General features: G+C 48.9%; 4 protein-coding genes, 1 long non-coding RNA gene and 3 other non-coding genes across 10 annotated transcripts; 1 reads left to right on the forward strand and 7 right to left on the reverse strand.

Annotated features, from left to right (window-relative positions):
- Positions 1 to 1,095: 1,095 nt before the first annotated feature.
- Positions 1,096 to 15,416, reverse strand: LOC122375549 (Bardet-Biedl syndrome 1 protein homolog). Of its 3 annotated transcripts, none has more exons than XM_043355018.1 (13): positions 15,353 to 15,416; positions 13,497 to 13,565; positions 12,940 to 13,099; positions 12,529 to 12,744; positions 11,714 to 11,887; positions 7,008 to 7,139; positions 6,425 to 6,509; positions 5,932 to 6,074; positions 5,059 to 5,287; positions 4,561 to 4,719; positions 4,160 to 4,290; positions 3,521 to 3,655; positions 1,096 to 2,160 (listed from the first exon to the last, which is right to left on the reverse strand). In XM_043355018.1, the coding sequence occupies exons 2-13, from the start codon at positions 13,544 to 13,546 to the stop codon at positions 1,987 to 1,989; spliced, it is 1,788 nt and encodes a 595-aa protein (XP_043210953.1). In that variant the 5' UTR covers positions 13,547 to 13,565; positions 15,353 to 15,416; the 3' UTR covers positions 1,096 to 1,986. The 3 variants fall into 3 exon arrangements, with proteins under 3 accessions (XP_043210953.1, XP_043210952.1, XP_043210954.1); XM_043355017.1 differs by having other exon boundaries at positions 15,228 to 15,358; XM_043355019.1 differs by lacking the exons at positions 13,497 to 13,565; positions 15,353 to 15,416 and adding an exon at positions 15,228 to 15,306.
- Trnal-cag lies at positions 3,854 to 3,937 on the forward strand. The gene has a single exon. It is a non-coding gene; the product is annotated as a tRNA-Leu (tRNA).
- Positions 6,854 to 6,937, reverse strand: Trnal-cag. The gene has a single exon. It is a non-coding gene; the product is annotated as a tRNA-Leu (tRNA).
- Trnal-cag lies at positions 11,519 to 11,602 on the reverse strand. Its single transcript has one exon. It is a non-coding gene; the product is annotated as a tRNA-Leu (tRNA).
- A 4,421-nt stretch (positions 15,417 to 19,837) lies between the features above and the next one.
- On the reverse strand, positions 19,838 to 22,407 carry LOC122375550. Its single transcript, XR_006255420.1, has 4 exons — positions 22,043 to 22,407; positions 21,558 to 21,695; positions 21,081 to 21,200; positions 19,838 to 20,028 (listed from the first exon to the last, which is right to left on the reverse strand). It is a non-coding gene; the product is annotated as an uncharacterized LOC122375550 (long non-coding RNA).
- Positions 22,408 to 30,847: 8,440 nt separating this feature from the next.
- Positions 30,848 to 33,589, reverse strand: LOC122375548. The gene is made up of 2 exons (XM_043355015.1): positions 31,165 to 33,589; positions 30,848 to 30,963 (listed from the first exon to the last, which is right to left on the reverse strand). Exon 1 carries the CDS (start codon positions 33,587 to 33,589, stop codon positions 32,150 to 32,152), a length of 1,440 nt encoding a protein of 479 aa, XP_043210950.1. The 3' UTR covers positions 30,848 to 30,963; positions 31,165 to 32,149.
- Positions 33,590 to 35,137: 1,548 nt separating this feature from the next.
- On the reverse strand, positions 35,138 to 38,332 carry LOC122375551. The gene is made up of 2 exons (XM_043355020.1): positions 38,133 to 38,332; positions 35,138 to 37,931 (listed from the first exon to the last, which is right to left on the reverse strand). Exon 2 carries the CDS (start codon positions 37,754 to 37,756, stop codon positions 35,138 to 35,140), a length of 2,619 nt encoding a protein of 872 aa, XP_043210955.1. The 5' UTR covers positions 37,757 to 37,931; positions 38,133 to 38,332.
- A 1,682-nt stretch (positions 38,333 to 40,014) lies between these two features.
- LOC122375547 lies at positions 40,015 to 42,979 on the reverse strand. The gene is made up of 3 exons (XM_043355014.1): positions 42,453 to 42,979; positions 40,655 to 40,848; positions 40,015 to 40,272 (listed from the first exon to the last, which is right to left on the reverse strand). The coding sequence occupies exons 1-3, from the start codon at positions 42,642 to 42,644 to the stop codon at positions 40,116 to 40,118; spliced, it is 543 nt and encodes a 180-aa protein (XP_043210949.1). The 5' UTR covers positions 42,645 to 42,979; the 3' UTR covers positions 40,015 to 40,115.
- Between the last annotated feature and the right edge of the window lie 24,892 nt (positions 42,980 to 67,871).

Consider the following 67,871-nt stretch of genomic DNA (forward strand, 5'->3'; position numbering starts at 1 on the left):
CACTACAGGCCTAGCAAGGGCACCACTGGTCTATCAGGGGCACCACGAGCCTGTCATAGCCAGGCATCTCAGGCTTGTCAAGGCCCAGGGGCACCACAGGTCTGTGAGGGGCACCAGCGACCTAGCACCAGTCAACACAGGTCTGCCAGGGGCGCCACAGACCTGCCAGGGGCACCACAGACCTGCCAGGGGCACCACAGACCTGCCAGGGGCACCAGAGGTCTGCCAGGGGCACCACCGGCCTCGCAGGGGCACCTTGGGCCTGTCAGGGGCACCACGGGCCTGCCGAGGGGCACTTCAGACTTTTCAGGGGCACCAGTCCTTTCCGGGCGCAGGGGTACCAGCGGCCTAGCAAGGGCACCAGAGGCCTGCCAGGGGCACCAGCGGCCTAGCAAGGGCACCAGAGGCCTGCCAGGGGCACCACAGGCCTAACAAGGGCACCACGGGCCTGTCAGGGGTACCTCAGGCTTGTCAGGGCCCAGGGACACCACAGTCCTTCCAAGGGCACCGCAAGCCTGTCAGGGGCACCAGAGGCCTGCCAGGGGCACCACAGGCCTAGCAAGGGCACCACTGGCCTGTCAGGGGCACCTCAGGCTTGTCAGGGCCCAGGGGCACCACAGTCCTTCCAGGGGCATTACAAGCCTGTCAGGGGCACCAGAGGCCTAGCAAGGGCACCACAGGCCTGTCATGGACACCACAGGCCTGCCAGGGGCACCAGAGGCCTAGCAAGGGCACCACAGGCCTGTCAGGGGCACCACAGGCCTGTCAGGGGCACCACGTGCCTGCCGGGGACACTTCAGGCTTGTCAGGGGCGTTACAGTCCTGTCAGGGCCCAGGGGCACCAGGCCCGTGGTGTCCCTGCTAGGCCTGTGGTGCCCCTGGCGGTCCTGTGGTGCCCCTGTCAGGACTGTGATACCCTTGATAGGCCGGTGGTGCCCCTGGCAGGTCTTTGGGCCCCCGGGCCTCAAGGGGGGGGCCATGACCCATGTGACCCCCCCCCCTTGGATCCGCCCCTGCGATCCACACACACAGTTTACTGAGAGTCTGATGCCAGATACCACTTACTAGGGAATCAGTCAGGTTGCAGAAGAGGGACAGGTGACACCAATATATTTCACAGATAAACATAGGACATACAGGCATCATGAAATGAAGAAACGTGAGCAATCAAAACTGGTCGACAAAGCTCATCAAACATTGTCGAAGTGACTGAAAGTTGAAACAACGATTAGATGTGACTAGAACACGTTGCAAGACCCAAAATCAAAACACATTTTCACAACTGTGTTGGAAACAGGGCAAAATAGCCATTAGCACCACATCAATTTGAGACTGAATGTAGTTGGCATTTACCCTATACTAACAACGAAAACACATATTTGAAGTTTGATATATGTTCGAAGCTCAACTGAATATAAAAGCAAAGTCCATAGTTCTCCTGTGCTCTGTTGCCACATGATGTTACACTAAATAAACAAAGCCTAAATGGCTCAAACAAAATAGCAGGACATCAAGTGATCATTGGTGCACCGTTTCAAACATGAATCATCCATCACTAACGGCGAATTCTGCGCAAAATACCGACACGTCAAAGTGGACGGACTGCTGGACGGATACGTTGACCGATAAACTCTGTCTTCAGGGCATGGTGACACTACAGGAACTTGCGAAGATGTGCACAGAAACTTAAATCCAAACACATTTGACCTTTGTCGATGTCGACAGCTAGTAAAATACAGCATGAACAAATGCAATGAAATTAATTCATTCACATTATCACAACGAAGGCAAACATAATAAGAGTATTACAATGAAAAATAAATATGACTTTCTGGTGAGATCTGATCATCTGAGACAAAACAACATAGATATCAATATCACGCATTCTTCCATCGTCCCTCACGACCGGACTCCACCCTAGTACCAGACTCCTTCAATAGATGTCGTCTCGATCGCTACCGCCGAACCTCTCCGCCAGGTGGCAGTCTAGGCGGAGACGGCCACTTCGGCTACGGGCATGTTGATGACTGCCGAGAGGATGGGTCGCGACTGAGTGCCGCGCGTGATGAAGACGCGCACCTGGTCGGAGATGCCCAGGTCGGAGACGAACTCCACCAGCGTGTCGTACACGTACGTCACGCCCGGGATCAGAATCGGTGCCTGCGGGTAGACGGCAGAGTACGACACGGCGATCAGCATTTTATTTATTTTGGGGGATATATCATTTCAGTCTGCTTGCCTTAGAGCATTTCAGCTCCGTTCCATCGTTTCTATCCTCAGGATGCTGAAATCCTTCTCCTCCACGCCACAACCCCCTCCGGGCTGGACAGGCATCTTTATTCCATGCGGGCTGCTCCCTTGGAGCGGCACCGCTGCTCCCGAGGGAGCGCACCCCGTAGCCGGGTGCAGGTAGTGCTTGGGGGGCTGGTCAGCCTGTCCAATCGGACGGTCTCAGCCCCGGTGACTCTCTAGGGTGTCTGCCCAGACCAATGTCTCCCCCTAAGTCCTATCATCCTTCCGGCTCTGCAATGGTCTTGTCAGACCGAAAGGGCCTAACCGAACAACAACAAAAGAGCATTTCAAAAATACATGACATGTGGGAAGAAAAATAAAGAGAAAGACGTTAAGCTACATAGTTCGACCATCTGCTGGTACGTTCCAGTAACTGAACTTGTCCGGTGGAAAATGGGACATAGTAATACGGACAGGATAACAATGACCGGCACCCAGCTTCGCAAACGGTCGACATTGGTCATTGCGTGGCTGTGTTGTGCTCTTTAGGAGGTGCCGTCATCACCGGTTGTCTGGTTGGGTGACTGTCAGCCTGGACAAGGAAGCGTGATCGAAGATGTGAGAAGCTTGGTCTTGAGGATCGAACCAGCTCGCCTAACACACGGACACGGTAAGGTAGGGTTCAGGGCACTTAAAGGGACTATCCCACCTTTAACATGGGATTTGAGTTGAGATAGCCAAGTTTGCGGCGAGGTTCAGAAACCACTATCTATCTAGGTTGCAACCCCCGCGGCCTCTTGGTGTTGAAGAAATTCGTTCCCTTCATTTGAAAATGGGCCTTGTACAAGGCCCTATCTTCAACATGGAGCGACCGTTAGTGTGACGTCACCTCGTTTAGTCATTCTGATTTAAATGGGTTTGTTCGTTGAAAAATCGCTTAAAACTTGGTCTGAACTTCGTTGTGGTGCCATCAGAGTAAAAAGAATCAGTTTTATGACAGTAATGTGGCCTGGGGAAGGAGGTAATTTTGGGCTGTGACGTCACATATTTGAAAGTTTGTGTTTGGAATATGGGAAGCCTAAGATGTTTAATGAAAAATAAATGCCAGAACCGTGTTCCTGGTCATCCAATCTATAAAGTCGGGCACAATTTAACTGGTTTTAACAACATTTTAGAAGGTGGGATAGTCCCTTTAAGGTAGGGTTTAGACTTCCGCCGATTCCCACTGATTTACAGACAAATCCAGACAGGTCTCTGTGACCCGCAAACCACCTACACTCAAACTCACGTGCATGAATCGCCGCTGCACCTGGTAGAGCTTTTCGTCGGCGTGCACGCGGATGCCCAGGTCCTGGACAATCTTCAGAGCAGAGGTGTTCTGCAGCTCCACGCGGATCTTGAACATCGGGCCCAGCCCCAGCACCTGCAGACAGACGAAAAGGCCTCAGATTATTGACCGACTGCATTCATCGCCTACCTTTATTAGAACTTTGGGAGAAGCTTCAAGTGGATAGATGACACATGGAAAGCCCCTCCCCCCCCACCCCCACAAACACACACACACAGATGACTGAAGGCTCATGCATTGAATTTTTATTTCTGCTCTCGCACCTACTTTCGTGTCAGGATGGCCGAGCGGTCTAAGGCGCTGCGTTCAGGTCGCAGTCTGGTTCTCCAGGCGTGGGTTCGAATCCCACTTCTGACAAACTGTTTGCCAGGCGATCCTTCGCACATCTCGCAAGCCCATCCACAACTAGAGGGTTTTGCTGCCAGACACCTGCACTCCGCAGCCATGATCACACAAATAAATCCCTACGCCTTCCTCAAACGTCAGACCAAGGCGGCCCTGGACAGGCGACACCATCCCGTACCCAACCCGCAACCAATAACATGACCAGCCAGCTGACTCCCCCGTTCGCAGACGAACCTGTGCAGCCAATCGGACGGGCTGCTCCTCAGTGGTGACGGGCGTCAGGCTCATCTGCAGCGACTTGACGTACTGGCGAGCGGCCTCCAATCGCAACAGGTACAGGTTGTACTGAAAGATGCGGTGCATCGCTGCCGGGACGGAGACACAGGCGTGGGCGGTGAGAGGGAGGCGGTATTTTGTATCACAGAGGAGATTTTGGAATTATTCAGACACGTCAGCTGGTAACACTACCCATGGAGTTTATCGATCCTGTTTTGAGTTAGAATAGTGTCATGCGGCATCAAAAGGAAGAACACGTTCGAGACGCACTTAAACAATCTGAAACAAATCCAGCTTTACATGAATACTTTCTGTGATTCACGACGGAGGTACCGCCCAGGCTGGTCGCCGCTACTCACATTGCGAATTCTCCCGCTCTCTCATTGTTTGGTCGACAAACAGTTTTGTCTTTTTGGGAATGTTGAGTTTGAGTTCCTTGCCAGCTGTCAGGGCACTGGCCGTCTCCATGGGCTCAAACTTGGCCCGGCGTCGGAGTATTTTCACCTGTAGGCCACCGGCTGAGCGAGAACAGAGAACCAGGGTTAAGTTACGGCCTGTGGCCCGTGAGTGAGTGAGTGAGACCGGAACAGCTGAGTATATTTAATTTTAAATATTATCCTTGCCGAGAACCATTTATGAATGAGCATAACACCAGTCAGCCGAAATGAATGAATGAATGAAAAATCACCACACCTGCCAATCGTTCTACGAGTTGCCATCGTGCTGCCCATTGACCATAATTGACAAGTTAATGTAACATAGCACTTCAAGTACCACCTCTCACCCTCATGACACTCTCTCCCCTTACCCATCTGCCATTTTGTCCTTTCACTCCCATCACCCTCTCCGTCACCTACCTTGATCCACGATGAGTAGTACATTCTCCTCGCGGCCGAACCGTCCAAATCTCAGCGCGTTGGCGGCGTGTTCCAGCTGAAACGAGTCCACCATCTGACGGTCCTGGTAGGTTCGTACCTCGCCATTTGACAGCGAGACGAGGAGCAGCTTCTGCGCGTGGCTGGCCAGCTCCATGGTGGTCATACAGAGCAGACTGGCGCCCAGACGCAGGCGCCACAGCAGCTTGCCCTGTGGAAAGTAGACGGTGGCAACAAGGTCAGGTCAAATCTCCGGGAGCTCTCGATATACATATTATTCCAAGCAAATGTTGACGGCATATAACCGACGAAGACATAGGGAGATAATATTCAGAAGGCAAAGCTATCGAGACTATTGTCGATCCCAAGGGCAAACATTGAATGATTTGGCAACTGGTCATAAGTTTATCTGCTTTGGTTGAAAGGGCACATACATAACTTTCTGGTAATCCACCTCTTCTCTTAAAAAAAAAAACTACTGATATTGAATAGGTGGATAAATGAACAAAGGAATCAATGACTGAGCAGAAGCAATCAATAAAAGGTTTGAATGAATGAATAAATGAATGAATGCTCGAATGAATGAATGAATGAATGAATGAATGAATGAATGAATGAATGAATGAATGAATGAATGAATGAATGGTGAATGAATGAATGAATGAATGAATGAATGAATGACTGCCCGATTGAATGAATGAATGAATCAGGCAATGAATGAATTATCATGGGAGAATTCATAATTCACAATTCACATCTCCAATACGACCAATGCCATTAACACAGCCACTCCCGACACATCTCCTCTTCCCTTTCCTCCCCCACACTGTCCCCGCCTTCCGAGTCCCGACTGACGTGGTTGGAGAAGCAGTAGACGTTGTCGTCCATACAGCCGACCAGGAAGGACTTTTCGCGCCGCTCCAGACCCACCGGCTGAGAGGAGAGCTCAGCAGTCAGTCGGCCCTCCTCCATGCCGCGCTTGGCAGTGTAGATCTTCCCTGGGTACACACAGAGCAGGGGAGTGGGTGGCGAGAAGTTCTAGAAACAGGGAATCAATACGAGGACATCTCAGGAAGTTCCTTTCGTCAAAACTGAAAAGCGCCTAGCTAAACTAAGCCATTACTTTCAAAATGTAAAACAGCATCGTTACTACAAAATCGGAACGTTCATGGTCGGGAAATGATGGATTGGGTTTTGGGCACCCAAAAGCGACTGTGGAAGTAGCCGGCGTCCGAGCTCGTCTTATAAAACACACATCAGTCGATGAAAGTCGATGAAAATGTAACCGGCACTTGTACAGCTTGGCTATGTAGTCGCCTTATGAAAAGCGCCGCAGACCAGTGCTTACCGTTTCTACAGGCGATCAGCATGCGGTACTCCACGTCAAACATGCCCGTCACCGTCAGGATACTGGGCACGCTGGGCAGGTGCAGCTGAAATAGGGGCATACATCCATTAGTCAAGATCGCAAAAATAATAGGCAGCTGTCACTGTCAGGATATTGGGCACGGGTGGCTCGGCGGGTGCAGCTGAAACAGTTGACAGTGATCATCCACCCTTTGTTCAGTCAACTGATAAAGGGAAAAGAACAGACTATGTAGAAAGGGAACTCATCCAGGAAAAGCACTTTCCCAAGATTATTATTTTCCCAAAATCAGATGAATACAAAATGTGGCATAACTTATAAATAAGACTAAGTGTGTTATGGTAGAAATAAGATCCACCTTAGTACACAACGCACGATCCACGTGTATGAGATCTGAAGAGCAAGACAATTTGTCAGAAGTGGGATTCGAACCCACGCCTGGAGAACCAGACTGCGACCTGAACGCAGCGCCTTAGACCGCTCGGCCATCCTGACTACATTCATGGTCCCGTCCCCGATTTTTCGGGGCGGGCGGTCCTCAGTAGCACGACTGCCGTCGACTCACGTTCATCAGCAGGGTGAAGGCTTCCGGGTCGAGGACGTACACCTGGCAGCTCTCCGTGCCCAGCACCAGACAGCTGACGGCATCCTCTTCCGCCATGTTCTTCTTCATGGTCGTGATGCAGGTGATCACCGTCTGCAGCAAAAACAGGAGGCGATTGTGACGACAACAACGACAATAAAGTCGCCGGTGTTCAGCTAAAGGGTAGTGTCTACTTTATGTTACTGTTGAGCATTTATGTAAAATGTTGCCTTTATTTCGATTGCATATCCCGTCCGTCGTTTTCATCCTCAGGATGCTCAAATCATTCTTCTCCACGCCGCAACCCTCGCTCCGGGCTGGACAGTGGACAGGCAACTTTATCTCATGCGGGCTGCTCCCTTGGAGAGGCTCCGCTGCTCACAAGAAAGCACACCCGTAGCCGGGTGCAGTGAGTACTTGGGGAGGCTGGTCGGCCTGTCCTAACGGATGGGCTCAGCCCCGTGACTCACTAGTCACTAGGGTGCCTGTCCAAACCAATGTCTCCCCCTAATTCCTATCATCCTTCCGGCTCTGAAATAGTCTTGTCAGACTGACAGGGCCTAACCTAACAAAACAAAACCAAAACATTTATTTCGATTGGGGCACAAACGCAATGGGAGAAACGACAGTAGTTGACGTTCATTATGGAGCGAGCGGAGCGAGTGAAGTCTGAAATTTCTGAGTATGAGCGGCCGGCCGTGGTCACGCTTTTGCGAAGCTTATATCTCAGCAACCACTTGACCGATTTACTTGCGGTAATTTTTGTAGGGTAGCTTCATTCCTCCTACCAAGTATTGGGCTACAGGGTGTTTAAAAAACTGTCACGGTTTTGAACATTTCCAATCTCCTTACTCTACGACCCACATCATTCAAATTTTCCAGATTCAGTGGCAATATTATCACATTTTATGTGGCAGAATTACAAGTTCCTAGACAAAATGCTTTTACACCAGAACAAAAAATAAACCTCAATTTTGGTGCTTTTGCTTGTTGCAACCATCAACGTGCTCGTCAATAGTTTTCTGCGGCTATTTCTCCCTGTCGAAGGCGCTCAGGGTGCTGTCTGGCCTCTGGGACGCCGAGGGATTTCGCCGAGTTTCCAGTTCCAAGACAGTGAGACGCAGACCACCAGACAAGGAGTGCTCAGAAAAACTGCGGTCATCTTCGACCCCGTGAGGATCTCAGCACTGGTCGTGCCCCGTGAGCCTGGACCAGCTCTTGTGATAGTTTCTCGTCTCATGTTTTAACTACCTACAATTTGTCACTCGCGCTATCGCTTCACGCTTGACGGCCGTGCGTGCTCGCCGCGCACCGCATCATATTACCAAACGTGCTGCGTGAGCCTTTTCTGACTCTGCTCACAAGTTTCTCGTTTCATATTCTAATTGCTTTTTGACGTACGACCTGATTGTTCTCTTTGTCCGCGGCGGCTTCTCGAGTCGCTGCGGGCAGTCTCCACTTGAACGTCACCGAGTGCAGTGCTCGGTGGCGGCGCGTGACTCCGCCGGCGCCCCGATGTGCGCCGGTGTAAGTGAAGTGACGGAATCAAGCACCGCGCACGATTCCGACGGCACCCCCAGCGGGTTGCTAAAGTGAACGGGCACCCCAGCGGGCTGCCAAAGTGAACGCCACTGAGCGCAGAGCTCAGTGGCAGTGCGCGGTTTCGCCGGCGCCCCGACGAGCGCCGGCGTATTGCAGCGCGGTGAACGAATCTGACGGCGCCCCGTCCGCAGCGGCGTTGATGTGCCCGCTCCGGCGGACTCTGAACTCTGAGCTCTGAACAGTGAACTTCATCGACAATACTCATTGTGCTTTCTGCTCTACGTGTCTACTCTGCGTTCTTCATTTCGTCCTTGTCTGTCGTTTCTGTCGTCATCTATCGTCTGGATTTCTTCAGTACACTCTTCAAAATTCATAAAGTTTTCCCCCGCTACAAGAAATGTCCCGGCCTCTACCAGAGGCTCGAAAGGGTCGGCGACCCGCTGGGCCGGGCAAGGCGTCGAGCGGGGCAGATCAGTCCGTGCGCACAGCGCGACGGTCGATGGGAGACTCTCCCAAAGCGAGTGCGAGCTTGCACGGCAACGAAGAGGTGGCAGAAGGCGCCAGCTAGGCGGCCTACGTGCCTTAAAACGTCATGTATGGTTCTGGCACTGTGCCGCTGTCCCCCGTGACCTCGTGGCGGCGGCGACCCGGCTCGCACCGCTGGTGAGGCGTCAGGCTGCTCTTGAGGCGGAGCTCTTTGCAGCTGACGCTCTGCTGGCTGAAGAGCGTGCTAAAACAGCAGCAGTGTCAGGGCAGCTCCGGGCCTCAACCGCCGAGGCCCACTGGCTGAGGGACCGACAAAGAGAGATGGAGGAGAGGGCCGTTCACGAAGCGGTCCGGCGGGCGGGCGCGGCGGAGGCCGAACTCGAGGCCCTCCGCGCCGAGCGGGACAGCGTGCGGCGAGCCCTACCTGCTGAGCAGCGGGCTCACGAGCTCTGCACGGCCGAGTACAGCCGGCTCCGGGCTGCCACCAACGAGCCGGAGCTACAGGCTATGGTCCGTGAAGCTCACGCGCCGCCGGCCGCAGCGTCCCAGCAGCCGCTAGTGCCCAGGTTGGAGCCGCACCGATTGTCTCCACTCGCCGATCTTTTCGGAGTCTTGGAGGACGACGATTTTTATTTAGAGCCGGCGGCACGCCTACTGTCGGTGCATCCTCTTCCCAGCGGCACGCGCGAGCTCCCATTCTTCCGGTGTGCGGCGCGCTCTCCAGGCCGCGGCCGGGCCGGCGCGCCGTTCGTGACGTTATGGAACGTGCTGTATGGCTGACACGTGTAGTGGAGCGTAAGCAGGGGAGGAGAGGAGGTCGCATGGTGGTACTGAGAATATTATTTTGCTGTGTGTATTGTCAAATAAAGATGGACCGTTTGTTTCTATGACTCTGGGCACTGGGACTTGGGAATCTGGGAATTCGCTCATGGCCAGAGCCGGGGTTGGCTAATGAGATGACTGCGGAGGTGACGGGGCGAGTTCCAGAAGCGCCACCTTTGTGGCGGGCCGGGTATACGTGCCACCCGCTGCCGTCTTGAGCTGTACGGCGCGGACTCGGCCGTCAGGCCCCGGGAACACTTGCAGCACGCGCGCCAGCGGCCAGTGACCTCGGGGCGTGTCAGATTCTGCTAGTAGCACCACGTCGCCGACTGCTAGGTTCCGTCGATCGGCATGCCATTTTCTCCTGTGGGTATGTAGGTACTCTCTTTTCCATCTTCGCCAGAGATGGTCTGTCGGTGCTTGAACGCATGTACCACCATCTTTTTGGAAGTGCAGATCCTGGGCGCTGAATACTCCAGAGGGAAGATAGCGGCTTCCCCTTCCCAGGAGATACAGTAGAATCCGCTTAATAAATGCACGTTGGTAATACTACGTTTTGGATTAATTAAGAGGTGGTTTTATTTACCGGAGTCAGTTATGTTTCTATGGAGAAATCGGTGAACAGCTCATGTGGCCACAATGCGGCTGGATTTATTAGCTGAGGTTATTAAAGGGACCCTCCCACCTTAAAAAAGTTAATGAATTGGCATAAAAGTGGTGTACCGTGAATCAGAAAGGGCGAAAATGAACATCTACCAAATTTCACCGAAAAATATTCACCCGTTTTTGAAATGTAAGACTTTTATTTTATAACGCGCGGTCAATGGGCTTGATGACGTCATCAGAGTCCGTAAGTGTTAAGAGATAGGGACTACGCTGGTCCCACCCTGCAAGTAAAGGGAAGAAATTTCTTGAACACTATAAAGCTGCGGGGGGTGCGACCAGGATAAATGGTGGTTTCTGAGCCTGGCCGCAAACTTGGCTATCTCAACTCAAATCTAATGTTAAGGTGGGAGGGTCCCTTTAAGCAAATTCTACTGTATAAGGGAAAAATATCAATATGAGCAGCCCGGCCCGGCCTGTAAGCCATTTGAGAGGCTTATAACTCAGTAAGTCAGCAACCGCTGGGCCGATTGACCTGCGGTCTCCTTAGTAGGGTATCCCCATCCCTTCTACCCCGTAACCGACTAGTGTTGAAGCAAAGGTGACCGCCGTGGCTCGTGCCACGTGAAAAGCCAAGAGTGTTCTAGTTGTTCTGCTGTAGTGAGAATTTTGATAGGCCTATATCCCGGCAACCGCTGGGGCGACTGACTGGTGGTTATTTCCGTAGAGTAGTTGCATCCATTCTTCCAAGCATCGGATACCCTCGATACATGTCGATCACCTCTAATGCAGGTGCAAAATGCAAAAAGAAGGGGTTAATTATTTAGGTATGCTTACTAAGTTAGTAGCTTTTTGCCCAGCTCACCGCTTTTTAAAAGCAAATAGAATTGTTCGACTGCCAAATGGTTTGTTTTATCTCCAGAACAGGAGAACGACAGAAGAAGCATTTTAGCGCGTAGATGAACTATTCGGATCATGGCTTGGGTTTTCCTGACGAGAGGAGAGCCAGATAACGGGCTAAAAAGAAGAGCAAGACAGTTTGTCAGAAGTGGGATTCGAACCCACGCCTGGAGAACCAGACTGCGACCTGAACGCAGCGCCTTAGACCGCTCGGCCATCCTGACATTGATAACTCCGAATGATCTCGCTAAAGAGGAGAAAAACTATAATTCATGCGTCGCTTGACCCCTTCTCCCCCCCCCCCCCCCCTACACACATATCCGACGAGCACCTACCCGCTTCTTGACGATGAAGTACTTGTGCGCGTCGATGAATGTCTGTCGCTCCTCAGGTGTGCGGCACATGAGCAGGTGCTGGGTGCGCGTGGTCAGACAGTGGGCGCCCACGTCCTTCCGAAGCAGGTCCAGGGTGTCGTACAGGGTCGCATGGTCGATCAGGTCGTCACGAGCCTGGGGCAGAGGAGAGCCAGCAGATGTCATCAGATAGGGACAGTGGCAAACAGTAAAGGGAGCACAGCGGCCATGAGGTGGCTGGGAAGGACTTATAGTCACCGTGGGAGGGACTTGGGAGGGACATGATCACCAGGCGTCTGACGGAAAACATGGCAATCACCGGATACTTACCAGGGTCACGCTTATAACGTACATACATCTGAGCAAATAATAGAGGAGTTCAGCGATGTCTCGATGGAGTACTTCTAGAATGAGGCAATGATACACAACATTTGGGCCTGAAACAAATACATTAGCGGCACCCAGATATCGATGTGGAATTTACTTGTTTTATATACATACTAGTATTTAGCTGTACCTACATACTTTGTTGACCAGACGTCGAACTGTCGAACTGTGCATCACTCTGCTGATACCTTGGTCCAAACGTCGAAATATACAACCTCCCAGGGTTTAAAGATCGAACTAAGCGCCCTATGGCTGCCTCTTGGAGTCCAGAGATCGAACTACGAGTCAAACCAATGTTTGGGAGTCGAACTGAACACCCCTAAGCCGACGCCTGTGTCCAAAGGTCGAACATTCGCCCTCTGCAATCCCCCGGCCCCAAAAAGTCGAACAATTCGCCACTCTGCGCGTACCTGGGTCCAGAGGTCGAACTCCGACGGGTTGACCTCGAGCGTGGGCAGGGTGAATTTGAAGTAGGGCCGCAGGTTCTTGTAGATGTAGATGTAGGCGCCCGAGGCGACGGCGATGGCCGGTACGCGCGGCTCCGTGGTGTCCATGTGGAAGGTGACGACGCCGGTCGGCAGGTCCAGCAGCGTGTTCTCCGACATCAGCGAAGTGCCGCGAAACACCTGGCAGGTGAGCAGTCACATAGTTAGTTATCAGTCACAGTCAGTGCTGTGATACACGAGTATATGAAGTCCAGTGATGCGGAGCTATAACAAAAACCAGCAATGCTAATTTGAATTGCAACACGCTGTGTTTGAATTGAATTCGGCTACTCAACACTGCTACGTGATCTTTCAACGTCTTTACTGGTCACCTGCCTTCAGTTTCATCTGGTAGGTGCCAGTGCCCAGGTCTGCCACAATCAGCTTGGAGTCTCCGTCCCCATTTAGGTCGGACAGTGCTATCGATGAGTTGAATGTGTACAGAGACGTCAGCGGATCACTGAGAGCGTCCAGCCACTTTTCAGACTTGTCTACTCTGTGAAAATAAAAGATTACAATATGTCATGTAACTATCATAATAAAAATGTAATATATAAATAAAACGTGACTGTATTATGCATACACAAACTTTGTTTATGCAGATAACCTATATCATTAGTATCCAATCTGGCTCCATCCAATCTGGCTTCAGTATTCCAAAACACAAGAAAGCCCTTGAACACTTCTATGGAGCTTTATAAAAGTAGCTGTGGCAATTAGAATTGAATAGGTAGGTATCATATACAAAATCATACACTCAGATTGCATGGCCTATATTTGGCATTGAACCCATAATTATGTGTAAATGACAGCATATTGTGATAGAATAGAAAGCAGAAAAACGAAAAAGTGGCTAGCTACTAAAATGACATAACAGTTGCATTAAAACTTACTGTTTCAAAGATGTTGTGCTTCCCATATATGCATTGCTTTTGGCTGCCATTGTTTTTCCTTACTTTGTCCTGTAAAGAAAAGATAAGTATTATGCCCCTCCTCCACCCCTCACTGCAAGCTGCAAAGTATGGCTATCTCCATCAGACCTGGTCATTGTGGAGGGGAGGTGCTCTCCATGTGCAATGTCATGGTGCATATTGACTATAATGTGGTACTTTGCTTGGAGCAGTATACACCCTCAGTGGTACTAGAACTGTGCTGAATCACTGTACCACTGCACATTGTCTGAAAGAAGTGTAAGCATGGGGGACAGCAGGTGGAAGGCTAGGGATTTAGGGAAGAAAAGACCTTTTATTCAAGTTTTGTCTCAACACAAAGTCAGCATTCAATGCCCACAACAGGCCCCAAAGGCCTCTTCCAGTTATACCTTCAATGCCCTGTTTGCTGCAGCCTAGTGTGGATTTCCAGCCTGGCTGATGCACATAGCACACAGTTGGTCACTGGTGTGGCATTGTCATCCCAAGTGGTGTGGTACCTCATGGTCCTCATTGACCCTGTTCTTGTGCTTTGCAATTTGCCCGCCCCATACCCACCTTGGAATCATCCAACACTAAATAGACCCATTATCAAATTCACCATTGGCAGATATACATGAGCACCATCACTTCTTATTCAATAATAAGTCAATAATAAGTCAATTTGTATTGTCCTAAACTAAATTTTAAATTATTTTATCTGAAGGCTGCAGAGATTCGAAATCAATTGCAAATAAAACTGCTCATTTCAATTCAAACTGAGCCTAAGACTGTACAGTACAGCAATATCGATCAGACCTCTTCTGTGTGGGGGCACCAAGGCTATATAAACTGATAGCTCAGCTAACAACTTGGGCGCGATCTGGTCCGTGGTGCTGCGCGGATTATGAAGAACTTTGAACTAATTATCATCATTCAGTACCTTTACGTCTGCCAGTCTGATACCCAATCTTCGGCATTAGTAGAGCTGACATCACACGAAAGTTTTCCATCCGAGGATGAGGAGAGGCGCTGTAGGTTTGTAGGCTGTAGGCCTGTAGGCCGGTACTGGTAGGTTTGTAGGTTTGTAGGTTTGGGATTGTGAATACGGCCAATAGTGAATATGGCCGAAGAGACTGGAACTGTTGTTCATGTCGTGTTGCACCGAAACCTGGGCCCAATCTTACGAATGCCGTAAATAGGATTTGGCAGCACTGGCCGGAGTTAACGGCTCTCATATCAAAGATATCCCTTTTATTTACATGCAGCTAATTTTGTCCAATGATTTTGATAGCACGAATGATTATGAATGTTGCCTGAACGAATGAATAAGTGAATGTGGAATAGGTAGTTCTGAAAGTTACCAAATGCCGTGAATGGGACGCCGGTGAAAACAGGGCGCCGGAGGGCATACTTGTCACGTGACATTTGGAACTTCTCCCCTCCGTGGGCCTTCTGCATGCCAAACGTCACGTGTAAATTTCAGGAACCTTGATCAAATCGCCCCAGGCACCCTGCCTGTTTTCACCGTCATCCCGTGAATGCGCATTCACGGCATTTGGTAACATTCAGAACTATTCCACATTCACTTATGCATTCGTTCACGCAACATTCATAATCAATCACACTATCAAAATCATTTGACAAGATTAATTCAAAATCAAATTGGAATGCAAAATAAGCGTGCATACCAACACCTTGGTCATTGATACTAACCGATGTCCAATACCACCAAGGCCACCAAGGCCCTAAAACATACATACAACAGTGTATATAAATAAATATATAAATATAGTAAATATAGTAAATATAGTAAATATATAAATATAGTATAAACATACAAGTACCACATGTGCTATGTGTAAATAACAACAGCGCGCCTGTGTGTAAACAATTTTGCGCAGTAGTTTGCCCTAAGGCGTTGTATTTGTAGTAGTGCCATATGAAGTGATTCCTTTATCATCAGGTAAAGGTGGTAGGGCAATCTTGATATAATTTCAATGACGCGTTTACACGCGTTTTAGTAAAGGAATCTTGCGTTTACATAGCGTTTGTTGCAACTAAGCTTATATCTCCGACTCCGTCCGGCGTCTACGATGTTGCAAAAGATGCCAATGGTGCTTAACCCGCGCCGGGCCGGGGGGGGGGGGGGGGGGGGGGGTTGGGGGTTTGAACGCCCCCCCCCCCTGCGGTTTTTCGCAGATATCTCAAAAACGGCGGCACGGAGCGCCGCCGTTTTTAGCACACCTGTTTGTGCATCTTTTCCGCACATGTTGTGAAAATTTGAGACCCAGGTCGCCTTAGGTCAGGTCACCAGGTCACGCCAAGTGACTTCACCTCAGAAAAAAAATAAGAATACTCGTCATTAGCTACACCGACTGATCGATTACCTTGAAACTTTTAGCGATTGATTAGAGCAACATTATCTATAAAATGTATATCTCGGAATTTTGATATCGGTGACTTAACCCGCGCCCCACTGGGGTCTGCCGAGCAACGCGCCCTACTGGGGGGGGCAATTTGCCCCCCCCCCCCTAAGATCTCGAGAACCACGCAAGATAGCAACAAGCGGTGAACGGTGTTGGATAGCCCTACCAGGGAACTACCTTGTGACCCAATTTGATCAAACCGATGATGTCACAGGTCAGGTCAAATGTCGAATTTTCACCGTTTACAGGCATTTCAAGAAATGCGTTGTAAAATCGAGTAAAATGCATTTCATTGAGAATCATCGGTGGGCAAATGTTCGTCAAACACATATTCTGCTATTTGAGGTCACTGGTACCAGGGCCCAATCTTACCAAATGCCGTGAATGCGCATTCACGGCATTTGGTAACATTCATAACTATTCAACATTCATGTATTCATTCGTTCGGGCAACATTCATAACCATTCACGCTATCAAAATCATTGGACAAGGTCACAACACAGTGCCATTAGCTCCGGCCAGTGCTGCCAAATCCTATTTACGGCATTGGTAAGATTGGGCCCAGGTCAGGTCATAGAGGTCAGGTCACTGAGGGTCAAAATATGAATATATCATGTGATGCATATATGATCCATTTTATATGCCAAACACGATTATATGGATCAGGCAGCCTTTTGGGTCAGGTTAGATTATGTTCTGGTGAAGGTCAGCTCAAGGTCAGGTCAAGGTCAGGTCAAATTAGGTCAAATTTCAAGGTTGATATTTTTGCATAAAATGGGTATCGATTCGATGCAGCTCGTCACGGGGAGTTCAATGGTGGTCTTTGTTTGGCGCTACGTGATCCAGAATTGCCAAAAATTGAGTTCAAAAAGTTGACGTCATCAATTTTGAACAGTTTTTTTTTGCTATAAATTGGCCAAAAAAGGAGGTATCGAACTAAAATTTGGTATGTAGATAGAAGAGGGTAGGGACTATCACGTATATTCCGTTTTTTCGATATTTGGAAATTTTTTGGTTTTTTGTTGCGTTTAAAAAAAAAATCAGTTTTTTGAATTTTTGGGGTCAAAATCCAATTTTTTTTGAAAATCCGAGATAAGAGTTTTGTAGCGCCGCCTTTTGTCTACATGACCATATAAAGAACTTTGAAATTGCTTGATAACTGTAGCTTTTGTGAGCGTTTCAAGATTTCATGTTTTTCTTTTTTTGCTCATTTTTGCTCGAACATGACCTCAGTTTGACCTCAATAACTCCTGACCTAAGGTGACCTAGGACTTGAAATTTTGTGTGAGGGTGTCAAATTGATGCCCGGGAAGGTACTAAAAATTTGGCTGCGCTGCGCTCCGCCGTTTTCTTGCTATTCAGGAAAAACCACAGGGGGCCAAATTGGCCCCCCAGCGGGGCGAGAGTTAACCCGCGCCCCGCTGGGCTATTCAGTCATACGCGCCCTGCTGGGGGGGGGGGGCAGATTCCGAACCGCTGGTCGTAGAAAGACGGGGAAAACGGCAATCGAAAGCTCTCAACAAGGCGGATTTTAAGAGCCCAATTTTTTTGCTCAAGTAGGTCAGAGGTCAGTTCAAGGTCGGGTCAAGGGTACAAAATGCAAGTTTCTACAGTATCGGCCTTGCACCGTAGTCGCCGAAGAATGGACTGAGACTGATTGCCCAAAATGTGTTATTTGGACTTTGGCTACCAAGACAATATTCTCCGGGATTTTGACACCACCGTGGTCATCATTTTGTAAGGCGCTGTGAATGGATTTGTAGTTCTAGTGAGGTCATGACTAAAGGGTCACCTCTGTTCTAGGTCACCAACTCTGAGGTTGTTATGCCTGTGTTCCTCGTTTTTTATTCTACTCTACTCAATCGATCTAACTTCGATCTGAACAATCCTTGAATAAACAATCCCATGTGAAAATGTACATTTGATAAATCCTTTCAATCAATCATATCCTAATTCGTTCCCTTACTCTGCTGACTCAGCAGGGAGCAACATTTTACCATATAGGTACTTAAGTAAAATGTCTTCCAGACACAAGTGGATAATTTGTGCGAATAAATCGGCTCGTTTTCACCACGCATTACGGCTGTCATGCTGGTGCTAAGTGTTGCTTTCTGTAGCCTCAGGCGTGTGGTCGACTTTTTATCTGAATAATTTTGCAAGGGACGTAAGGTGTTTAGGTATAACGGGTGTGCACTTAGTTTCTGGAAAAAGTTTGTGCTGCCATAACTTAAGTGTTTGAACTTAGACTAAGATGATATTTGGCACATATATAAATTGCAACAATAGTTAAAAGCTGTCAAAAGAATTAGGCGCTCTCTCCTCCCAGGCGGTCTAGAGCCCACGTGCTATACAGACGCCTCCTGTTGAAATTGCGTGGCACCTCCATGTCCAGGTGTGGCGATGGATAGCGCGTTATGGACTTCAAATAGACGCTGATATGCACTTAACATCTTCCTTAGTACTATTTTGTCTTCAAAAGTCCACATTCGGTCGCCGTTGAGATATGCCAAGAAGATTCTCTTCGCGACTCACAAACGGTACATGTGCGGCGACCCGTAGATCCAGCGCTCCGCGCGCACAGTGACTGCATTGTGGTGTGATCATGACACCTATACTTTCCTGGGGTAGTGATGTTCCCAATGTGACAAAATTTCTTTATTTAAGCACTGCTGTCAAAAGATATCGATGTCGGCACTGGCTACATAGGGCTAACATAAGATTGGATACCGCACGTGGGGATTTGGCGGTCCACTGACCAGGAGATTGCGTCAAAAGTGGTCAACAGGCTGAGGTTCCACATTTTGTGAGCGCCTGCCTCTCGAAGTGGTGTTTTACCCCATCTTCATTACATAAAATTTCCCTTTTAGGCGATCTAATTCCAGCATCCACAGGTGATTGCTTGATTCGTCTGTGCACTGAGCATTTATCATGATGGCTTACAGATCCATGTCTCATTGCTCCTCTGCTGCTTTTATCGGCTGCCGAATGCTGGATCATGGTATCTCTACCCTTTTTGGTATACAATATCACAATTTGAATTTTTTCTTCGAAAAATGGAAAACGGGAGGACGGGAAACGTATCGGGAACGCTCACAAGATGGTGAATACCTTTTACCAGAACGAGCCTCTTCTGCTGGGGCACTTTCGCCACGAATCAACACACCTGCACACTGTGCATGTGCCACGCACTTCCCCGTGCTTGTGCCGTTCCTCTAATGGCACAAGCTTTCTTTCTAGCAATACCTAGAAAGCGCCAATGGGAAGAGAAGTTGTTTCTCTGGAATTTTTGTTATTTTTGTGAAAATTCCGCCACTCTTTTCCGCGTTCATGACTTAGTTGTAAGCTCCTTTCTGTATGAAAAAATAGTCGGTTTAGTCTGAATTTTGGCATGCTCATACCAAAATGAATGATTATTCACTATACGAAAGTTTGTTTTGATAGCTTTAATAGTTTTAAAGATACGGATGATCAGTCTTTTTCCAGAAACTAAGTGCACACCCGTTAGTATACAACGTCGCTCTACCTATAACGGAGAAAAATATTTACTCCCCGAAGGATTTACAAACACCTTATTTCGGAAACTCCTTTTATGGGTGTTCATATACCACTAACTTTGGAGTATTCCATGACGAGACAGAGTAACTTAAGTATCTCACTTGATGTACCAGAGTAAACGAAGGAGCCTGGGAGTTCTCCTACTCCTCATGCATAACTGTTTGGAGTATTGAAACCCGGTAAGATGGAGTTTAATGGATAAAACTAAAAACAAGGCGAAAATCTACTCCAATATAGGTACTATATTTGGGACGTCAGAACCCCACCTAGCGGAGTAAATATTTTTTCTCCGTGGTACCATAAGGCAACAGAACCCTGAGCCGCGTCGTTAAAACACGTCCGATTGAATTCCGTTTTATTATCCGTCATTTATATCTTCATCGGGGGTCGAAACAATTTAATTAGCTGCACAGATGATTAGCGAGGTCCGTGATTTTCAATGCGTCGAGCACAGTGAGAAAAGATGGTGTAGGTATCCAGAAAGAGGCGAACTCAACCGCTGCCGCCCACGGTCAATTCTAGCAGCGGCGTAGCTGAAATGAAAGGCGTGATGCGTGAGGGGGTCGATGAGAATGCTGCGAAGCACAACGAATGAGAACCGCATCATAATAATGATCAAAATATAAAGAGAATCTTTGAATTTATCATTCACCTTTTATCTATTTCCTTACTCGTATGTATAGGTACACCCCTGACTACAAATAATTAAGTTGAAGTGCATTTAATTCAGTGGTTCTCTTTCATCTCGCAAACCGTAAAACGCGTTTCCTGTACAGTCAGTCTGAAAAGTACCGCGCAACAGTGCGGTACTTTTAAGACAGACTGTACACTGTAAAGGCCGCCCCACACTGGAACTCGCATGCGGGTTGCGAGTTTGCGGGTTTTGAGTTTGCGGGCATAATACTAATTCATAGAGCAATTAGACCGCTCCCTTATGGTAACTTCATGAATACAGTGAAGCCGGTCCACCTTCAGAAACTTACATATAGTCGCAATACCAGCACAACGAACCAAAATTCGACTTCAACGAAAAACCCGCAAACCTCGCAGAACTCGCAGACCTCGCAGCGAGGAAAATCAAAAGTTGACTCAAAATCAACTTTTGGAATGCGATGCAAGGTCGCTCACAAGCTAAAAACATGCAGACTCGCTTGTTAGATGGTAGTGTGGGTCACTCAGCTTAGATTGTATTATTTGCTTTTGAAGAAACCCGAAAACCCAAAAACTCGCAACCCGCATGCGAGTTCCAGTGTGGGGCGGCCTTTAAAGGTGTTATAATGCAACCTACCTAAATAGTGTGAGTTCTACTTCACGTACCTAAGAAAACATCACAAAGTTTGACAACATTTAAATGAAAGCTATCTCCGGTGTGATGTGATAGAATCAAAATGCAAAAATAAGGTGCCTCATAATTTTTCTCTTCTATTTATTGTTTTGCTGGATACCTTTGGAAGTCGATTAGTGTCGTTGGCTCGATCGCGTTGTCTTTTCTAAATTTGGTAGCGTGATGTGTAAAGGCACCTTTTTTGCAACAACTGTAACAATTAAGCCCTTTTCACACGCATATATATGACACCGAACTCACCAGCTCTGATTACAGGTGCCCCTATGCACACCCAGTAACCACCCGACTCGCACCGGGCTCTGCAGGTCCTCTGCGACACCTCTGCGCCGGGGGCGTACACGCGACCGCCGTACTCACAACCTGCGCATAAACAGTAGTCAGCTCAGGTCAGCTGCTTACTATGTCTTAGTAGTCGTAGCTGGCTACATATGTCAATAGTTGTGCTTATGTTACTCATGGGGAGAGTTCCAGACAAAAGCTGGCGAGACAAAATATTGCTTAGAATATCAATTATCATATCAAAAAGTTAAGTATGTATATACCACCTATGAATGGTTATTGCACTTGTTGAGGCTATAGGATTGATGCTGTGACTGGCTTGTTGGGCTTGTCATTTAATTCGTTAAGTGCTAGGCTTGTCATTTACCTATGTTCAAACCATTGGTTTTTTCTGTTCTCCACTATCAGCCGCCACAGTTAACGATCAGAAATACTCACACCCGCAGCCGGCGCTGATGCTGTTGATTGACACGACGCCGTTTGTGCATATAGCTTCGTAGCATTTTTGTGCGTTAGCCTCAAGTATGGCACCGTTCAGGAATATTTGCGGCGTGCTGCCGAAAGCGCACGTCGAACCTGCAGTAATGCAGTACATAGATTCATTAACAGGGCAGTGGATTATTGCAAAAGGCGCCCCAAAAGGCGTTTTACTGGTATCTAATTAATTATAACATTGAAGCATTAACATTTGGCATAAGCTAGTACCTAGTAGTGTTTTAGAAGCATCCAGAAAAGTTGCATTGGACGCTGCGGGACACTCTCTCCAATAAACTTTTCTCAATTCTGAAAACCTCACGGATCTCGCCTCCATAAATATGCCATTTTGTGCAAAATGTAGGTATAAACCGAGGTGCTATAAATTTATGCAATATGATATATTTTTAATCCTTCTCTAATTAATTGCAATGTGTAAGCACTCTCACCTTTCAGGGGCTCTCCTACACAGTAGGAAACGAGAAGAACTGCGACGATCGCTTGAAAAGCATGACCAAACATTTTATCTTCTATGTCGGTGCCTCTGGGCTGCTACTTCGACTTAAAGGCTGTAATAAAAGAAGGATACATTCCGAGAAAAATATCAGACCTTCGCGATGCATTGCATATTACGGTACATTTTAATGGAATAACCGGTTCAAAATTTTAAAAAAATGAACAGAATTTTAAGAATTTTAAAGAGAAGGTTATTCCCATAGAGATCTTATTATCTCTATAGTTATTCCATTGAATATCGTACATATAACGCTGTTCACCAGAGTGCTTCGTCATTTGATTGCAATTACAGTACATTTTCCCTACAATCTATTTTTCATGCAAAGTTTAATGAAAAATAAAGTGCATAAAGCGTATCCGTATCCTAGATACAAGTACGAGCCTAACACTCAAGCGTAAACCTTTGTATGTCGAGCACTTTTGCCTTTATGTCGACGTATATAATAAGCGGTATCATGCGTGTGTCTTTGGTTTGAATCTATACCCTCACCTGACGGTTGACGCTCGGGCGGCCTGCCTGCAACTGACTGCGGTCGGTGCGTATCAGGTCATACCTATACCTGTCGGGGGTCAACCATGACAGGTGTCATTACATAAGGAGGTGGGTTCAGTGAAGAGAAGCATGATTATGTAGGTAGACGTTGACTACCAACTCGTGCTTTGTTGGAAGCGAGACAGGATAAGTCACCGCTTTGACACACGCGCCTATTTGCGCTGACTTCTTTCACTCTTCCGCTCTCCTCTTTTCCCCAATTACTCCCTCTCACTTCTCTCTCTCTCTCTCTCTCTCTCTCTCTCTCTCTCTCTCTCTCTCTCTCTCTCTCTCTCTCTCTCTCTCTCTCTCTCTCTCTCTCTCTCTCTCTCTCTCTCTCTCTCTCTCTCTCTCTCTCTCTCTCTCTCTCTCTCTTTCTCTCTCTTTCTCTCTCTCTCTCTCTCTCTCTCTCTCTCTCTCTCTCTCTCGCTCTCTTCCTCTCCCTCTTTCTCTCGTTTCCTCTCTATAATTCCTCATTTCTTTTAACCACTTTTACATTGTGCCTCTTTCCAATAGCTCAGGTACTTGCCACTTGGTAAATAGGTATACAACAGCCTCCGTACCTACCACTCACAAAAGTTCCATTTGCTTGAAAAAAAAAACTTATCTATAACTTGGTAGACCTGTACTCGTGTCCATTTGGTATTTATTTCAACATAATTATGTTGGTAACTCGCAACTGTACGGCTTTTCAGAAGCTTGTTGCGGTGACCCTGCCCTCTACCCTCCGATCGCGCAATTCCAGTTCCGTGGCAGAATTTAGAGTCCAAAGTTTAACGTGCGCACATAGCCGCGCACGGCCGATCCCCTCACCATGACTTCGCCTGGCTACGGCCTGCCACCAACCGCAACCATACCTGTCAGGAGGCCCACAAATGTCAACGCGCCCGTCGCGCTTCGAACCCGGACGGTTATGGGGCATTCCACGTCAAATCAAACACCGAAATCCGTCATCCCCTTCGATTTTTCTGAAAATTTGTAGGCAGACTGGGCATGGTTCAAAACTGAGTTACGTAGAATATTTTCGAAATTTGATAAAGTATCGCTGAGATAAAGGTCATCAAATATAGCCAAAAATGCCAAACATCAATTTTTAAATGTCTATAACTCTGGTTCCTTTTCTGGTATCAAAATGATATTAACAGGGTCTTGTAGGCAATTGATAAGGTTTTAATTTTTAATTATAAAATTAAATTGAAGTGACCTTGAAGTGCATTTGACCTTGAATTAAAACAAAAAAATTTAGATAGCAAAAAACACGTCACCTTCGATTCGGGTAATTTTTACATATTATGTCCGTCACAATGTTCCTAACCATCTGTGAAAAAAATTGGAGTGGGCCATTCATAACTCTCGCGTCAAACGCCGTTTTCATGCATCAACATCACACAACCGCGCGTGACCTTCAAAGACAGAGTCAAGACATGCTTGCTTGTGTACACTTTCTGAAATGAATGATTGCTGATTAGTGATATCCCAAACTGTGCGAGAATGGAAATACATGGTCATCGTAGTCAAGCATTCAAGTTCCACAGTAAAAGTGTCTCAGGTAAACGGTATTTTGCGGTGAATTTTGAGCCGTGTGGAAATGCATCATGAAGCCAAAAATTCAACGAAACCATTATCACGCAACGATATCTTCACGTCTTTTTATCTTTACTATACGAAAGAATATACATTTTTGAGTATGTATGGGGAATTTCTAGTTAATCCAATAATAAATATGGCAGTTAGAGACCTGCTAAGAGTAACATGTCGCCGGCTGAGGCGGGATCGGCCGACGCGGGAAACGCAGCAATCACAATTTTGTGTTTACACGTATTTCAATTGTTTACCAACCGATTTTCAAAATTCTTACACCATAAGATTGCCTGTACATTTCGTAGTCTTCTCACAAAATTTGACGCGAATCGAAGGTAATCAGCGGTAAGAAGCGCGATGTAAATACGGAACCGTTCCGTTCCGTCCCGGCACAGTCTACAATTCAGGCGGCGGCTAGCGGTCGGCGCCGGCTGCCGAGTCGCCGCGTCGCCGCTGCGACAGGATGTTCACTTTACACCGCTATTACTAGACCAGTTGTGAACCGATTTTCTTCTTGCTTGCACGATGAGATGTGCAATTCAATTTTGGACAGGTAGCTATAATTAATTTCGCATTAATACTATGAGATATTGGCGAAAAACAGGAGGGGTGGGGCGAAATTCACTCTTCCCCCTCCACTGCGCGTGCTAACATACGTTTGCATATGTGCCATTTTCTTCAAAACTTATGAATGGCCCACTCTAATTTTTTCACAGGCTGTTAAAAATATGGTAGGCAATAAAATATATGAAAATTAGCCAAATCGAAGGTGACGTGTTTTTTGCTATTTCAATTTTTGTGCTGAAGAACAGAGTTAAGCAAATTTCAAGGTCATATATTTAAGTATGTGCAATTCTTAACAAATGCTTAAGAAATTACCTAAACAGTAAGGTTTATTTCATTCAAATCAAGCAAGTACAACCAAAGTTATGGTCGTTCAAAAATATAAAGATGCAACATTTTGTAAAAATTCGATGCCCTATATTTAGAAGACCTGTGGTCAGAATGTGCAAAAAACATCAATGTAATGTTCGGGGCGACACAGGAACTCGCTCACAAATTTATAATGAAATCGCTGATGGTAAGGTGCAAAACAGCCGATTTTTGTTCGATTTGACGTGGAATGCCCCTTATACATATGACCGGACACGCGTGCTCTCACCACGCGGAGTCCACTGCTCTACCAACTGAGCTACGGGACCGGCAAAAACTAGTTTTCGGTCACACTACATGTGTCATCTACCTACATGTATCAAATTACGCCACAGCTAGTTTTCGGACACACTATGCTGATATCAATTTCTACCCTATTCCGACGCTGGCCGCGGTGATAATTATCGCGCAAGGGGTGATATAATTGGTCAACCATGTAGTTCCCCAACGCTTTTCATAAATAGTTAATTAGAAACGAGTGGAAGGATGCGACGTCTGCATGCTGACGTTTGGTGCAGCTTGACTTTTTGTAGTGTTTTCCTGCCTATAATGATGTCCGACTCTACATTTTGTTGCTTACCTACCTCTTGTGACTGTAAGTACCTACCTAGAGCCCTTATGGAAAATATCTTCTTACTCTTGGCCTGATATTAACCTAATTCATTTCCTGTGCCTCGTTTCATAAAGAGAGTCCGTAACTTACGTCAGTTTTCGGTCTTGAATTGCAAGTGCATGGTGTGGCGATGACGATAGTTTGAATCGTTGAATTTTTTTATCTTGTAAGCAAGAACAGAAGGGAGAGGGGGAGGGAAATAACTTTATCGCTTCACATGCATTTGCAATAAAGACCAAAAACCGGCGTGAGGTCGCTTTATGAAACGCGAGGCCCTGGTCTCTGTCCGAAATATACTGTCAGTCCAACACCTAACCACCTCGCTCACCTTCATGCTGCGTTCGTTTGACGGAATTGGATCTCTGACCTTTTGTGCCCTGTCAGGCGGCCAGCAACCTGACTGTATCGATCTGCAGCCAACTGACAAAGGTCACCGCCATTAACTCGCTGGTAATGCGTCACAAAGGTTTTGCACTGCAGTCCTCGTGACTACAGATCGGTCGGAAATGTCAGCTAACATCAGACGGTGCCGACGTCCCTGAAAAATTCGTAGATTTATTCGACGCATGGTTTCCTGAAATCAAGTGTCGCATGAGATTACTTAGGATCTGTAGTCAGGCTCGCTTGATATTAAAAACATCAACGTGAGTGAGTTTTATTCACGATCGATGGCAACACAAGTCAAATTCCTAAAACCAGACGTTTCGGCCACAGGGTGCCTTCGTCAGTGGACACTAGTGATTAAATTAAAAACACATAGTATCAAAAACAATCGGTATAAATCGTTCGAAGTCGACAATCGGGCACAGGTTTCGAAACCTGTGCCCGATGGTTTCGAAACGGGTTTCGAAACGTCTGGTTTTAGGAATTTGACTTGTGTTGCCATCGATCGTGAATAAAACTCAATCATATCTATTTATCAACGTGAGTGTTTTTGGCATACTCCTACACCCGTATACATATAATAGTTGATCATTCATCATACCGTGTATTTTCTTTCACATCAATGCATTGCCGCATATCCAACTAGCTTGTCGTCATCGTTATCTTGTAGTGACGTCACGAACATATGACGTCAGAGCGTGTTCCGTCACTGGCGGAAGAGTCCTGTGTTCAGCAGCAGCTCGAGCGGCGACTTTTTACAGCGCTCTCCATCCCGCGCCCGACAGTCGCTTCTGTCCAGACCGAGGGTGGCTGAGCCGCTAAAGTGATGTAGGGGAGACCCGGGAGGTATGGGCCCCCGGGGAGGTATGGGCCATCGCAGTTTTGAAAAAGTGTCGCGTATTTTTACACATTCGATCGCGTAAACTGGTAGCACAGCCATTCCGTTATACAACCCACGTGATTTCCAAAATATTTATCAGTCTTCTTTGGCAATGAGCGGTGATAATGCGTTTTTGCCCTCTTCGAGTAAAAAACGGTACATACAGAAAATTCGTAATCAATTTGAACGAGGCTCGTTTTATTATGTCAGGCCATCGCTAACATAAAGTTTAGAACATGCTAAGTAAGACTGGATAGACAATCTGAAGCTTTCTTGCAAGATTATGAGCTGAAATGCTACGCGCATTCTGGCGTCCTAACCGGGAGGTTCGGGCCACCCACCCAGTTGATCCTAAATCAATGAAATGATGCTTTCATTGAATGTCCTCTTCAATAAGTTTTATTTTTGTCGCACAAGGTCGAAAGTTTAAGTACAAAATGCATTCGAATAGAAAAATATTATTTGTCTTATTTCATGGAACAAGCTTAGAGTTTACCAAAATGCATATGTGCCCAAGTGACCTCCATGAAGTAAGCTGCTGGCCGTTAATGCGGTACCTGGAGAGCTCAAAGTAGAGCCCAGCTACGAGTATTGTTCTCAATGTCGAGAAAAGAATCTGAAACATGGTACCGGCCCATGCCTCCCGGGCTATTGCCCATACCTCCCGGTGTATTTTGATTGATCGGAAAAGCGCACGATTTTTTAAAAGTTATCTGGAGACAAAATAGTTGATCCCGGATGCCTAATATCAGGCACAGTTTAGCAGGCGAAAGGCAGTTTCACGTATTTTTTCACATAGGGGACAAAACGGTACAAAGTTAGATGTCTTACACATTATATATAATAGTTCACCCTTGACCTGTTCTTTGTATTTGTATTCTTATAAATTTAGCTCGAATGGTTGAATGCACGGATTGACAGTGCTGGAGTCTACGCTAGGCAGAGCTTGCTGCGTGGACCGCGACCCCTAACTGCTCGATTGCACGATTCCCAGTAACGGGAGAATTAGGATGCCAAAGAGTTACGTGCCCTTAAACGCCGGACACGGCGTTTAAACCGCCTGTCCCACTCAACTGACTTCAACCGGCTGCGGCTGCCGGCTGCTCCCACCAACTGCAGATCATTCCCGTCAGGAGTCAAATGTCGAGCGCCGGAGAGCGACTGGTATTCCAGCGCTCTACCAACTGAGTGATGGGACAGATTCTGTCCCCTGTTTTAAGGGACCCTCCCACCTTCAAAAAAGTTAATGAATTGGCATGAAAGTGATGTCGCTCGGTTCAGAAAGAGTAAAAACGAATATCTACCAAATTTCATCGAAAAATATTCACCGGTTTTCAAGATATTAGACTTTTACTTTTGTTTACTTTTTGGGATCTCCGCTGTTCCTAGCGACTTTATTTGAAAGTGCGGCATTTGTTGCGCGCAAAGCAGCATATACCACCACGTGCTACAAAACGTTTTAGTCAAACATTTAACGGACGTTCGAAAGCCTGATGACGTCATCAGATTCCCGTAATGGTTAAGAGATAGGGACCACGCTGGTCCCACCCTGCAAGTAAAAGGAAGAAATTTCTTGAACACCATAAAGCTGCGGGGGTTGCGACCAGGGTAAATGGTGGTTTCTGAGCCTGGCCGCAAACTTGGCTATCTCAACTCAAAACTAATGTTAAGGTGGGAGGGTCCCTTTAACTTGACCTGACCTCTCACCATCTTAGGCAAAAAATCGCTCTTAAGACGTTCCTCGTCGAGAGTTTTCGATTACCGTTTTCCCCATTTTTACGACCATCGGTTCGGAAGCTAGCTAGACAGGGGGCAGAGTCCGTCAACCCCAGTGGGGCGCATGGGGCTGAATAGCCCAGCAGGCGTGCGTTAGGAGAAAATAGTCTTCTAACACTGCCCTCTTTGTTGAAAGCAGTAGCGTCTTTGAGATGGGCTGTTCTTTTTTCTTTTGCTCAATTGATCTAATCCGAGATTAATTTAGCCTTGAGCTTGAGTAATCATTTCATTTTGTTAAGCTCTAATGCTTCATAAAATATGAAATAAATTCAGTTTATCAAGCAATGTATGTATTGTATTTATGTATTGCTAGGAGCCGGATGAGTGAATGAGGCAGGCTCGGTAGCACGGCACAACGCTTTGTGTGTGAGTATTCGACATCAAAAACACCCAATAGGATCTTGTTTTATTTGTTTTCATCTGCATGTATTTTCCATTCAAACATTGATCGGGTGGATGAAACAGTTAAGTTACTATGCGGACGGAGACTTTTGGTAAGATTCCATTCTTCTGCGGATGGAAGGCTGTAGGAAAAAAAGCAGGAATCAGCTGGCCAAGAGACTGCCTCATCTGCGGCCGGCTGGCAGGCTTTCGATGTATACAGTTTTATCTTGATGCATTGTTGCTGAAATGAAAACATTTTGTCAGCTGGCATATGAAACGCATTGCTAACATGGTGCCATCATATTCACTTGTCCTTTTGGTTTATATGTTATTGGACTTTCTAAAAGATTACTCAAAGCATTTCAATGGAGGATATACAAGCAATTATTCTATCTATATTATATTATTACCACACTTCACTTATATCAACAACCAACATGCCATAAGCAGGGTTTCGGAGTAGGAGTCAGAGCCTCGTAGCGTTCAAACAACGCAACCTCGACTCCGAAACCCTATAGCTCCAGCAATTCCAAGTGGCCTGAGTTTAGCCGAAAGTATTAGAAAAGGTTAAGGTAGTGTTATCTTATGTCGATTGCACTGAAGAACGGTGAAACCAAAACACTACATGTTGTTATTTCTTTTGAAACATTATTTGACACCGATCGATCGATTTATAATCCTTTTCATTGTTATCATTTACACATCCACATTACCTTTGGTTACCTTGCCTCATTTAAAATGTCGCCCCCAATGATGATAAATTAACGTTTGATATCATTTTGTTATGCAGCCGTGGTAACAATATACCTTCTTTCAGGTGCACGTGTCTTATCGAGCATGCTCACCTGCACTGATTGTCGGTAACGGTATGTATAGCCAGCTACCACCCGACTGGCACTTCTTTCTGTATCCTCCCGCAAATATCTCAGCGCCAGGAGCGTACACCTTGTTGCCTTGCTTGCAGCCTGCGAAAGAATAGCAACCATTATACAAAGGCAGTGAAGTTATATTAGCCGTTTTTACGACGGCCATCTGGTGCACGCTTGTATTTTATGAAAGAAAATAATCCTGCGATAAGAATTTTATGAGTCTAAATATTCTGATAAAACACACCAAGCCAATCAAGTGATGATCATGCTGCTAAATCTGACACACTACTCTTAGTATTCTGTTTTTCAATTAAGGCCGTATAAGTACTCGTCCATTATCTGCATAGTCTTTCCATTCGGTACGTAGTAGGAATGTACTCACATCCGCAACCGGATCTGATGCTGTGTATAGTCATAACACCGTTTGTGCATCGAGCCTCGTAGCATTTCTGCGCGTTTGCCTCCATGATACTACCACTCTGGAACACCTGTGGCGGGCTGCCAAAGTTGCATGTCGTCGTCGACCCTGGCGACAGTTAATTGTATGTTTATAGTGCATTAGATTATCGTTGCCGTCTGTTCAAGCTATGCACAACTGACTTGCAAGGTAACATATGAAGCATTCTCTCGCGTGTTCGAAGGTATAAATGCTAAACAATGCTAGCAATGACGCTATTTCCGTTTGTAACTAGCATGGATGCGATTGAAGAATGAATTCAAAGCTCTGAGCTTTCATACAAATTATCATTAAAGGACTTCTGTCATCACCGTCTCGTCCATTTCTTATACGCGCCTGTTCTTGTTCATGCTGTATTTTGACAGAAAATAAATGTTTGCCCGGGTAGAAAGGTATGATATGGGTAGCAGACAGGTAAAGGACAAACGAATGAGACAAGCGGTTTCTGAAAACACACAAACGGCAGTGCACAGTCAGCACGAGCAAAACAATAGCACAAAGGGGGGAAAACATGCTAGTTTTCATGCAAACCATAGCATAGCAGTTGCCGAAGTGATCACGGTTAATGTCAATGACAATGAGGGCTTATCTTTGCCAGAGATATGACCGAAAGCAAACGACACCCAACAACACAAACATCACTCACCAGAAGTGTTTCCGATCTGACGGTGATGAAATCGCATGCAGCGCCAAGCAACATATGTACATCATAGCCCATAGGCGCATGCTACAGGCCACCATGCTTAGCAGACACAGACTGGGGTGCATGTACCTTCAATGACAAGCATGCCACATTCAATACTCATCTGTCAACAAGGGAGAGAACACGTTACGACTGACTCGGTCATCACATTCCTCCCCCTCGTTTTCGCGTAGCGAACACAACTAAACCGAATACAATACTTCTATCTGAAGCACTCCAGATCAACATCGCTCAACTGCATCTGCGTCAAATGTTGACAGCTGGGAAGCGGAGCACCCTTCAGTTCCTTGCCAACACAAAGTTCACAGCCAACACAAACGCAATGATGCACACGATCATCAACGTATCGCACTATAGTCAGCTCCGCGACCGCTCGAAACTAGGTACAGTCTTCAGAGCTTACTAATCACCCCGTATCGAGCTACAGCCTCGACACCACAGCTCAGGTGGCGTGCACGAGCCACCGTCGGTAAAAGTCACTCTCACGATGAACTCGTTCGCTGAATGTCGCCACTCTGAACGCACGCAACACTCTGTAAGTGTCCACTGTCGCAAGCGTTCTAAACGCGGGCGCCGCTGCCGCAGCGCGCCGCCGCCGCAGCGCGCCGCTCCGAGTCCAGCGACGGCAGGCCCCGCCGCGACAGCAAGCCGCAGCGCGACGGCAGCGCCCGCCGCGACAGTAGGCCGCGCCACGACCGCCGGTAGCACCCCGGCCGGAAGCACTGTCCCAATAGCAGATGCCGCCGCCCCAGATGACGACATCAGCGCCGCCCTCGGAGCCGCTCCAGCCGAAGACGACGCCACCATCGCCAGTCTCAGTCGTCGAAGGCGTGACAGGTGGGAATCGGGGCTGGGCAGTGATAGACGGATGAGGAAGCTCAGCCCGAGGCACAGCACATTTCTGTACAGGACGAGGAAATCGGGCCTCTTACTCCCCATCACAACCTTCAACTTCCTCCAATACGCATATCTTGGTTACCGGGCGATGATAGATCGCTCCCGATGCCGTCTTCAGCTCAGCTGAACGAACCCTTCCATCTTCTCCCGTGTACACCTCAGTAACTCGCGCTAACGGCCAGAAACCTCTGGGAGCGCTCTCTTCAGCCATTAACACTACATCCCCAACTGTCACATTTCTCGTGTCCTCCTGCCACTTGCTCCGAGCCATCAGCGAAGGGAGATATTCGCGACGCCACCTGCGCCAGAAGTGGTCCGCTATAGTCTGTGCTTGCCTCCATCGCTTTCGACTGTTGACTTCCTTATCTTGAAATCTCCCTGGAGACAGGTTCGCGTTCGCGCAGCCCAGAAGCAAGTGGTTAGGTGTCAGCGGATCTAGATCCCGTCCATCGATGCTGATATATGTGAGGGGCCGACCATTCAGCATCGACTCCACCTCAGTGAGCACAGTGTGGAGCACTTCATCTGTGAGGCAACTGTTCCCCACAACCATTTTCATAGCTCTTTTCACACTCCCCACTAGCCTTTCCCAAACGCCTCCCATATGTGGAGCTCCAGGAGGGAGAAACTTCCATTCAATTCCTTTCTGGCTGAGCTCATCTGTGATCCTCGATTGGTTCAACTCTGCTAATGATTCTCTGAGCTCCCGCTCTCCCCCGACAAAGTTGGTCCCGTTGTCAGATAGTAGCAGCTTTGGCTTGCCGCGACGAGCGATGAATCGTCGCAGGGCGAGCAGGAAACTGTCTGTGTCTAGACTGTGAGCTAGTTCTAAATGCACAGCCCTTGTTGCACAGCATGTGAACAACACGCCATACCGCTTCTCTATCTTCCGAAGCCTCTTCACTTCCATGGGACCAAAGTAATCTATCCCGACAGTGTTGAATGCTCGCGTTTCATCGAACCGACTGGCTGGAAGGTCGGCCATTCTCGGGATTCGCGGACCACAGCGTCTGCGCTTACACTGTTGGCACTTGTGGATCACGTGCTTCACCAGCGACCTTCCTCGACACGGCCAGTAGTGTTGTCGGACTTCCGTGAGGGTGCGCTCCATTCCAGAGTGGAACACTTGCTGATGAGCGTCCGCTATAATCAGATGTGTCACTTGGTCTTCTGATGCCAAGAGCGCCGGATGTCGGCTAGCGAACGGTAGAGGGGCGTTGCCTAGTCGCCCACCGACACGAAGAATACCCGCATTGTCGAGGAACGGCGACAAGTTCCTGATCCGACTCGATCGGTGCACCAGACTTCCTGCGCTCAGACTCCGAATCTCATGTTCGAAATGTCTGTTCTGTGCTTCACGCACGATGACTGCTTCCGCCGTCTCCAGTTCAGCAGCAGACAGAGGCCCCGTCATGAGCTGCTGGTTCCCGGCCTCTCGCCTCAACTGGAGATTTTGGATGAATCGAATCATCCAGGCGACCACTCTTTTGTACCTCAACCACGAAGAGAAGTTCGCTGGATCCGGAAGGAACTCTCCTGAAGCACTTCTGGCGCTAGTAGCACCGACGGTCCGCACTTCCGGATCCGAAGAGTTCAGGATATCTACAGCGCTTTGAGTTGGCCACTCATCCTCCTCTTCACGCAGAAAATCAGGACCTTTGAGCCAGCTTGGCTCTGTCAGCAGCTCCTCCAATGACTTCCCGCGGGAGCAAGCGTCGGCGGGGTTCAAATGGGTTGGCACTTTCTTCCACTGATTTGGATCAGAGGATTCCCGAATCTCCGCGATCCTGTTAGCCACAAAAGTGTGGAAGCGCCGGCTCTCGTTGTTCAGATACTTCAGGACAACGACGCTGTCACTCCAAAACACAGTCCGATGTATCTGGTAAGTCAGTTCCTTCACGATGGCTTCTGATAGTCGGGCAGCCATCACCGCTGCCTGGAGTTCGAGGCGGACAATTGAAAGCTGCTTCAAAGGCGCGACTCGTGTCTTCGCTGCAATGAAGATGACGTTGGTCCCGCCAAGCTGCACTGATCTGAGGAACGCCACCGCTCCAAAGGCCGACTCCGACGCATCACAGAATATATGCATCTCGTACCTCCGCTCATCGTCTTCTAGGTTCGGATGCAAACATCTCGGTACAACCACGTCACTCAAACGAGGCAATTCGGCCACCCATGCGCGCCAAATGCGCATCTCATGCTCATTCAGTTGCTCATCCCATCCGAGACCCCGCGCCCAAAGTCTCTGCACGAGTAGTTTCGCTTGCAGAGAGTACGGTGCCACAAGACCCATGGGATCGAACAGACGGGCAACGATAGCAACAACGCGCCGCTTCGTGATGTGCTGTGAGGTTTCCACTTCAACACATCGAACACCCAGAGTATCCTCGACCGAATTCCACGGGCATCCGAGTACGTTCTCCGTCGGTCCATCCATACCCGCTCTCTCTTCCTCTGGGACGTCGAGGACGACTTCCTCCGAATTGCTTCGCCACTTTGTGAGCCTAAACCCACCTCTCGATACCAGCTTCGTTACTTCGCTTCTCAGTGCTTTTGCGTCTGCGACTGTCTTCTCTGTTCTCAGTAGGTCGTCCATGTAGACGTTACGCTGGACGGCCGTCGCTGCCTTTCGGGAAATGACTGTATCTTCCTGGTGATCCATGGCTGTCTTACACAAGACGTAGTTGGCTGAAGCTGGGCTACACCGAGCTCCGAAAATCGTCACCGTCATGTTGTAGGCATCTGGAGGTTTCGTGAGATCCAGATTTCTCCAAAAGAAGCTCAGAGCAGGCTGATCGTCGGGAATCACACGGACCTGATGATACATCTTTTCAATATCACCAACGATAGCCACGGCCTCCTCTCGGAAGCGTAACAGTACTCCCGGTAGGCTGAGCAGCATATCGGGGCCCACCAAGAGCTCGCTGTTGAGAGACGTGCCTTGGAAGGAAGCAGCAGCATCGAACACCAGTCTGAGCTTTCCCGGCTTATGAGGGTTGGTAACTCCATGATGGGGCAGTTACCATCGCCTCGGATGATACTTCAGTAGCTCTTCTTCAGGGATTCTTCTGGCAAACCCCTGATCCAGATATCCGTCTATGATCTTCTGATACTTGTCTGCTTTCTCCGGCTGACGAAGTAGCCCTTTCTCCAGCTGTTGCAACCGGCGGAGAGCCATGCTCCGATTGTCCGGAAGTCTTGCACCACTCTTTTTCCACAGGAGGCCTGTTTCATATCTTCCTGCTTCTACCATTTTTGTAGTCTCCTTCATGATCTTCTCAGCGCGATCTTCCTCAACAGACCTTGCTAGAGGCTGATGTATCTTCACCCCGAACGACTCAGTTTTCCACCAGTCTTCGATCGCAGACGTGAGGTCGTGTTCCACTGGGGCTTTCCTGATGAACATGACGTGCCGGAGTTGTCCTGGGACCAGACCCTTGACCGTGCCAGTCAATGTCCACCCAAACGCAGTTCTTACTGCTACTGGTTGACCAGGTCTGCCGATTCTCACCTCCTGTTGAATGACGGCTTCGATGACATTTGCACCTAAGAGCAGTTTGATCTCCACTCCCCTGTAGTCCGGAATGTCCAAGTCCAATGTATGCTCCCACCTGCATCTCTGGTTAGCAGATATCTGCGGTGGCTTCACGTTTAGTCTGGGAACTGAGAAGGCCTCGGACACTTCTATCGGTACTTGATCACCACTTCGAGGGCTCACTAGGAGCTTTACCTTCTGTGAGCTCTGAGGGCTTCCACTGCCTTCAACGTTCTGGAGACAAAGATCACTCGGTGTTCCTGTGATATTCAAGGATGTCAGCACATCGGCAGCACAGAGTGAGGTCTGCGACCCAGGGTCGAGCAGAGCAAAGACGTCCTCGAACGTGCTGCCCTCGCCGTGGATACGAACTGGCACTATCTGCAATAGTGTCTCGGACTCGTCAACCGGAAACGAAGTCGCCACCGTGCGATGAACAGAAGTCTCCACTTGCGTTGGTGCTTGAGCGTCATTTGCAGATGTTTGTCTTTTGACGACATGATCTTGCTGCCGAGCTTCCTCCACAGGCCACTGCCTTCGAAATACACGACTGCTGCCATGCAACAGCTCGTGATGACGCATGGTGCAACCTTCTTTTCCGCATGGCTTAGCCCAGCGACAGGTCCTTATCAGATGACCGTGCTGCAGGCATACAAAGCACAGTCCACGGTCAGCCACAAACTGCGCTCTGTTTCCCACAGACCAGCCGGCGAATATGCTGCAATCCGCCAGGTGGTGAGTTCCGTCACAGCAGACGCACGCCGTGTGGTCAGCACTTGTCAACAAAGTAGCTCTCTTCGACGATGTCCTCCGTTCAAGTACATGCGAGACGGGATCGATGCAGTTCAAGGCGATCTTAACCTGTCCCCCAAGCCACTTGCTGAACGTGGCTAGCGACGGTGAACTGAGTTCCGACTCAATCTCATGTCTGCTCCACTCCCTTCTGAGATCGGCGGGGAGTTTCTCGACCACTCGTTGCAGATTTTCGTGACTCATCAGATCACCGTCACAGTGAAGACTCTGGAGAACTGTCACTGTGCAATTGACTTTTGTGTACAATTCTTCCAGAGCAGCAGCACTAGAGACGCCGATGCGCGGCGCACCAAACAGGGTACTGAGGTGAGCACGGACGATATCCTTTTGACGACCAAACCTCTCTTGCAGCACCATGAGTGCGTCGCGGTACAAGTGGGGGCTGTACATGAATCCCGCTATGGTCTTCTTTGCCAGTCCAATAACTGATGCCTGGAGATGCACCATTTTTTCAGTATCAGAGAGTCCGTCCTGACTGTCCACGAGAGCACAGAACAAACCGAACCACTGCGGCCATTCCAGTGAATTGCCACTGAACTGTGGTAATGTCACTTTCGGTGTGTTCCTGTTGGATGCCGAGCAACAGCGTCTGCTTGAAGCCTTGTCCTCAGGCTCGAGAACGGTTCCTGTCATGAGTGCTTCTTTTCCTTGATCGTGATGAGCCATTGGCGCGTGAACATCTTGCTCGGTGAGGTCCGGAAAATCATTCCTCCGTTCCCATTGCAGATCGTCAAGCGCTGCTTTCTGCAGACTCGCTTCCAGCGCGGCTCGTGAGCGAGCATCTGCCGCCTCCTGCAGCATACGCTTGCGCTTCAGCTCTTGCTCCTGTTGTTCTATTTCAAGCTGTTTCTTCATCTGGGAAAGCTCCATCTCCTTGATACGTTCTTGTATTTCAGCTTCTCTAGCCTTTGCTACTTCGGATCGCTCTGAGACTGCAGAGTTGGCAGCCACTTGACCCACCGCTGAGGCAACTGAAGGTGCTTCATCCTTTCTCGCCTCCAAATGTTCACTTATCCTTTCCACAGCATCAGAGTACTGCTTCTCGACATCTTCTATGTACTTTACTGCCGTTTTGATGTCTTCTTCTTGTGTAAGCTGGTCGGCAAAACTATCATGAGCTTCTTGAACAGCTTCGAATGTCAGGTCCAATTCTTTCAGTATCTTTGTCAACTCAGTGCGGCTTCCCTTGGCTTCTATCAGAATGAATGCTCTCCGTCTTGTCCTAGTCAGTGTTCCCAGCTTCCTTGCACGGGTCTGCTTCAGCGTCTTTAGTTGTTTGTCTGCATCCATTTTTGTCAATTATATATGGAAACTTCTGAAACTGTCATCACCGTCTCGTCGATTTCTTATACGCGCCTGTTCTTGTTCATGCTGTATTTTGACAGAAAATAAATGTTTGCCCGGGTAGAAAGGTATGATATGGGTAGCAGACAGGTAAAGGACAAACGAATGAGACAAGCGGTTTCTGAAAACACACAAACGGCAGTGCACAGTCAGCACGAGCAAAACAATAGCACAAAGGGGGGAAAACATGCTAGTTTTCATGCAAACCATAGCATAGCAGTTGCCGAAGTGATCACGGTTAATGTCAATGACAATGAGGGCTTATCTTTGCCAGAGATATGACCGAAAGCAAACGACACCCAACAACACAAACATCACTCACCAGAAGTGTTTCCGATCTGACGGTGATGAAATCGCATGCAGCGCCAAGCAACATATGTACATCATAGCCCATAGGCGCATGCTACAGGCCACCATGCTTAGCAGACACAGACTGGGGTGCATGTACCTTCAATGACAAGCATGCCACATTCAATACTCATCTGTCAACAAGGGAGAGAACACGTTACGACTGACTCGGTCATCACAGACTTCATTTATCTTGGATGGTAAAAGATTCAACTGTTTTTACACGTTTATACTCACCTGGCGGTGGCGGTGGCAGACCTACACAGAAGGAAATGAAAGTAATTGCAACGATCGTTTGAAAGGTATGGCGAAACATTTTGTCCTGTGTGCGCTGTCTTCCTGTTACTCGTATTCAACGCCTGCGCTGTAAAAAAAAAAGTTTCGTTGCCTGCTGAATGACCCCCACACGCATGAAATCGTGGATCATATTTTCCTATAACTCTACTAACAGGTTAAAGAATGAAACGTTGACACACAAATGCAAACAATACTTAAGCATAGACACCTAACGGCCTTGGGAAACAACAGTTAAGATACCATAACTGGTATCGTTTCATGTAGGTTTAGGTAGTTGACTTATTTAGCGGCGGCCAGCCTCGATAAGGCACTATCTGCCCTCACCTGACGTTCGCTGGTCCTGCCTGCAACTGACAACGTGGCGCACATCAGGCCATATACCTATATAAATATGAGTATCTGTCGAATTAACCATGACATCTCCTGTCAGAAATGACGTCACAGCGACTGGCTATGACGTAACCACCGTGGTGTCGCGCTAAGCCGAGGGATTACAATTTACGAATGACATCCGACACGACACACCATGCCCTTTTCGGCGCCTGGCTCAAACATCCATACCTTCATCGCTGTCACTGCCGTGCAGTAGATTATTAGTTCCAATACTTGAGTCAGGTGGTTTGATCTGGTGAAAGGAGAAGACTGGAAAAGCTAGGTGCCTATTTTATCACGTTGTAAGCAATCGTAATCAATGCTTATGACTTTTTGTGCATTGCTAAGGAGTTGGTGACCCCGCCGTGTCGAAATGGTCGCTCTGGCAAAGGCTGGCTTTCGTCATTGACGCCCTATGGTGCGTCCGAGAGTGGTGGGCATTACATTTTGCTCAGGTTTTATGCCTTTGCTGGCCTAAATTATCAGCTGTCAACAATTGATCTTGTCGGTACGTTTGTCACTTTGCACGCGTTATATTGAAGCTGAAATATAGCATGATGCAACGCTCCCCCAAGGCTTTTATCAAATAGCGTAAAGACGGGCGCCGCCAAATTTGACATACCCTCTGGGGCAGCCTTTTTTTTAAATAAATTTAGTACGAACCTTTTGATAGGAAGGATTCACAAGGACAGAGCCACCGCTAAGCGAAGCTTGTTGCGGTGACCCTGCCCTCTACCCTCCGAATTCCAGTTCTATGGCAGAATTTAGAGTCCAAAGTTTAACGTGCGCACATAGCCGCGCACGGCCGGTCCCCTCACTGACTTCGCCTGGCTACGGCCTGCCACCAACCGTAACCATACCTGTCAAAAGGCCCATATATGTCAAGCGCCCGTCGCGCTTCTTACCCGTACTGTTATAACCGGGAGCGCGTGCTCTCACCACGCGGAACCCAACGCTCTACCATCTGAGCTACGGGACCGGCCTAACCTAACCTAACCTATAAGTCTTTTGCCACCTCCCCTGAAAACTCAGGTCTCAGTCACTTCAGGTCAGGTCACCAGTTCGAAAAACCCGTACAAAGTCAGTGTAAAATTGGACTATTCTTTCTTAGGTTGGCGGCAACAAAATCACATAGTTTTGGCCGTTTATTGGCTTCTGCTCATTGAACATCGCTGTAAACGTTTGCATTACGACAACTGTGTATTTGCACTCCACCTCATTACATGTTCGCACATTCAATAAGTCTGTCGTCATCGTTACTTTGTAGTGACGTCACGAGCATATGACGTCAGAGCGTGTTCCGTCGCTGGCGGAAGAGTCCTGTGTTCAGCAGCAGCTCGAGCGGCGTCTTTTTACAGCGCTCTCCGTCCCGTGCCCGACAGTCGCCCCTGTCCAGACCAAGGGTGGCTGAGCCGCTGAAGTGATGTACCCCTCGCAGGCGACCGCTGCCGGGGAAAGTCGATGGGTTTTGTCAACGGGGCACTGGAGACAGTGCAGAACATGGCAGAAATCGTGGTCGGTGGCAAGAAGCATGACTCAATAACCGTTTTGAGCCCTGCGACATCCCTGATGTATTTAATCCTCTACGGCTCACGTTATTACAAGGCAATACGTTATATAAAATGAACGATGCATTGAAATAAACATACCCCAAAATCCTTATGCATTATTTATATCATTGCGTTAACGATTAAGTTTAACAATCACTTACGATTATTTTTATTACGATTATTTACTGAAGACAGTCTGAAAATGCTTTGAAAATAGACTGCGTGCCTGAGCGGGCAGTACAGAGTATTTTTGGCCGCCTGATTGCCCAATGCCCACCTGAGTCGTCTGTAGTGGTGCAGCAGTGGCTCCGGCAGGCTGGCAATCAGTCGGTGGGTCTCGCAGACCACCAGCGCCTGACAGGCCGGGGCACGGATGTTGAGCTGGTTCAGCACCGTCGACAGGTCCGGCCCCGCGCCGTCGCCGTCGGAATCGACGCCCCGACGGCTCCGACGGCCGGTGTCCGAGCGTCGCTGGCGACATGGTAGACGGTGAATCAACTTTGCATTCACGAGTTTGAATATGTAATGGAAGTGCTAGCCTAGCACTTTTCGTACACGAAAGACTGCTATTGAAGCTATCTAAACATTAAAGGTAGTGTGCCACCTTTGAAAGATTTCCCATTTTATTTTTCCTAGGATAAGAAGCTTCTGTTTTTACCTAATATCGCAAAAAATCAAAAATGGGCCTGGAATAGTGCCTTTTTCGCCTAAAAGTTTATCGGTTTTTCGATATGTATAACAACTGTAGGTAATGGGCTGACCTGCAAACAGGCGTCGGCAACAATTGCGAATGCGGCACACATGTGACAATAAGCAAAGGTCATTATAGAGTTACGACGTACGGGAATGAGTTATCAGCTGTCTAATCGTAGACAACACAATGTCGAGCCTTAAACTGTAAGCCTGTATTGGTATTGTTTCTTTTATTTGGCTGTTGAACATTATTTATGGTTTGAAATATGATTTTATGTAAAATAATTGATATGAAAAAGCCGTCTCTTAAGTTATGACCCCATTTCACCACACGGAAGTGGCAGAAATGACAATGATCAGCTGACGCATTTTTCTTGGCCGAAGTCAGAGCGCGCGGCCCGACGCACCACCACCGCACCACAAAGTATGAACAGAAGCCGCGCCCAAAGCCAGGGCCCCGGTAACGTGAGGTAGCCGAGTCGGGGCAGCGTGCGCTGACCCAAGCCGGGGCCGCAGCTTTGGGCGCGGTCTATCGCATCCCCGCGGGCAGCCCCGGGCTATCACATGACACCGGGAGGACGCGCGGCCCCGGCTTGGGTCAGCGCACGCTGCCCCGACTCGGCTATACCTTGCACGTTACCGGGGCCCTGGCTTTGGGCGCGGTCTACCGCACCACCTAACAGGCGTGTTCGAAACCGCAGGAGATGATGATGAACGGGTTTATCGAAACTTGATTGGATGAGCATATCGGTAATAGCGATTTCAGTGTGTGCATTTATTGTTCATAGTGGTGTGAAATGTGGTTGGGGTACGACCGACAACCCGTCGGGGCGAATTTCGCACTGGGGTACTCAAAATTTGAAGAATTTAAAACGTTTCCATGAGTATTGAAGGTATGGATAAGTTCTAAAAATCCGGTTCTCCTTATCTGGGCCATTAACTCCATACGGTCCAGGAAAGCTGGCACACTACCTTTAATGTTAGGTAGTGCCACCGTGGACCTGTCGAGGACCGTGTCCTCGATATTATTTGAAAGTTAAAAAGTGAGGTGTATGTGGATATTACTTTGTACCCAAACCTTCCTCAGAATCAAAATCGAAATCAATTTTGAAAAAAAAAACAAATAAAACGTATTTACTTATATAAATGTTACTTATGTAAAATAATTTACAATTTTAAAAGGTGTGTTTTTGTAAAATAATCTCAAATTATTTCGGCAGAAAAGTAATGATTTTAATGAAAGTAATAATTTCGATGAAAGAAAGCCAAGTAACAATTGGTTTTCGCAATTATTTTGCTTGAGCGATGGAGGGATGTATATTTTTACCCCAGTCAAACTGAACTTTAAGATGACTAGCTTTCAGCTCAGAGCACAGACTCACCTCGGCGTGCGGCGGTCCGGCGGCGGCGAACGCCTTGGCGATGAACACGAAGCCCAGCGCGAGGGGCGCGACGAACGCCAGGGGCGCGTGGAGCTGATCGGCGTCCCTGATGTACACCAGGTCCACCGGCAGAGAGAACTCCAGGTTCACGTTCATCGTCTGGGACGACGGCGGCGGCGGCGGCAGAGCCATGGTGGCTGGTGTGATCAGCGGCGAGAGATGATCGCAATATACGGTAGAAAAGAGTTGACTGAAGCTTTGTATCAGAAGATACCCAGTATACTATAAGATCGCGAAATGACGCGTTACGGACAAAAGCGGTTGAAGATGTCCTTCCAGTGAAAACGCTGGAGTCAGACTGAGCAATCGGATGCCCCCGGTGTAGCCAGGCTTGTTTGTCCCACCAGGTAGCTCCGAGATCGTTTGAGGGCCGACATGGTTCGCCCCATTGCCTCTGATCCAATTATAAGGGATCTGATGCTCTGGAAAAATGGGTACCGTCGATGAGGCAGAATAAGGGGGCGCCGTCTGAGTTCCTTGTTTCGTCATACTGATTCGGTGAACCAGACGATCGGGAAGTTAACCCGCGCCGGGCCGGTGCCCTGAAATTCCGCGCCGGGCCGCGGGGGGGTGTTTGAACACCCCCCTTCTAACTCGGCTCCTGGGCCACGTAGCGACACGCGGTAAGCGGCAATCGAAAGAACGTCAAAAATAAGGACGAAAACACTTCGGTCATTTTTTGGGTCAGGTCAAAGGTCAGGTCACCAGAGGTCACCAAAGGTAAAATGTTGACTATTTCAACATTTTGGAAACTGCCAACGGCTATCTCGGGAACCGATAGAGCTACAGCGCCGCAAAAAAGCGCATTCGATAGCCCTTTTACAGACCTTTCTGAGTAATGTTCTCAGATTTGACCTCAGGTCAACGGTTTAGCCTCCAGAGGGCAAAAACTCCAAAAATAGCCGTTTTTACGAAAAACGTTTTTTCGGCAAAAACTTTTGACTCAAAAGAGCTATGACATTACTTTTGCCAGCATCGTGTTCCTCTCGTCGAGACGCGTCGAATGAACTATAATTTGACCTTGAAAGGTCAACTTGAAAATTTGACCTCAGGTCAAGGTCATGACCTGACCGGAAAAGGTCATGTTGCATATCAGTCGATCCGCAACGTCGAGCCGAACACATCTAAGGCGTTTTCAGCGCTCTAGCACGCCTCTATCAGAAGTTATCATCGAAAAACTGTTAGATTCTGTTCGTGACCTGAGATGACCTCGGGGACATAACGAGGGGTCACAGTTGCCATTTTCTGGTTCAGTGTGTCTATTTTACCTACATCTCGATGTTTGAGAGTGTCTAGAATAGCGTTCGTGCAAAACAGGCGCTTTTCAATTTTCTCCCATTGACTTATAATGGAGAGGCCGCAAAATTGACCTGACCTTAGGTCACCGATATCAAAATTCCGAGATATACATTTTATAGATATTGTTGCTCTAATCAATCGCTGAAAGTTTCAAGGCAATCGCTCAGTCGGTGTAGCTATGACGAGCATTCTTATTTTTTCTGAGGTGAGGTCACTTGACGTGACCTGGTGACCTGACCTAAGGTGACCTGGGTCTGAAATTTTCACAACACGTGCGGAAAAGATGCACAAACAGGTGTGCCAAAAACGGCGGCGCTCCGCGCCGCCGTTTTTGAGATATCTGCGAAAAACCGCAAGGGGGGTGTTCAAACACCCCCCCGGCCCGGCGCGGGTTAACGAAAATAGTACTGACACCATCCACGAGATGGACAATGAGCATATTTATGACGACACTGGTTGAATGGTCATCACCCACACGTATGTTAGACAAAGATACTTGAAAGAATAACCGTAGATGTCAGCCTAAACTGATGTCTGTCTGATTTTCATGTTTATGTTTAAATGAACAGAATGCCGTTCAGTATTACCAAGGTTCGACGCGGTTCGTGCTAAAGTAGCGCCGTTTGATATTTGTTTTCATAAGCGTTTTGCGTGTTGTTGTCCTCACACATTCATTTTGAGAAAGCTACGGTACGGTAGCATAGGTGTTCTACTAAATCACTGCATATTAACCTTTGTAGACGCCATTTATAAAACCGTTTTCGGTTTCATTTCGCCTGTGATACAATAGATTCGCTGTATTCGACCGTTCGGAATGACATGACGCCGACTTTCCACTCGAGTATCCAGCACTTTCGCTGTTCTCGGCACGACAGCCCCGAGACGCTGGATCCACTCCACCCCTCTCCGCTTCTCCCCATCGCCTGTTCCGACAAAGACCAGACCACCACACGGCCGGTGGCTTTCCCAAAAAGTGGCCTGGCGCACCGTCGCCCGATGTCGGCGGCCGGTGACATTGCCCGCCCCGCCCCGCATTGGCCGTTGTCCGCCGGCCGTCACGCCAGCAGAACACCTGACAAAGCTGCCCGGACAAACAATGCCCCGAGTAGAGTGACTCTGTACCCCTGGGAGGCCCTGCCGGCGCCAAATGTGGGTTAATGAAATATGCGTGGTGTCGAGGGTAGCAGAGGTCATTTGGTGTTGTGAAGCAGACGGAGAAGGTGGTGATTTGGGCACGGAACTGGCTACTGGTGTCGGATCTGAGAGGGCGTTAGGGAGCATCACGAAGCCAAGACAGAGGCGCAGAACTGCGGAGAGCAGGAGGAGGGTTTGTGGATAAACGGTTAGAGGTCACCGTTGCAAGGTAAGAATACAATTTGTTCACATCAGCTTAGGTATCACCGTTAATGCATTATGTAATGTAAAAACACTGCATGTTAAAGCCCGCATGTTAAAATACTGTTTAACTGCTCTGTGACGATATTTTTGCAATGCTGAGTCATTTTACATTTATACACCATCAGCAGGCACTATCTAGGTCGGTGCCGTGTCGTCTCACCAATGCCCTTGCGTTTTCTGTTTGTGATCAGTAATCAACGTTCTGCTTTTGTCAGTGCTATTTTATAGCTTACGAGTATTGTATGCTGTGTTTCGTCCGCCAAACCACCCACGATATCCTACTCGTATGGTGCTGAATGACATCCAACAATTCCACGATCACCGTGCCCGTGGCCTGGATCCTAACTTGACACCGTCGATGTAAAATGCTACTCGTTGAAATTTGAAGGCAAACTAGCATCAAGCAGAGTATCAGGAGACGTATATGTAAAAGCCTTTTAAAAATGTGATATAACCCTCTCTGCACCCATCAACTTTTTCCATACATAGCTTTTTCCATACTTTTCCATATATTTTCCAGAGGCCGGGGTCCGCAAACACCCTTTCGTCCGTCTTTGCCAATTCCTCAGGACAAATCCATCCGCATCCCTTAGGCTTCCCATTCCGGGCTGGCAGTCATATCGCCAGACGACCAGACGACGGTAAGGACAGGTCCACTCCACACCAGGACCACTTCCTCTTCAGGGTGACCGTTTGAGCGGCAGAGCGGGATGTCTCATTGGGAGACTCCCGTCCCAGCGCGACCGTGACGGTTTTTTACCGCCGCTTCCCACCGTCAGTGGTCCACTCAATCCACACTCTTCAATGTTTCCACACTCTTTCATCATCTCGTAGCTCTGAAATGGTATTTTCAGGGCGAAAGAGCTTGTTCCCAAAGAACCCTTTTTTGGTAGTTCTTCGTGAAAAAAGATTCACTACGCAACGATACCAGGCGAAGCGCCTGCCAACTAATTTATACTGGCAACTGGCGACTGTTTAGAGACGCCTTTGTCCAACTGGTGACCGAGGTCAGGCTGGCGACCCCGAAATGGGCATTCAATATTTTACAGATTTAACATCTCAAATTATCGCAGAGCAACAATGCTTCACCGTTCGTCTTGTCCAGCCACGCCGAGTGATGCCCTTTTTATTTGGAAAAGTCAGCTGAACTGTTGAACTCAGATAAAGGTCAGGTCAACGTTTTCAGGTCGGATGGATGGATGGATGGATGAACAGATCAATTTCTCGAATCATAAAAAATACGAATGTATGTGTTTTATAACGAATAGAATCGTATATGTTACGGGTCATATGCTAACTTGGGCAGTATGCAAACTGCCCGGGCAGTATGCATACTACCCAACAGCCCGGGCAGTATGCATACCGCCCGGGTAGTATGCATACTACCCGACCCCTTGGGCAGTATGCATACCGCCCGGGCAGTATGCATACCTCCCGGGTAGTATGCATACCACCCACCTTTCTTCTCACGGGCAAGATGTTTACTCGGGCAGTATGTTGACTACACTTCGTGAGGCTTTTTAATGCAATAAGTCGTGTATATATGTGAATGACAAATGTTTTAACCTTCCAGGTGGTGGTGGGGGGGGGGGCATTTTTTGTCCCCCCTTAGTTTTTTCGATATATCTCCAGAATTCCGCTGCGCCGATTGCCACCAAACTTTCAGTACCCTCCCGGGATCGTAGCTATTACACATTGTGACCAAAATTTTTCCAAAGGCTACGATAGGTTGGCCGCTAATGACGTCGGAGTGACGTCATTTCTGCCATTTTCGACCCAAAAAAGGTTTCGCGGGAAGAGCTGTCAGGCCTACAGCTTTATAGATACAGAAAATGTTTAAGAATAGGTATAAAAGGTGTCGAATTAGAGGGCTACAAAACTGCTATTTCGGATTTTTTTAAAATTTTTAGATTTTGACGCCCCCCCCCCCAAACCAAAAATGTATTTTTTTAAATATAATAGGCAAAAAAATCCAAAAAGTTTTTTTTTTAATTTCGAAAAAAAAAAACGGAAAATATGTGATAGTCCCTACCGCCTTCTATCCACATACCAAATTTGAGATTGATTCCTCTTTTTTGGCGAAGTTATAGCGAAAAAAGAACTGTTCAAAATTGATAACGTCAAATTTTGTCGTCGTCGTTTCATTTTACTCAGTTCACGCTTCACAATGACAATGACTTGTTGGCCACTGGTTATTCAACAATGGATTTGGGAAAAAGTAATTTCAACACTTTATTCCAATCCTCATTCCATCCTACGATCGATCAATCACGTTTGAAGACAAAAATTCTTCTCGGTCGATCTATTGTTATCTAGAGAGCCATTTATATTCTTAATGTGGACATGGATTACACAACTTTAAGTCGGAAAGCGGGCAGTATGCAAACTGCCCAAGCTTTTGGGCGGTATGCATACTGCCCAAGGGGTCGGGTAGTATGCATACTACCCGGGCGGTATGCATACTGCCCGGGCTGTTGGGTAGTATGCATACTGCCCGGGTAGTTTGCATACTGCCCAAGTTAGCATATGACCCGTACATATCGTGTATCATGTAATTTCGAGTATACATGATTTCGAGTATAAAGGAGACCAAAGGAACAAACCAAGCGATGAAGATTTTCGACAACATTTCGAGAAGCTACTGAACCCACCCACCGGGTATACTGACATGGAAATTCCGAATTCAGATATGTACGTGCCCGTTCTGGACGACCCAATCACACCGGCCGAAGTCAATGCAGCGATTAGAAAATTGCATAGAAATAAAGCAGCAGGAATCGATGGTGTACCTCCGGGGATTTTCAAACTCCTATCAAGCGAATGGTTGGATATTTTAACGGTTTTGTTCAATTTAGTTTTCTCAGGTGAATATGTGACGGAAGCCACATTTATTTTCGAATCGCCGCTTACAGGAATTGACAGAATCATAAGGCACGCATATTGGCATGAGACTTAAAGCCAAACACGCAAAAGTGAAGTCATCTGAGAAGAACGGCGCTTCTATTACCGACACTTTCATGGATAACGCTGGTCAACAAGGCGCAGACGGCAGATGGCCTGCCCCACCTGGACCCGACGTAGCGCCTTCCCCTCGTATCGGTCACACACCAATTGGGTGGTCACGCCAAAAAATGGGTTACACCTGTCATCATAAAGGTGTAAACAGCCGGCTCCCCACCCACATCTGGACCGAACCCATAACGGAACGTAATCTCTCTTCAAGGCGCAATCAGCGGGTCTCCCGTGAGCCACCCCTCTGTTCCGCGCCCGGGCTATCGGACACCGGCACCGCACTCATCCAGGGGATCGACACCGTGAGCGGTCAAACAACAAGCACCTGGCTTCACATCTTCCAGCGCGGAGACCACTCAGGGCCGTATCGCGCAGCACGCTCCGGGCAAATAGAAGGCGTCAAGCCATCAAAATTACACTCACGCCGACGGAGTTATCAGCCGCCGACAGACGCTAACCAAAATTCCCAGTCACCCGATCCCTGCGGAATCAGAGGTGCAAATATGTACGTCCAGAAGAGCAGATGTTCCGTGCCGAGAGTGGGACACGCCAATGCCCATATCTGGCATTCACCTGACGAGCAGCGACGCCGACGGTCAGGGATTATTGATACTGGACGGCAGCTGGGAGTGGTGGCGTGCTCCTGTAATCCGGCTACCCGGAGGCATGGATTTGTGGATCTCTTGAGGGCGGGAGCCCTGCTCTGCGGCGGTCTGTGTCGATCGGGTGCCCGCACTGTGGCAGTGCGCGCGCGCGCGAGAGAGAGAGAGAGGTGGTCGATGGAAATGTAGAGTTGTTATGCGGAGTGGCTCCGCCGAGAGTATTATCATTTAGGAACTTATCCCTCAACTGAGGCACAACCGGACCACCCACAACGCCGAGTCGACAGACCGGCAGGGGTGCGTACAACCGTTGTTTCCTTTGAGCTTGGGCGAAATTATCCGCACTGTGGCAGTGCGCGCGAGCGAGAGAGAGGTAGTCGATGGAAAGGTATGCACTGTGGCAGTGCACGTGATTGAAGAGCAGGCAGGGGCCGGGAGTGCGTGAGAAACGTAGCTTCAACGGAAGAGAGTAATAACGTAAATGGGGTCAGAAGGACACCCAGTGCCAATTTGCTTAGAATTCAGGGACTTAAAGGGGTTAATACCTCATTATACGCGCAGAAGTACCAAACAGGGTATAAACTCACCTCAAGAGATAACCATGCAAATTTCAGCGCCACTGGGGGGATTAGATGGAAACGGGAGGGTCGGTTTGTCTAGCCGAATGTTCTTCGTAGATGTATGCATGATCGAATAAATGGTGCGTGAGCAGATGAAAGGGAGTAACGAATGGTTATATTAAGGACCAGTGGGAGCTAGACACTCATGCTCGAATTGCATTTTGTTTCTATGATGGGATAGAGCCCTTGACATCGAACGGATACGTAATGGGAACATGGGAAGGCCTTGCCCTGGGGTTTAAAGCCAAGCAATTCCATCAGCCGGTGACAAATCCCACTCCTTCCAAATTGAACCCATTCCTCCCCGAGCAGTGAAGACTATATGTTGTAAGGGAATTGCAAGCCTCTCAAATAAATTTGTACTGCACGACGACGGAGCCAGTGCCGAGTGGGAAATCAGACAGGCGTTAAAGAGGAGGCGATACACCTGCCCAACCAGTGTCGTCTTCGAGGCGGACGATTACACTCCGTAACGGCCACCCGTCACTCACACGGCACATGTGCACCGCCAAGCCGACCAGCCGCACCGCTACAGTACTGGCGCCCTTTAACGTGGGGCATTGCAATTAACTTTCAACACGAAGTAACCAGAGTTGCTCGACCTAAGAACCCACTAATAAAAACATTGAAGATACGACAAACATTTCTTTAGGAAGACACGGAAGAATGCAACTAATTGATCTCACTCTTTGCAGACATGGAGCGATCAAGAATGATCGGATCAGTGGACAACTTCGACGGACAACAAAACCTACAGGAATGGATCCAGATGGTTAACAGAGCGGCTGAGTTCGCCGGCTGGAGCGACGATGCAACATTTAAAGCGGCGATGTTCCGTCTGCGAGGAGAGGCAGGAGAGCATACCGAACAACTAAAAGCTGAAGGAAAGATAAAAACTTGGCAAGAACTCCAGGAAGCCCTGAGGGAGCGCTTCGAAACGGCGGGAAAAGAACAGTGGAATCAATTTTTGCTCAATACCGGCACTCAAGGGTCGAAAACCGTGCAAGAGTGGGCGCAAACAGTTCGGATGCTATCGCTCAGAGCGCTTGGGTCGGAACCACTGGGAGTGAAGGAAGAAGGAACGGATCCAAGAACACCAGAACAGGAAGAACTTGCCGAAAGTGCTCGAAAGGAGGCAAGAAAAAATCTACTGGATTTCATGCGAAGAACGAATTTCGTCAGAGGGCTGAGGAGCAGTCTCCGTCAGATGGTGTGGAGAAAAAAATGTAAAACATTCGACGAAGCGGTCAAAACGGCAGCAGAAGAGGAGGCAGTAGAAGCAAGTCACCGGGAGGAAGAGATACTAAGCTGCTATAAAGCCGAAGCTCCGGAACTGTCAACGACAGGACTAGTGAGCAAGATCATCGCGGCCCTGGAAGCGCGCGAAGAAGAAAAGAAGCAGAAAAATCGGGCCGATGGAACCCACTCGGAAGGAAACAAGAGGGAACAGCACCGCCAGGGGAGGAGAGCCCACCTGACCAGAAATCAGACGTCCGACGAGGAATCAGAGGAAGAACAAACGCGGCCCCAAAACACTAGGACACATCAGGCATCCAGGAACCGTTTTAGCAACGCCAATGGCACAAGGATGGTTCACAACAGCGGCATGCACTACGGCGACCAGATCCCCCTACCCATGTCGACCCGTATGGGGAGCAGCAACCAGCACAGGGAGGAATGGCGGCGCCCAGCACAGCAGGATGGAAGCCGCGGACCCTACTACGACCACCGCTTCAGCCAGGATAGAGCACTAAACCGGTGCTTCAACTGCCATCGACCCGGTCACATGGCGAGAGATTGCTTCAATGCCATCGGACAGCAGCAGGGAAACGGCTATCGCCGGCTGTGATGGGGGCACGGCCGGCCGAACAGCAGCAGTCAGCCCCTTCCTCAGGCCGGTATGGGTCTCACGGGAACGAGAAGGAGACGGCGACGACACAACATATAACCGAACCACCGACGGACGGGGAAGAGAACCGGAGGAAACTAGAGGAAACGAGCTTCAAAACTTATGAAGTGCGGGAACAGAATACGAAGAAACGTCAGCAAACGCCGGGGGCGGTGGAAGCATGCACAAGCAAAATCAAGATCCAAGGAACGCCAGCGTCCGTCCTCATCGACACCGGGTCGATGGTTACACTCGTGAGGTCGTCCCTCATCCCACAACAAGCCCTCCCTCCAAGAGAAAACGTGCGGATAATGCTCAGATCAGCATCAGGACACCACATCCCAGTCACTACGTGCACGACGCTGGAATTCGAGCTCGGGAAACAGCGGAAATCCCACAAGGCATACTTGTGCCCGGAACTGCACTACGATGCAATCATCGGATTTGACTTCTTGCAAGCACACCGCGTCACGATCGACGCTGGGAGACGAGTTCTCAAACTGGACTGGACCAACAAGATCCCTCTGGAGTCAGCAGAAAGAAGCAAACGAGAGAGTATGGGGCTGCATGTTACGCACACGGGGGACGAGGCACAAGAAACTGACCAGGGCCCGCGAACCGGTCGCGGAAGCACCTTCAAGGAGACACAGAAGTCCAGCACACGACCAACCCGCCCTGACGAGCCCCTCAGCCCCGTCCCGGAGCAGGCATGTGCAAAAACGGGTCGGCCGGGGACACGACGGAGGGCCGATGAAGATACCCGACGAAACTCCGACACGAGGGAGAACCCTGACAGTACAAGCTCTGACGCTTCAGATCTAGGCGTCTCGGAAGAGGCGATCAGCCAACTGGACACAGGTACGCTACCGAGCGGACAGCGAGAGAAACTACTGACACTCATCCGGGACAACTCAACGTGCTTCTCATGGAAAGGAGAACTTGGGACGTGCACCCTGATCGAGCACCACATCAAACTAACTTCTAAGAAGCCCATACGGAGACCCGCCTACCAAGTGGCTCACTCACAAAAGGAATTCATCGAGACCGAAGTGAGAGATATGCTCAAAAAGGGCATCATCGAACCGTCGGTCTCTCCATACGCAGCGGGCGTCGTACTCGTGCCAAAGAAAACCGGTGAGCTGAGGTTCTGCGTGGACTACAGGGGCCTGAATGAGGTGACAGTCCCGGACCACTATCCCTTGCCACTAGCCCACGAAGACATTTTCAGCACACTCGGGGAAGCCACGATCTTCAGCTGCCTTGATTGCCAGCAGGGTTACTGGCAAGTGAGAGTGGCAAAAGAGGACCAGGAGAAGACGGCGTTCAGGTGTTTCCTCGGTTTGTATAGCTTCAGAGTCATGCCCTTCGGCCTCAAAAACTCTGGAGCTACATACCAGAGGCTAATGGCCCACGTACTATCGGGATACATCGGCAAATTCTGCCACTGTTTCGTCGACGACATTATATGCTACTCGAAAAACTTCGAAGAGCATGTGCAGCACCTGCAGCTCATCTTCGAGCGCCTGCAAGAGGCTGACGTCAAGTTAAAACCGAGCAAATGTGCTTTTGGAAAAGAGAGCGTGACGTACCTGGGACATGTCATCTCAGTGGGGGAACTGCGCCCCGAACCAGGAAACGTGGAAAAGGTTCGAAGCTTACCCAGTCCCGAAACTCGCAAGGAGGTCCGATCGTTCCTGGGCATGGCGTCCTACTACAGATGCTTCGTGAAGGACTTCGCACGACTCGCTAAGCCCCTGACCGATCTCACCAGAAAGAACGTTCCGTTCCTGTGGGGCAGGGAGGAAGAGGAGGCCTTCGCGACCCTGAAAACGGTGCTCACAAACGAACCGGTGCTCTCTCTTCCCGACTTCACGCTACCTTTCGTGCTCATGACCGACGGCAGCGCGACGGGACTGGGGGCAGTCCTGGGACAACAAAGAGACCAAGAACCGAGAGAAAGAGTGGTCGCATACGCGTCAAGACGTACGGAGGTCAACGAAGAGAAGCTTTCGGCGTGCGAACTGGAGTGCCTGGCCTTAGTGTGGGCGGTGAAGCATTTCAGACAATACATACTGGGACGTCAAACCACGGTGATCACGGATCATTGGGCTTTGAAGTGGCTGCTGGACCTGAAGTCAGGCAATCCCAGACTACAGCGGTGGAGGATGCAACTGCAAGAGTATGACCTCAAGATCGTTCACCGACCCGGGCGCCTTCATCGGAACGCAGACTTCCTATCCCGACTGTACGAAGGGGGCAATGGTGAGAAGGAAACCGAAGCGGTGTCAGCCGCCGTCCTGGAAGGCGACACATCCCGAGCGGCCGAATCGGCGTCACGAGAGGGAACGGTAGCGGGACCAGAAGAAGAAGAAGAGATACCGAACCCAGGCCAGTCGCCAACTGCCGCGGAAGGAAAGACGCGCCTCGTTAGTGCCGTCCAAACCAGAAGCCAAACAAGTGACGCGGAACCCCAGCAAAACCCTCCTCACCTCACAGAGACCGACGGGCTAGCAGAACAGGGTTCCCGGGTTCTCGAAGCAAGAGGAACAGGGTTCCAGTTGTCAAGCCAAGCGGCGGGAGGAAACAGCTCAGTCTCAGAGCAAGCAAAAGATAAGGGACCAGAGATGTCGCTAAAACAGCAAGAAGAAGCGGGCTACCAACGTCACGGGAACAACCCACCGGAGGAAACGCCGAGGGAAGGAAGAGCGGCACTGGGCGAACAGCAAGAGAGGGATGACGAGTGTCGACAGCTCAAGGCCGCCATCACCTCGAACGAGCCATTGCCAAAATGGGCTCAAGGACACAGCTTCCATATATCGAGCGACGGCGTGATAGAACGGATAGAACGCGACTTAATAGGGACGCACGTCTACCAACCTGTCCTACCGAAAGGCATGACGACAATGGCGATACGGAACGCGCACGCAGGCCATCTAAAACTGGCAAAAACACTAGCAAAACTGAAGGAAAAGTTCTTCTTCCGAAACATGCACACAGAATGCAAGAAATACATAGAAGGATGTATCACTTGTCAAGAAAAAGACAAAGGACGAGCGAACAAAGCCCCGCTCGGGAACATGCCCCAGCCGTGGGGGGCATGGCACACGGTGGCGGTAGACGTCCTGGGTCCGCTACCCCAAACAAAATCGGGCAACAAATACATCTTCGTCATCGCCGACTATCTAACACGGTTTGTGCTAGCCGTGGCCACCCTGGATCAGACCGCCGAAACCACGGCAAGAACGCTCATGGACAAGTTCCTGGAGTATGGTTTTCCCGAAAGGCTTATCACAGACAACGGGCCAAACTTTCGCTCAAGGGTCCTAGAGCAACTGGGCAAACTCCTCCAAACGGCTCACCTCTTCACTACGCCCTACCACCCCCAATTCGACGGGTTGTGTGAACGATTTAACCGCACGCTCACGTCCATGCTCAGAGGATTCGTGGCGCAGCATCAAACAGATTGGGATGAAAATCTCCCTTACGTGATGTACGCGTACCGCACCGCCGTGCAGGAAAGCACGAAGGAGACACCGTTCTTCCTCATGTATGGACGACCAGCCCGGGAGCCCTTGGACATGCTACTCGGCCAACAACAGAGTCAAGGGGCCTTCCAGCTCACTCGATCGAAACCAGCCATGGTGGTGAGAATGCAGGCAGCGTTCGAGCGGGTGAGGTCTCGCCTCCAGGAGGCCCACATGCGTCAGAAGAAACAGCACGACCAGAGCAGCAAGGAACGGGTATTCGAGGTCGGGGATGAGGTCATGCTCTTAGACGAGAGGGTCCCGGCGGGACAGACCAAAAAGCTACACCCACCATGGAGACGTGGCTACAGAGTACTGGAAAAAATAGGACCACTCAACTATCGCATTGAACACCCAAACCGCCGGGGAAAAATCTTACGAGTCCATGTGAACCGGTTGAAACTCCAGAAATCCGGCCAAGTCTGGCCAGAGGATCAAAAAACGACCTCCCCCGAAAGGGGGGAGACTCGAGAAACAGACAGGTGGATACAACAGGAGCGTGGTCGGCACAAGCCGTTCCCAGAGCACTGGTCCAACTTAGACGAAAGTGAATCAGACGAAGAAAGCGCTGGAGGGAACCACGAGCAAAATGACCCTCGAGACGACCCGCCCCCATCCTGCGCCTCTCCACCTCCCCCACAGGCGACCGGGCGACCATATCGGGGTAACATCGGGGGCGTAGTACCGACGGCGGGGGCCGACCTCCCAATTGCAGCCAGGCTAAGGAGGGAGAATCTAACCCGCCCGCGCACGCCCATGCGGCACCGGGCCAGTGAAATCCCCGTGCTTCGCCGATCGGAGAGAATTCGGCTACGTAGGGAAAGGAGAGGGGAGGAACGCGAAGAGAGGAGCTAATGCCGCGCTACTCTGTTCCAGGAACCCGGGCATGGCTCCACCCTGGCTGATCTGGGTGTGCTTACTGAGGATTCAAGCGGCGGCACAAGTGCAAGAACTACCCGAAGGAAATGAAGAAGTCGTACCAGGATTGCATAGCGGACTTCTATTCCAACCGAAAGGACTACTCACCCTAGCCACCGGCGTCTGGACGGCGGTGGTACGTTTTAGACACACCGACGTGAAAAGGCAAGCGAACTCGATCAGAAACCAAATGCACGACATAACCCAGACATTAGTGGATCTACATGGAAGCCAAACTAACGCGACCCTTGACGGGGAAGCAGCGCGCCGTAAGGAATTCGTTGGTTATACTCTAGACATGTGGCTGCGAGAAAAGGGCTGGATGGAAACTGAAATGGAAGCAGCGGAAGACGACGTCGAGCAATTAAAAAAGGAGCTAAGAGCCAGTCGAAAAAGAAGGTCCCTCATACCGTTCATAGGGGATGGGCTAAAATGGCTATTTGGAACGTCGACGGAAAAGGACACGGAAAAGCTTCACCGAGAAATCAAAGATGTTGAAACGAGTCTCGGAAAACTTCATCACATCACCGAGTTGCAGGCCACTCTTATCGGTGCACTGTCTAAAGAGCAAACAACCAACAAACGAAACATTGCCCTTCTCGCCAAAAAGTCCGAAGAATTAGAGCTAACAATGTTTAATGCACTACGAAACAACGAACAGAAAATGACAAACATTCGTCAGGAAATTGATTTACACCAAGTAATCACGTCGGCAATCCGCACAGCGGGTGCAGCCGTCATGGCCTTCCGACACGAAGTCCAGAGGATCTGTCAAGCCATGGCCGATACACAGCAAGGAAAAGTGACACCAGCCATTCTTTCTCCCAGAGATTTAAAAGAGACGCTAAACAGCATCGAGGAATACCTACCGGGAGGGTGGACGCCTGCGATCACTAGATCGGACACGCCAGCCGAGATCTACAAAATATTAGACATCGTGGCAATTGCCACTGCTGGAGGGTGGGAACTACATATAAAGATCCCACTGGAATATCAGGCCTACAGCGACTTTTTGCTGTATGAGGTAAAAGCGGTCCCGACACATTTCCTCAATTCCTCAATGGCTGTAGAAACACAGACGACAGCAAAATACTTCGCAATCACCAACGACCAAAGATTGCATATTGAGGCTACCGCACACGACATAGACCAGTGCAAACGTCTCGCCGCAAAGACGATTTGCCATAAGTTGTCACCTCTCATTCAGGAGTCCAGAGAAGGGTGTTTGTATAACGCCTTCAGAGACAATCGACACCAAGCAGATCTAGACTGCACGAGGACAGTGGTGAAAACGAAACCACAAATGTACGCGCTAACCGATCGGAAATGGGTGTATGCACTACCGCGAGAAGAGATATTCGCCCTGCAGTGCGCCGACAACCAAAAAACGCCCCAGGGATTCAGGCTACAAGGCACAGGAATTTTCGGATTACCACCAGGCTGCGCCGCGTTAGGAGATAACTATATCGTCCCAGCCCATTTGAAGAGAACCGCAGGACTCACGAAGGATTTCAAGATGGACGATCTTACCCACTTTAAGATAAGTTTGAATTTGACGGCACTATTCTCGCGCCTTCCGGAGACAAAGGCACTCAACCAGACCACCTTGAGGCAAATAATCGAAACTATGCCGACATCGGACGCAGAAGATCCGCTGTTGACGGAGCTACGGAAAAGGGTGCACGATTGGAAACAACCCTCCGCGGAAGAGAACGTTGTAGGAATGTCCATCATCAATCAAACCTCCATATCCATCGGAACCCTCAGTTTGATCGGACTGGTAATCCTCACCATTGTCCTGTGCAGGAGAACTAGTACGCCTAACGCCCACGTTGTTCAGACGCCTCTGGCTCCTATCACGATCCCAGCCGACCCACTTGCCGCCGCGGTGCTTGCGGACATTCAAGGTCGGGTCAGTCGACTGGAACAAGTATGCCAAGAGCTGAAACACGACCCTGGGCGAACTCCTTTTCTGGAAGAAAAACTGCGGGACTTGCAGAAGAAATACGACCAAATGGCTCCGCTCCTGTAAAGAGGAGACCGACCGTGAGACCGACCGGACCGGGGCAAATCACTCACCGGAGCATTTCACAAAGGGGATCAGCAAACTGGCGACAATCGGTTCGAGGAAGGGAAAATATAGAGCAGCTACGTTCTATTGCCAAATCATATCCACTAATGATCCAACCTATCTCACACCCCAAAGGATACTCCGCCATCCATCTATCACCAACCCCAATTCAACACTATCCCGGCCATGCCAATTCAAAGGACAGAGGCGCCATCGTATGACACGGCGCCCGACTACGAGAGCCAACGGAATCCAGAGACAACAAAGACGGCGAAAGGCGGCGACAAGCACGTGCCGAGGGGGCACGCATGGATCAGAGGACGACTACAGGAAAGGTGGGGCAACGAGGGGCATATGGCGGGTTGTGTTCCCACTGTGTACGGACGCAATGTTTACTCAACAGTATTTGTGTGTTAGGTTAGATAGCGACAAGCGAGGGGTGCGTCATAGGACCGAGGACCACGCGATCTGTGTAAATTAGATAAGAATAGGCTTCGACATACCCTCGGGACGGAACTCCCTCGGAGCCAATAGCATAAGCTCGCCGGGTCTAGCGAGGAGTTTTTAGAGCGATCCATAGCGTTGGGTGATCGTGCTACGCATGTTAACCCCCAAATGTGGTTAAAGTTTTGAACCATCAGCCGACATCAGCCCACGATTAATGTACACGAACACAGCTAAAGAAGAAAGGAGTCAATGAAAAAAGTAGTTCAAAGGACAAACAAAGACAAGAGGAAACAAAAACAGCAACAATGAAAAACACGTAAATCGTGACGATGACTGAAGAAACCCAGCCTGAATTGGACCCACGCACACACACGTATGCACACAAACACGCACACGCACACGAAGAAACAAAATTGTGGGGGCACAATTTAAAAGAAATGAGCCTGAAAATGTGACGGAAGCCACATTTATTTTCGAATCGCCGCTTACAGGAATTGACAGAATCATAAGGCACGCATATTGGCATGAGACTTAAAGCCAAACACGCAAAAGTGAAGTCATCTGAGAAGAACGGCGCTTCTATTACCGACACTTTCATGGATAACGCTGGTCAACAAGGCGCAGACGGCAGATGGCCTGCCCCACCTGGACCCGACGTAGCGCCTTCCCCTCGTATCGGTCACACACCAATTGGGTGGTCACGCCAAAAAATGGGTTACACCTGTCATCATAAAGGTGTAAACAGCCGGCTCCCCACCCACATCTGGACCGAACCCATAACGGAACGTAATCTCTCTTCAAGGCGCAATCAGCGGGTCTCCCGTGAGCCACCCCTCTGTTCCGCGCCCGGGCTATCGGACACCGGCACCGCACTCATCCAGGGGATCGACACCGTGAGCGGTCAAACAACAAGCACCTGGCTTCACATCTTCCAGCGCGGAGACCACTCAGGGCCGTATCGCGCAGCACGCTCCGGGCAAATAGAAGGCGTCAAGCCATCAAAATTACACTCACGCCGACGGAGTTATCAGCCGCCGACAGACGCTAACCAAAATTCCCAGTCACCCGATCCCTGCGGAATCAGAGGTGCAAATATGTACGTCCAGAAGAGCAGATGTTCCGTGCCGAGAGTGGGACACGCCAATGCCCATATCTGGCATTCACCTGACGAGCAGCGACGCCGACGGTCAGGGATTATTGATACTGGACGGCAGCTGGGAGTGGTGGCGTGCTCCTGTAATCCGGCTACCCGGAGGCATGGATTTGTGGATCTCTTGAGGGCGGGAGCCCTGCTCTGCGGCGGTCTGTGTCGATCGGGTGCCCGCACTGTGGCAGTGCGCGCGCGCGCGAGAGAGAGAGAGAGGTGGTCGATGGAAATGTAGAGTTGTTATGCGGAGTGGCTCCGCCGAGAGTATTATCATTTAGGAACTTATCCCTCAACTGAGGCACAACCGGACCACCCACAACGCCGAGTCGACAGACCGGCAGGGGTGCGTACAACCGTTGTTTCCTTTGAGCTTGGGCGAAATTATCCGCACTGTGGCAGTGCGCGCGAGCGAGAGAGAGGTAGTCGATGGAAAGGTATGCACTGTGGCAGTGCACGTGATTGAAGAGCAGGCAGGGGCCGGGAGTGCGTGAGAAACGTAGCTTCAACGGAAGAGAGTAATAACGTAAATGGGGTCAGAAGGACACCCAGTGCCAATTTGCTTAGAATTCAGGGACTTAAAGGGGTTAATACCTCATTATACGCGCAGAAGTACCAAACAGGGTATAAACTCACCTCAAGAGATAACCATGCAAATTTCAGCGCCACTGGGGGGATTAGATGGAAACGGGAGGGTCGGTTTGTCTAGCCGAATGTTCTTCGTAGATGTATGCATGATCGAATAAATGGTGCGTGAGCAGATGAAAGGGAGTAACGAATGGTTATATTAAGGACCAGTGGGAGCTAGACACTCATGCTCGAATTGCATTTTGTTTCTATGATGGGATAGAGCCCTTGACATCGAACGGATACGTAATGGGAACATGGGAAGGCCTTGCCCTGGGGTTTAAAGCCAAGCAATTCCATCAGCCGGTGACAAATCCCACTCCTTCCAAATTGAACCCATTCCTCCCCGAGCAGTGAAGACTATATGTTGTAAGGGAATTGCAAGCCTCTCAAATAAATTTGTACTGCACGACGACGGAGCCAGTGCCGAGTGGGAAATCAGACAGGCGTTAAAGAGGAGGCGATACACCTGCCCAACCAGTGTCGTCTTCGAGGCGGACGATTACACTCCGTAACGGCCACCCGTCACTCACACGGCACATGTGCACCGCCAAGCCGCCCAGCAGCACCGTTACAAATACCCCGATCAATGGTCATATGCAAAGATTTTTATGAATTTTAAAAAAGGCAGCCCGAGTGATACAAATAATTACCGTGGTATTAGCATACAAGGGGCTCTAGTAAAAATCTATGAAAGTGTACTTAACAGCCGATTCAATAGCTGGTTCAGACCTGATGATGAACAAGCGGGAGGCTGTGTAGGTAAGGGCTGTGCTGAACAGTTGTTTACACTACGGCTACTTATTGAATATGCAAGAAAAACAAAGCAAGTGCTGTATATAGCCTACATAGACTATGTAAAAGCCTACGACAAGGTTAATCGAAAGACCCTTCTTCAGAAACTAGTACAGGGTGGACCAAAAAGGATGGAAACATTTTGAACTCGCATAAAATGTGTGTTATTGCATGCAGGTGACTGAAAATGATATCAAACGAGAGTACATTTCGTGGAAATTCATAATGACATCTCTCTCATCTGCTTTCTCTCGTTTTCAGTCTCCCACAGCAAATGTTCGAAGAGGCCACTTTTGCGAGACAGGCAAAGAGCGGCCCGCCTGGCTGCTGACGCGATAGCCCGATGACACATGTCCGCTGGTTTGGCTCGCACAGCCTTGGTGATCACTCTCTTCAGGTAACAGATGCCTTTAGAACCTTCCTTGTAGACCTGGCCTGAGGTGACCCCACAGGAAAAAATCCATCGGGGTCAGGTCAGGTGATCAGACAGGCCAGCTCCGACAGGCACTGCGGGATATCAGCCGGTCACCAAAGTGGTTCTCGCTCCACTTGAGCGTTGTTTCGCGATGTGAGGAGGCGCACCGTCTGGCTGGAATCACATGAGGTCCATGAGACTGCCATACTTCCTTTGGGCTCACTTCAACAACTTCCTTAGCGTCGCTTGGTAGCGCTTTTGGTCGTCAGCCACGGTGTTGTCGCTCCCATCCTCGAACCGAAGTGGAACTGGCCTGTCTGTCTTCTCATCTTACCTATGGATTCCTTTCCTGTGGAGTCATCTCAAGGGCCAGGTCTACAAGGAAAGTTATGTAGGCCTCTGGTATCTGAAGAGAGCGATCACCAAGGCTGTGCGAGTATACCAGAGGACATGTGTCATCGGGCTATCGCGTCACCCGGCAGGCGGGCCGCTCTGTGCCTGTCTCGCAAAGGTGGCCTCTTCGAACATTTGCTTTGAGAGACTGAAAACGAGAGAAAGCAGATGAGAGAGATGTCATTATGAATTTCCATGAAATGTTCTCTCGTTTGGTATCATTTTCAGTCACCTGCATGCAATAACACATATTTTATGCGAGTTCAAAATGTTTCCATCCTTTTTGGTCCACCCTGTAGATCACGGCTGTGGCAAAAGGTATCTCCGAGCTATTGACAGTAGTTTAACAGACACCGAACGTGTTAGGAAACGTTTGCTTCAAATCAACTACGGGAGTAAAACAGGGAGCGGCAAACAGCTGCTCTATGTTTACTTTTTACATTAACAGCACCATCAGAGCTTTGAAAGAATTTGGTAACGACACGTATTTAAAAAACCTGCATTGTCTATTATTCATGGACGACACAGTCGTCCTAGCAACGTCCAGAAAAGCTTTAGACAAAAAACTATCGCTTTTGATTCGGGCAGCGAAAAATATCGATATGGAGATTCATCCCGAAAAATCAAAGTTTATGACAGTAAATAGCAACGATGATGTTCCGTTTTATTTCGATCACATTGTTATAGGACATGTGGAAAAGTACGTGTATTTAGGCTCTCAAATAATGAATGCCCGATTGTCTGATCAAGTGAAAGCAAACATAGACATGAAACGGAGTCACTTGATCAAGTTCGGTTCCTTTTTAAAGAAAAACAGTGAAGCTCCGTTTTCAGTAAAGAAATTAGTTTTTGAGAGTGCTTTGAGCAGCACAGTTTTGTATGGCTGCGAGAGCTGGTTGTGCAACAACCTCCAAGCAGTGATCTCCCCAATATTAACGGCTCAAAAGCAATTATTATCTGTAAGAAGCCAAACCTGCAACGACTTAGTACATGCAGAGTTAGCTTCCCCAGACGGCAAAGCAGGGGTCCAGGAAATTCAAATTTCCTTTCTGAGGAAGCTCACAAGCCGATCTGATTTTGTAGGCAGCCCAGCTCACTTTGCCATGCAACTGAACAGGCAGGCAAACACAGCCGCGAGCTCATATATCGGTAATATTATGAGAGAAACACCAGGGTCCATTCGCGAGCGGAGCCTTCAAAACATACACATGAAAATAACAGGGTCTGAATCTTCCAGGAGAAAAACATACATCGATTTTAATACTGATTTTACGGTTCACCCGATATATACTAACAATGTTTCAGAACGGGCTCGTACAGCATTTACACGACTAAGGCTATGCTCACACCGCCTTAGGATAGAAACAGGGAGGTGGGCTAGAATCCCAACAGAAGAGAGACTATGCTCCTGTCGGCTCGGTGTGCAAACAGAGGCGCATGTGCTTTTAGACTGCCCAATCACTGAGCCACTTAGGAGAAATTTTACAATGCTGAGCTTTGATAGTTTGGCAAGCTTAATGAAAAGTAGTCCAAATGATTTGGCCATATACTCTCAGAGAGTTTTGCTGGCATGTGAGAACGTATGACGCGACGGATTTTAACGTGGTGTTTAGGTATAGTTTTAATTGACGCTGGTTCTCTGTATGAAATGTTTGACGGTTTTAATATGTTTTGTATATGATCTGTTTTAATGGACACTTGTCTTCTGGGTTTTATCCATCTAGTACCTAAGACTGTGTCAATTAACTACTACTACTACTACTACTAATCGTGTACATATGTAGATAATTTCGAAATAAGCTGTTCTTCTATTCCATCACCTGATAAACTAGATCTGGCTTGAATCCTAAGCCAGGTATGCCAGCTTTTGGCTCTCCGTACCCAATGCGCTTTAATCACTCGCAAAAAAACCTCGAGTGGCATCAACCCTTGCCGTTTGGGGAAGCTGTTGTGCCGTAATTGCAGTTGTCCTGTTCAGGGTCGGCCTAGGAGTCTTTCTATTGATTGAAACGGCGAATCGAGTAGGGCACATGGTTGGGGACCTTCCCAGATAGTCATCTGTGCTACATACTCACAGCACTGGCGGAAGTAGGTCAGCCCAAATTATCACATCCTGTCCAGGGCGGGCAGTCCGACGTCAAACAAGCCCTCCCGCCCTCCTGTGCCTGCCAACCATACCGGGGTGGCGTACTATCTCAGATGGGATCGTTTAAAGCCACTGATTATAGCCACGCCTGGCTGGCTGGGGTCCGGGAGGCTATGGGTGGCTCTGTGCGGCAGTATAGGCGGCTCTGGGCGGCTCTGGGCGGCAGTATAGGCGGCTCTGGGCGGCTTTGGGCGGCTTTGTGTGGATATGGGCGGCGCCGAACAGTTGTGGGCGACTCGTGGGGCTTCTGGGCGGCTTTGGGAGGTTCTGGGCGGCGTCTTTAGCCCTCCCTTTCCGACAGATGGTATCATTATCGCTGGGGTCACACTTCAGACGATGCCGCCCTAAAGGGGTGTGTCCCCCCGTCAGAGGCTATCTTCACTACCATCTAACTACAAGGGATCAGAACCCTCGAAACAATGCGAAATGGGAGGAGTCAGACAATAGAGAAGAGCGTTCAATGTTTCACAATACGATATGGGCCCTCTTGCTGCATCCTTTGGAGTCATCTCAACTGTGAAATGGACGTTGCTGTCCTGTTATCGGGCTAATTAGTGAGTTCGTAGTCGTTAGAAACGCTATGGTGACAAAGTATAGATCGAGTAGTCGTTAGTTACGCCAGTAGCGTCACTTTGTAAATCAAACCATTCAGCTGCTGACAGGTCCGTTTTTTGACAGCGTGTAATGTTTTGTGAAATTCATTCATTAGTGTCCACTGCTTTTTGTGGAGCCCACCAGCTAGCATGCTTGAGCTGACACACCGAATTAATTTGCTGACTTGGCTGTGATTACACGCCGTTTTTTCACTTGCTGGACGCGAAAATATTTATGATTCCAATAACAGCCATACACACAATCAGTGAGAGTAGGTAAATAACAGCTTAAACACCGAAGATTTCTGCACCGCACACGTCTGCTTTACCACAATCTTAGCGCTAAGATTTCGGCGCTCGCCGAAAGGCTTGCCGGCGGTGGAGACTGCAGTTCTTCATGTAACGGTATCAGCTTCCCCTTGCATAGGAGCTGCAGCTCTGCACATAACAGTACCTCACTCGGGGTGACTGCAGTAGCACACATAACAGTAACACTTCTTTCAATCTTGGTTGCCGTTTGTTTACTTTTTCTGCTGGGTTTTTATCCACACGCTCATGAATAGGAGCTGTTGTGACAAAAAAAAGCATCACAGAGTCGCCACTAGCTGAAGGTCTGTGCCGATAACAAAGCATCGCCAGCTTTGGATCACTAAGGCAGCTAAAGTTGTTAAACTGAGTGCCACTGTCGAGAAGAAATTAACATCATCTTGAGTAAATAAGCAATAAGCATACCTAGCATTTTTTCAGCTGAGCATCAACGCACATAATGAGTATTTGTGGTTCATGTTAATCACGTCATGTGAGATGCACTGACCTGTCGGTCCATCTCTGTTGTGATAAGGTGCGGCCGTCTCCTGCTTCATTGTGATAGCAACAAAACGTGATGCTCGAATGGCTGGCTCTAAGCAATAAGCATGAAATATATCCTTTGGTCTAATGTATGAGCGAGCATGGTGATTGCCGATTGGTCACCAATCACCATCTAACCCGCTCTGTACGTACATTAGGCAAAAGAGAGAGCAGGGGCCATCCCTGAGCTAGGTCTGGATTGATCAGTAGACAGTATGAGCTCGAGCAGAGAAAATGTTCTGTAATTTGAATTGAGTCTCTTTTACTTCCTAAACGGCGCTTGTCCCTTCGCAATGGCATATCACTGCTTGTGTGTTTGTTCGTTTTGTTGGAAGTAAGCTCCTCCGGACTAAGAAGGCCATTTCGACCAGAGTCTCGGATGAGAGGATAGGGTATAAATAAGCACAACCGCTATACGATAGAATAGGGACGTCCCGCCGCGATGGGACGGGAATGTCTCATTGGGCCAGGAACCAGCCCAGCCCGTCCTACCGCTCATACGATCCCCCGGAGCAGTAGCGGCGCAACACCTTCAATTAAGGGGGGGGGGCACTGCCGATTTTTTGTCCCATTCTTTCCATGCAACGCGCATAGGGCTAATGTTAAAATGCCAAAATCAAAGGGGGGCACGGTGCCCTGGTGCCCTCCCCGTTCCGCCGCCTATGCCCCGGAGATGGGCTAGTCCAGTGGAGACTGCCCTCACCACCGTTTGTCTGGTGGAGGTGACCACAAGCCCGGAGAGGGAAGTGTGATGGGAATATAAGTATTTTCCTTGAAGAAGGCAAGGACAGATCGAATGGCACTACTCGTTATGCGTCCGCTGTATGCAGTTCTCAGCTATACATACGCCACCTACATCGGCGAGACCCTACAGCGCCTCTTCTGGCGAAAGTGAGAAGCTGAGTCTCTGGACACTGCCACAAGAGAAATGAATGAGGCCTACTTTCACAGCTGCTCCTGCCGCTGGCATTGTGTGTTCCTACAAAGATGTAAAATGTATGATGTTGCAAATGGATACCTGATATTTCGTTTCTGGGATCGATCTCGATGCGGCTTGCTGTGCTAGACTACCAAGGCTAATGTATAATATATCGGTGAATGCGTCAGTCACACGTTTACCTACACATGCCCTCAGATAGTCAGGTCAGATGTGTGTGAGGTTTCCGGTCGTTTTTCTATATTTGGCACCCGTTCTGTCCTCAAGATATCTAAATCCTTCTCCTCCACGCTGCAGCCCCTTCTCCGCGCTGGACAGGCAACTTTATCTCATGCGGGCGGCTTCCACTGGAGCGCACCGCGTGGGATACGGCTACGGGTGTCGGGTGGGCTCCCAGGGGAGCCCGTCTGTAGCTGGGCGTAGTGAGTGCTTGGGGGGGGGGGGGGTCTGGTCGGCCTGTCCTAACAGATGGGCTCAGCCCCGGCGACTCACTAGGGTGTCTGCCCAGACCAATGTCTCCCCTAATTCGTATCATCCTCCCGGCTCTGAAATGGTCTCATTGAGCCGAAAGGGCCTAAACCAACAAAGCAAAAACAAACAAAAAAACTTTAGTTGAAGCCACGGGACACGTTTGTTCTTTACAGTTTGTTTTACTGTTCATCTGCCTGCCGATATTCCTAGTATCAGTGTTCTTTTTTTACAATTAGATCTGTGTTCCCTGTTTTCTATTTTTGAACTATGTACTACTAAACGAGAGGTCCAAACTGGGACTTGGGGACGGCATCCATCAATTCACTACTAATTTGTCGGCTTATGAAAGAGATGTGAGAGCGATCTACATCTCTCTCTCTCTCTCTCTCCTCTCTCTCTCTCTCTCTCTCTCTCCTCTCTCTCTCCTCTCTCTCTCTCTCTCTCTCTCTCTCTCTCTCTCTCTCCTCTCTCTCTCTCTCTCTCTCTCTTTCTCTCTCTCATTTCTCTCTCTCTTTCTCTCTCTCTCCTCTCTCTCTCTTTCTCTCCCTCCCTCCCTTTCTCTCTCCCTCTCTCCCCCTCTCTCTCTTTCTCTTTTCCCTCTCTTTTTCTCTATCTCCTCTCTTTTCCTCTCTCCATCTCATTCTCTATCCTATCTCCTTATTTAATCTCTCTCCTCTCCCTCCCTCTCCCGTTCGGCTATCTACCTGCCCCATTAAGACCTATCTGGACGCCCGTTGAGTACCGTGATCATGGCACACCTCCTCCGCGGCACTCTGGCCGGCCCCGCGCCCATACATAACGGGACCTTCTCTCAGCAGCACGCGTAGGCACGTGCCGGCCCACCGTGCCGATCGGTCGAGCGTAGGTAGGAAGCGCCTCACACACCTGGTCTACACATGACCCCATGCCCAGCTGGAAGTCACAAAGTACTCGCATGGGGTCAGTTGAATGATGCATGGTGTAATGCATACATAGGTATAAGAGGCATTTTAGAGTCAGATTTGTGGGATGATTATATGTAGTTGTCCCGGCTTTGCTCAGTTTGCAGATATTGGCTACATAAAACTTATTTAATAAGCTGCTTTCCGCTTGCTGTTGGAAGTTAAAATTCCTTCGTTATCTTATGGGACACTTTGGCATCTTGTGGAAGATGTGGGAGCTGCTCTTATTTAGAATCAGGCTTCTGCTTCCTTATTTGAGTGGTTTGTCG

This window comes from Amphibalanus amphitrite, unplaced genomic scaffold (genome assembly GCF_019059575.1).
Source record: "Amphibalanus amphitrite isolate SeventyFive unplaced genomic scaffold, NRLGWU_Aamphi_draft 001867F_arrow, whole genome shotgun sequence".
NCBI classification, from domain to species: Eukaryota; Metazoa; Arthropoda; class Thecostraca; order Balanomorpha; family Balanidae; genus Amphibalanus; species Amphibalanus amphitrite.

Bases quoted from the DNA above. Each gene is read 5' to 3' on its own strand.
- LOC122375549 (XM_043355018.1), bottom strand. From the start codon at position 13,546: ATGGCAGCCAAAAGCAATGCATATATGGGAAGCACAACATCTTTGAAA. The intron at 5,288-5,931 runs GTCAGTCGGGAC...TACTTTCCACAG, and splicing joins TCTACTGCTTCTCCAACCAC to GGCAAGCTGCTGTGGCGCCT. The intron at 4,291-4,560 runs GTGAGTAGCGGC...CCGTCCCGGCAG, and splicing joins AGAGCGGGAGAATTCGCAAT to CGATGCACCGCATCTTTCAG.
- LOC122375548 (XM_043355015.1), bottom strand. From the start codon at position 33,589: ATGATTCGATTCATCCAAAATCTCCAGTTGAGGCGAGAGGCCGGGAAC.
- LOC122375551 (XM_043355020.1), bottom strand. From the start codon at position 37,756: ATGGATGCAGACAAACAACTAAAGACGCTGAAGCAGACCCGTGCAAGG.
- LOC122375547 (XM_043355014.1), bottom strand. From the start codon at position 42,644: ATGGCTCTGCCGCCGCCGCCGCCGTCGTCCCAGACGATGAACGTGAAC. The intron at 40,849-42,452 runs GTGAGTCTGTGC...CCATGTCGCCAG, and splicing joins CCGGACCGCCGCACGCCGAG to CGACGCTCGGACACCGGCCG. The intron at 40,273-40,654 runs GTGGGCATTGGG...TTTCCCCGGCAG, and splicing joins CACCACTACAGACGACTCAG to CGGTCGCCTGCGAGGGGTAC.